General features: G+C 37.8%; 1 protein-coding gene across 1 annotated transcript; it reads left to right on the forward strand.

The window, feature by feature from the left end:
- Positions 1 to 3,397: 3,397 nt before the first annotated feature.
- Positions 3,398 to 55,412, forward strand: LOC131064626 (probable protein S-acyltransferase 14). Its single transcript, XM_057998815.2, has 7 exons — positions 3,398 to 4,103; positions 24,572 to 24,803; positions 25,196 to 25,287; positions 54,138 to 54,261; positions 54,434 to 54,519; positions 54,655 to 54,720; positions 54,801 to 55,412. Exons 1-7 carry the CDS (start codon positions 3,894 to 3,896, stop codon positions 54,924 to 54,926), a joined length of 936 nt encoding a protein of 311 aa, XP_057854798.1. The 5' UTR covers positions 3,398 to 3,893; the 3' UTR covers positions 54,927 to 55,412.
- Positions 55,413 to 72,089: the final 16,677 nt, after the last annotated feature.

Raw genomic sequence — 72,089 nt, forward strand, 5'->3', positions numbered from 1 at the left:
ATCCTGCACACAACACCTATTAGCACAATTTACATTTGCATTATCATATTCATTTGCATTACATACATTCACATTTGCATCATGCATACACATATAAAACATAAAAGAACAATAAAACATATTGCATTGCATCATATACATATTTGCATCCATATCATAAGCATCACATAAGAACATCTCATCACATAGGTACACATGCATATAGCTGTCGCAAAGATGAATCATCTCATATATATATATATAGTGTCATGATACAACGATGTAAAAAATCATATGGCTACAATCACTCGTAGGTGTCTACATCATCAAACAAAATGGTACAAAACTGATACAAAGGAACCTACTGATAACTCCTGCCAATACTACTGGTAGTGCTAATCCTGTCTATGTCATCGTGTCCCATGCCACGTGTCCCACCCTCATCTCCAGTCCCGGATCCCGGAACACTCGTCTTAGGGCCTCCCGGTCTCCATCTCGATCATAGGGAATCAACTCCCCATCGATCAGTATCCTCAGGATCCGGTATACATCCTCCAGGGTGACTGTCATCTCACCCATCGACAAATGAAAAGTACATGTCTCGGAGTGCCATCTCTCCGCCAGTGCAGTCAGCAATCCCATGTTCGCTCGAAACTCAAGCACATACAGAATATGTTTCAATCCCATAGCCTCAATCACAGCTCGGTCCTCGACTGTCAACTCAGGTCGCAACCTTTGAGTCGATGGGAATCTCTCCCGTGACTCCAGCATAGGCAAATACTCTTGCAGTCAAACAAATCAATCATGTCAGTCATAGTGGCATTCACTGTTCATCACAAAATGCTACTTTTTATCCAAATGCATATTGCTATCTACCCTAGTGACACTCACTGTTCATCACAAAGTGTTGCTTCTACCTTAGTGGTACTCCCTGTTCATCACAAAGTACTACGTGTTTTGCACTCCTTGTTTATCACAAAGTGCTGCTCACATTTGCACTCACTGTTCATCACAAAGTGCTGCTCATATTTTAGTACTCCTTGTTCATCACAAAGTACTATGTCTTGGTACTCACTGTTCATCACAAAGTGCCTCGATCTATCCTAGTCTTCCTTAGAGGACCTGCTTGAGTGTATCCTCTCAGCAGCTTATCCAATTGACAACGTATGTTCATCACAGAACTGCCGATTTGACCTAGAAGACGCAAATTCACATTTTTGGACACAAACGCGCTTTTCTGACATAAACGCTCTTTTAGATGCATAAACGCGCCTGGCACCAACGCAAACGCGCCTGGACATTTTTGACATTTTTGGACCTTAACCTAGAGCGCATTTATTACCTTATCTAGCATGCATTAATGACAACAATAAATGCAACAAAGTACGAGGAGGTTTTGTGGTACTTACTGACTCTCCTGCCTCTACTGGCCTCTGGAATCAGCGAACGCGATCGAATCTGTGAATCAATGCCATCCCTGCTGACTACTGCTGCTCTATCTCGCTCTGCACTCTGATCTCTTGGATGTGTGGATGACAAAGGAGGATGTTTTTCCCTCGTGGTCTATTTTATAGACTGCCCTAGCCCTCATTTCCCGAGTCAATCTTCATTATTCCGTGACTCTTTTACTTTATCCGGTCAGTCCATTCTAGCCTCTCTTTCTTATCGAGAGATTGTCTGCGATCTTTTTAGACATTTTTTCATCCAATCTCTTGAGGGGGCATATCATTCCCATCTTGGGGCAACTCTGTATCAGTTCATATTATCTTCTTTGAAACAACGCGACAAGCCGCATTGTCTCAAAGAGGGGCAAAATGTAGACACCTAAAATTGTCATGTCTAATTAAATATCTAAGCCGAATTCTTCTATTAATTAAATAAATCTTTATTTATTTAATTAATTCATTTATCCTCTTCTAGCCTTATTTCTCATTTAAATAAATACCTTTATTTATTTAAATTTTCCTTTTTCTAAATTAAATAAATATCTTATTTATTTAATTGATCTCACTCCTTCTATTAATTAAATAAATCTTTATTTATTTAATTAATTCATTAACCTCTTCTACCCATGAAACATGTCATTCATCTCTTAATTCATACACTACCTACCCCTTTCATTATTTTATTATTTCTTCTACCTACCCTCTAATCATAGCCGACCTCCTTTTACACCTCTCAATCTTATCCCTCCATTTCATATTGTGTCTTCTATATAAGGAGATACTTCCTTCATTCTCAGACCCTAATCAATCATCCTAATGACCTAACTACTTGATCAATTGACTACTTGGCATATGCGATCTTACTTGCAACCACATTCCATTCTTTCTTGAGCTCTTGTGCATATAAAATCTGAGAGCAAATATATCAAGCAAGATCAATGGAGATAGGAAGAATGGAGATCCAAACCCTATTGGACATGTGATGGTATAATCTTTGTGATTTCATTTGATTTGCATTGTCTTAGGTAATCTTCATATGTTATGGTGGATCTTTGTTGTTGTTAGGCTAGGGTTTTGTGGTTGAATTCATTTAGCCTTTCATTATGGTTTAAATAAAAAACCCTTTCCCTCCATAAAAAGGGTCCGCTATTGAGGATCCAATCTCTATCATGCATCGAAAGACATATAACCAAGAAAACACAATTTGCTGCTGTTTTAATCTCTATATTCTCATCCCACTATTCATTATACCAAGAACAAATTTTGGGAAAGGTAGGCCAAATGCCCCCCCACTTCATAAAAAAAACTTTATCTTGGAAAAAACGGATTGACTCACTCCATTCTATATTGTCAATCTCTAGAGAAACAACCCGACTGTATTGAGAGTTAGGGTTTACCTCTAAAACCTTTGCAGCCTCCGTCGAGGGTTTAGGGTGCCAAAAGTTCTCTTGCATAGATTTAAAATCCACTCTCAGACCATTCTGAATAGCTCGATATCATTCAAACCTATTCCACTGTCGCACCCAAGAAGCCCTGTAGTCTGATTTGTCCTTCATTTTCCAACGATTAGAGTTCACCGGAGCCTTCCATGAACAATTCGATTGATTGTTGCCATTTCTGGAATCATTGAATTGGAATCCATTAAATCTTCTGTTCACTGGCCATCTATAGTCTACTCCACCCCTGTAGTGAAACCCTTCATATCGCCTGAAACCAAGCCACAAACGCTTCTCCGCCATTTCTATCTTTATAGAACCAAATTTTTTTTAAAAGTAAAAATAATAATCACTTTTGATTGGTACAAACTAATTGATTAAAGCGTTGTAATGAATACAATAATATTGGATACCACAAATACTAATAAAGAGATGAACTGAAATATCAAAGATGTGGGCGCAATAATAATTTGCTGCAAGAGGGACTAACAATTCTGGCTACCAGTCTACGGTCTCTAAAATCTAGAGACTACGTAAACCAACCAACAAACTGAACTTCTAGAAACGAATTTCTTTCCACCTAACTTTTATTGCCTTCGCTTTCAAGAACCCTTTTCTTACAAAACGGCCGCAGGCGGAATATTGAAAAATTCATTGCGAATGTATCAAACGATTTTAATTGAGCTGTTAAAGTCAAAGATTGGAAATGAAAAACCTTAGGCTGAGTAACAATGCCCAAATAATTCTTCTGTTGGTCCTCGCCGAGACGGGAAAACACATTCAAGAATAGTTTAAGGGGCGATCGTCACTTGGCAAGATTGTTGGTCTGTAAGGATGCAATTCATATCTGAAGGATTCATTTCGACTTCACAAGTAAAATTAGACTGAGAAAATCAGAAATTTATATGCTCCTCTGGTCGATTTCGCTGCATTCAGTGAAACCCTAAAGTGTCTAAAGAATCCTATGTCGAAACGTCTAATAAGCTGAGTCAGGCTGAGGCTTTGAATATTTATTTATATAAAGATTGTTGTTATGCATAGATCGAGAGTTGTGATGGCATGGAATGTGTTTAAGTTTTGCACGGTGATGAGGGGGCTGGGGTCTCTGATGATATTGTTAGTGTTAGGGATCGTGGGCGTTACATATTACGCGGTCGTGATAGCCAATTACGGTCCGGAATTGGCCAGCGGAGGCTTGGAAACTGCAACTTCTTTTCTTGTATTGGTGCTTTTCCATGGTCTGGTGAGCGACCTGTCCGGAACATTTTGTTCTTTTACGACAAATTTTTGTTTATTATTACTATTTATGTTATTTAATTCTCTTTCATTTGGGCGGTAAATTGAAGGCCACAGGGTAATAGCAGGGTCTCATTCAGCCGCTTAGCTAATTTTTGTAAGCCGTTGCAACTTAAAATTTTCATGAGGATTTCTTTTGGGGGCTGGTGGTTTTATGAAATTTCTTCCAACTATGATACCTTTGTAATTAATACATTTGGAGGTAAAATCTTAAAGGAAATGTAGAAGAGACGGAATGCAAAATGTACAGCAATTGGTAATCTTTTGTTAAGCAATGATTGCACAATTTTAACCCCCCTCTCTATCCACAGCTAAACTTCCAAATCCTAAACTATAGGTGCTCCTCTAATTCAGGAGAAGAATCTAATTATGCACTATGAAAAAATTACATGGGACGATCGGAGCTTTAAAGTTTAAACAATTAAGCAGTAAGTAGCTACATGGGACCATGCTGTATGTGTTGAGGCATTATGAAAATTTGTAAACATGGATCAGAATGCGATGGTCAGGACCTTGTGTATATCTTTGTTATGCCACAACTTTGTGTATGTCTTCATTATGCTATGACTTTGTGTAATCTTTTGTTAAGCAATGATTGCACAATTTTAACCCCCCTCTCTATCCACAGCTAAACTTCCAAATCCTAAACTATAGGTGCTCCTCTAATTCAGGAGAAGAATCTAATTATGCACTATGAAAAAATTACATGGGACGATCGGAGCTTTAAAGTTTAAACAATTAAGCAGTAAGTAGCTACATGGGACCATGCTGTATGTGTTGAGGCATTATGAAAATTTGTAAACATGGATCAGAATGCGATGGTCAGGACCTTGTGTATATCTTTGTTATGCCACAACTTTGTGTATGTCTTCATTATGCTATGACTTTGTGTTAGTCTTCATTACACCATGACCTTGACTTGTGCCCTCTTTACAACACTACCTTGTCCGTACTCTCCTTACACCAAAACCTCTCCCCTTACACCAAAACCTCTCTATTCACTCATTGTGCCACAACCTCATCCATGCTCTTGTTGCGCCATAACCTTGCCCATTTGCTTGGTGCTCCACAACCTTGTTTGTGCCGTCATTGCACCACAACCTTGTTTGTGCCATCATTGCACCACAACCTCATCTTTCTACAACCTTGTCCATTCACTCATTGCTCCACAACCTTGTCCATGCCCTCATTTTGTCACAACCTTGTCAATGCTTTCATAGTTCCAAGACCTCGCCCTTGCCCTTGTTATCCCATGTTGTTGTTTGTGTCTTCAATGTCCTTATTACAACACAATCTTCCCCACGTTCTTGTCATGTCTTAAGCTTGTTCATGTCCACTTCATGTGACGACCTTGTCCATGTCCCCATTGCACCACAACCTTGCTTATACACCATGACCTTGATCATGCACTTGTCACACTATGACCTTGTAAATGTTCACATCCTTATGCCACGACCTTGGCCATGTCTACCTTTTGCCAACATCTCCCTCCCTTCCCCCACCTTTCTTACACCACAACCTTGTTCCATGTCTTCATTATACCACAACCTTGTCACATGTCTATCATATCACAATGTCGTTGCATGTCTTCATTATACCACAACCGTGCCACATGTCTATCATATGACAATGTTCTTGCATGTATTTGTTATACCACAATCTTGCCACATGTTTGTCATACCATAATGTTGTTGCATGTATTTGTTATACTACATCCTTGGCGCAAGTTCTTTTTATACTACAATCTCTCCATATGTGTGTTGGAGTTGTGGGCCACCTTATTGGGGTGATGTTTGTGTAGAAAATGTTGATTTATTGTGAAATTTGGTAAAGAATATATTTGCTTTTGTAATGTCAAATTTAGGGGATTAAGAATTTTATTTTGCGTGCAAAATTTCTCATAGTTTGCATTCTCAACAAAATCCAATGTTTTGTTTTTGATCATTGAATTTTGGCATGGCATATTTTGTTTTTGTTGGCCTGGCGTATTTTGTTTTTGTTGGCCCATTGTTGCTTCTAAGTGGTTGATGAAGTTTCTCAAACAAGTCAGCCATTCAATGCCTCTAAGTCAAATACAATTGTGGCATTGGAGAATTTCTTGGTAGTTGAAGCTTGAACTCACATGTCCTAGCAAGTGTGGGGAGATTTTGAGCTCTAAGCCTCACTAATTGAAAATCAAAAGTATAAAATTGAGAAGGTTTTCCTTTGCTTAATTTTGTGACTTAACGTCCACAATGAGAAAATAGTTCAACAATTTGACCGATTGCAATTTAGGCATAATGGTAACATGGAAATGCTGATTCAAGTTCTCATTATGTTTGTTTTTCAACAAAATTGGCACATGTTTAAACAATTGTTAGCAACGTGTGATACTATAACATCCATATCTTGCTTTGCGTGCCACTTAATTTTATGAACTGTAGGAGTTAATGTTGAACTCTGTTGACGTGTCTTTTGTACACGACCAAACACAAAATAAAATACCTAAAGGTACCTTATCCTCTCTTGAACAAAGTTTCCTGACTGCTGAAGATCTCGCCGAAGGATCAGTCGGAGTTACTCCAAGGTTCTGATATGTAGGTTCTCTACGTGTGGATAAGCTCTTTGCGGTACGATGTGATTTTGTTGGAATCACAAGGGGACTTACTTTAGACGACCTGAACGTCTGATTTGCTTTGGATATTACTGGAACGTGGAGTTTCATCGGCCCTTGATTTTGAAAAAAGGAAAAAGGATAAGGGTTGGAACGGGATCTATTTCTAACACTAAGAACGTAAGAGCAACGAATGACCTTTGATGAAATTCTAACTAAGTCTTGCTTTGACATCCTAGGATCATCTCCACAAGATTAGTGCGATCTTCTGAGGAAAGCTTTATGATGTTTAGATCACTGCTACAAGCATAGACACCGTTAGGTTGATGCATATCAATGAAGAAGCGATAATTGAAGTTAAGCTTAAGGTGAATGATTCCAGTTGACTATGTAAGGCAAGTCTGCAATCAACAAACCGCTAGTAGTATGGATATACGAATTTCACCGTTGATCATACAAATTTCTTCCATTCACCTAATAACATGAAATCAAATTTGATAAGTATAGAGACCATGCAAATTGTTGAATCGACCCATAGAATTCACCATTTCTTCAATGAAGTTTGCAAGTCTTTTGCAACAATATCTTGGCAACAATCTTTGCCTTCTCTTTCTACTCCAGTCTAACTATTTCCTACTCTCTGACTATTCACTAATAGCTAACTATTAACCTTTACAAATGAAGAGCCAGAGCTTTATACAGAGAGCCCTTTACAGACAGACGACTCTGATTGACTGAGAATCAATGGCTAGGATTACAAGATAGAAACCCTAATTAGGGTTTGTTATAACAAACTTCCTTAACCAATGAGAAAATTACATTCCAGGAGTGAGGACCAATAGGAAGCATGGGTAGGTACATCGAAGTTTGTGCCGCCTCCGATAGATTAGATACATTGAATCTGGTCTTGCTGAGGTGGACCAATCCGACCGGAGGAATGATGACTGAGATGCCACCTTGTCTGACGCTTGTGACTTGGTTGATCCTCCTCTTTTTCTGACGTGATGAATGATGCACTTCCTTGACTCCCATGTGCTTGATAAGGCTTCCTTATGGTCAAGTCTTCTTCCTCCGGTAGCAAATCTCGCCCTGAAGTGCTGGCAAAGCCTTTCTTTGTGATCATGTGGTAGAATGAGGTCTTGAGGCTAACTTGAACTCCTTGAGCACCCCTAGTCTTCTAACGCTTCAAAGCACCTTGAGTCCTCCCTTTTTGCATGTGGAACGTCCTTGATGATGATAGACTAGAATAGGTCGTCCTTGTCCTGGCTTGGTCTCCTCCTATCTGCAAAATAAATCAAAGGATGATTAAGTACATATGACACATTCATTTCAACATAGCATTTTCCACCTTAAACCATTAATGAGAAGACATCAAAATGGAATTTCGCTCAATATCCTCTCCAAGGATAGGCACTATAAGAATTTCGCTCTGGACCCTTTGGAAGGGTCAGGAGTGAAATTTGCATTTTAGCTCAAATTTCATCATCTCCCTGCCTTGAACTTTTCTTGACCTTTGAATTGCTTTCTCCTGAAGACATCATTGATTTGACCTCCAAAAATACCAAAAAAGAGGATTTCGCTTTGGACCTTGGCCAAGGACAGGACCTATAGGGAATTTTGCTCTAGACCCTTTGGAAGGGTCAGAAGCGAAGTTCACATTTTAGGACAAATTCTATCATTTCTCTACTCCAAAATGCCTTCCAAGGCAAGCATACACTAGTCTTCTCTCCACCAAGGCCTGGGGATCCTTCTCTTAATCTCAATCATGGGCAAATTAGGTGATTTTGGGAATTTCGCTTTGGACCCTTTGGAAGGGTCAGGAGCGAAATTCAAGTTTTAGACTTATTTCTTTACTTCCTTCACTTCAATTCACCTTACAAGGCAAGAATACCTCACTCCACCTTCAACCATGCCATAGGGATCAAAGTTTTGGCCAAAACTAGGAAGGAAATGAGAGTTATGGGGATTTTCGCTCTGGACCCTTTGGAAGGGTTAGGAGCGAAATCCTCATTATTGGTTGATTTTCTACTTCATTTATCCAATTCTCTCTCAAACTTGATCAATTTCAAGGTCCTTTCATCATAATCAAGGCAATCCACCATCAAACTCGCTCCAGACAAGGCTAACCTAGGGCCTAGGGCAAAAAAGAAGGTCAAATGGAGGATTTCGCTCTGGACCCTTTGGAAGGGTCAGGAGCGAAATTCTCCTTCTAGGTTGTTTTCCATCATTTCATCGCCTCAAACCTCCTCTCGAAGGCAAATATGCATCCAAGTCTTCCAAACCATGCCTCAGAAGTTCCAAACTTGGTCAAGTTAAAGAGAAAAATAGAGGAAATATAAATTTAGGCTCAAATCTTGACTTCATTTCTCACATTTTTTCATCCAAACAAGTGTTTTACCCTCAATAATGCCTGGGAATGAGCTAGTTCTAAGTTTGGGTCAAAGTCGAATGTCTTATGGGGAATTTCACTTTGGACCCTTTGGAAGGGTCAGGAGCGAAATTGAAATTCGCTTTGGACCCTTTGGAAGGGTCAGGAGTGAAATTTGACATTTTGGTCTCTCCGTCAGGATTCATATATGGAATATAACATTTAAGTATAAGGTGCTTATACTTTAAGTTATATTCCATATATACTGTCAGGATGTTTGAGAGTGGTTTTGGACCTCTAGGGGTTATAATGCAAAATCTAGTTTTTGGAGGATTCTTCAATTTTCCAGACTTGTCAAATCTCAGGATCAGGATGACATTCCAGACAGCCAGATTTCAGGACATTTGAAGATCAGGATGATATTCCAGACTTCATCACTCACCAACTTGACCTGACTCAGATCTTCAAAGATGATATTCACTTACCAAGCTTCATTGACCTCCTCAAACTCAAACAAGACATAATTAGCAACAAGAGCAAAACCTTGTCCTAAGGAAGACTTTCAAAGATGACCCTAACCTGGAGCATCCACTGACTCACCTTTAGCTAAAACAGAGCCTGCTCTCTTAGTGATCCCTCTGGCAACACTCAACATGCAAAGGCTAATAGACAAAACCCTAAAAGACCAAGAAAAACAAACCCAAAAAGCAAAAAGTAGGGCTCCCCATTTGCAATGGGGCGATGTGTGAATATGTCACAACAAACTCAAAACACCCCAGGAATAGCTACTAGACCAAAATATCTTTCACAAGAGAGAAAATTGCAAGAATAGATTTCTTGATTATGGATGCTTGAATGATTGATTGAATATGAAATATTAAATGCGATGCTTGCTTGATGAAGTTGAGGGATATGATTGGACAAGAATGTGACATGTGTCTTAATCCTATGTTATGAGACAGCTAAAGTGTCAATTATGAAAAGACCTATTTAACTAAAAATAAATGTCAAAAGATAAGATAAGATAGATGATTATGGTTCCTGACTACTAGGCCATGTTAGGTACCCATGTACAATGCAAATCTCTCACAAACGGAGAAGAGGAGAAAAGTCATTGGGACAAAACCCCTCTCCAAAAGAGAGAAAATATACAAATAAGGATGATGCATGGAGGGCTCAATGATATCCCCCAAGGACTATATCCATCATGAAAATACAATCAATGATACCCCCATAAGAGGGAATGAGAGAGACTATATAGCCCCTCTACAATGAGTGATATCTTGCAAAAATAGTGAGTGCATAAAGATAAACTAGTCCTATGCCTACAAACAACATTTCTCCCCTTGGGAAGAAGATAGATCAAGTGCAAATGCTGGAATGCTTCTTATTCCAAATGAGAATTGGTAGGAGGAAGAATCCAAATGTATAATGATGTCTTTGAAATTTGCTCATGTCTCACCAATTCCTTGGTAGATGATGATGCCACAATACAATCAGGTACATGCTCAATCAAAACGAAAGGTGACAAACCAAGAACAAATGGAAACTGATGTTGAACTAACTCCAAAGACAGATGATGTTACAACAATTGTGCCATGACTATCATCAAATAGGAGAGATTAGCCCTCAAATTGGTCCAAATTTGAAATGTGAGACTCCACAAACAACGATGCAAAGAGGAATCCCAATTGGGAAGACAATGAGATATTTGTTGCAATGACTCACTAGAAATTCTCAATGAATCAACAACAAAAGATGGATGGTGTGATCTCAATCGGAGAAGTGGGAGCTATAGGAGAAGTCTTTGGGTCATCAAGATGCTCGAGTTTGCATTATATTCAAACTCCTCTATGGTATCTTCATCAAAGGGTAAATTGTCAACATCATCAAGTGGAATGGAGGGTAAATTTGATGCATTATCATCTAAGAATGGAGGATTATGTGGATCTCCATAAATTTCCTAAATCTTGGTCCAAATTGTGCTTTGGGCACCTGATTCTTGAGATCTAATTGTAGGTCTTTTTGAAGATGCTTGCACTTGAACTTGTACCAATCAATCCTATGATATGATTATTCTTATTACCCCAAATTGATTTCTTCCATGTTGTCTTTGGCTCAGGGATGAGCCCATAAAGATGAGGCAAAAGATTGAGCCACTTGCAATGTGTCAGGATGCCTTTTTCGCAAGACTCGTAATTGTCCTTAGTCGAAACGATTATAGAAGGATGATTTGTATAATCCATGATTACAACAATGATACACTCCTCAAATAATAAAATCAAAGATCAATACATGAAATATGGCCAAAATGAAGTGATGTGATCAAAACGACACCTTCCCAAGTGCCAAAATGTCCAAGTAATCCTCCAAGATGCAAATATGGCAAAAATTGAATAAAAAATACCCAGGGTAAAATTTAGAAAAAGTGCATGGATGGCTTGATAGTGCTCCTCAATACCTTTCCAACGTTACAAGAATCAAGAAAATCAGAGATTGTGACAAAAAGTTATGAGCTCAAGAGCCAAAAAATAAATCTGAATTCAATCAGCAATTACTATCATCAAATCGCAAAATTTGGAAAAATACCCTGCACCACTAGAAAACTTGTAGAACCAGCTTTCCGACAATATTTCATTTTTGAAAAACTGACTTTGTTAGCTCAATTTATTGCAAATTAAAAAAGGCCTACTTTAGGCACTTTGGGGGAAAAACAAGCACCTAGGGGCTTAACTTGGGTCGCCCATATGACTGGAATTGGGACTGGCACAAGAGGTTTAAAAAAAATACACTGCCCGCCAGGTGACGACACGACGACATTTTGGCTGGCTGGGGGTGGCAGCTGGGTAGCGGGATACCTGCATCACTGGCTCACATTTAGGCCTTGACTTGGGCGATAGAATTGCCTGCTTAAGCACTTAGCGAGCAAATAAAAAAACAAACAAAGTGACGGACAAAATGGTTTACAAAAAAAATCTCAATTTAAAAAATTGCGAATCGAACTGTTTGATAGGTGATTACATAGAAAAGATGCCATGCCTACTTGCATAGATGGTATAGAGGTGATGTAGACAGAATAAATGCCCGAGAATATGCTATGGATTGCAAATTTGATTATAGATGATGCTAGCAAGGTATGAAGCCTTACGGATCCGTACGTACATGATAATGGTGAAAATTTCTTTTATGCCCCTTGACAAAAGTGTTCAATTTTGATGGTTTGACTGACAAACAATCTTTAGGTTTCCGGGCCTTGTGGACATGATGATAGGGTTTGTTTTGTCCCAAAGTGCTTCGAAAATTCAGCTACCTCTTGGATTAGGCAACCTTCACCCTACTTCAAACCTTTGTAGATCTGGCCCTATATGGTGGAACAAAAGCCAATTCTGACTTTCTCTAATGCCCTAGATTCAATCGTGAGGTCCTTGAAACCCAAAAATGTACCCAACAAGCTCTTCAAGCCTAATGATTGTTGAGAAAAGGTTGTCATTGATGTTAAGGCATCCAAAAGATTGCAATTACTGTCATGTCAGATTAGAGCATCTGGGTTCTGGAAAGATAGAGTGAAGTGTCTATCCTAATGTTATCATAATGCTTGGTTTTAGTTGGTCTTGATTGTCTATCACATGTAATGTTGTTTGGAAGCATCCATGGTATGTTTTTAAGGTTTGTTGCTCAAAAATAGGATGTGCACTCAGTTGCATTGTCATGGTGTTTGGCTTCGCATTTTGCCGCAGTGGAGAGTTATGGCTTATGGTTTGGAACTAAAGTAAAGTTGCTCATGATGTGTTAGATTCCAAAGTTTCAAAGGTTGAACTTTAGCAGATTGAAAGTTAGAAATGATAGAGTGTTCATAGTGTTAGCTGGTTGATGTTTGGTGTGATGCACTAGAGGTTTGTAATGTGTGCTAGTTGGAGGTAGCATGTGGATGTTCATTGGAGCTATTGGAGTCTATGTTGGGTAACACATAGCATGCCCCTATTCCTAGTGTAACGTGTGGGCTTTTGGACTTGGCCTATCACATGTTTGGTTTAAGGAATTGTTTTTTGACTTACAGATATTGCAAATATGTTCTAGACCAGCATGTGAATGTAATTATCATTGTAATGCATATATATTGTTGATCTAGGTTCATTCCTAGTGTGTGTTGTGTAAGAATGGTAGAAGAGTTGTGCAAATTGCTTATTCAGTTAGTAGAGATGAAAATTTAGGTTTGTGAATCATGCTGTAGATCCTATACACATTGAGAGAGTGTTTTGTAGCAGATCAGATCTGGCTGATGGTGCAGTTTGAGTTTAGAAGGTTCACATATATCATATCCTGTTGTATTTGAGGTTGGTGCTTGATGCTCAACTCTTGAGTTAGGGGATTAGTGTCTCCTCTAAGGTGGTGCTCGCAAATTCATTATAATGGGATTGGTGTCTCTGGTGGGTTGGTGCTTAAACATTTTTTTAATTTCTATATTTCTTTGTGAGGCTAGATTTGGATAGTAGATCCAAGCAACAATTCTCATCATGGTTTTTCCTTCTGGGTTTCCATGTATATCTGGTGTTCTCTTTTGTGGATGTGTGCTTATATTTATCTCTTGGATAGTTGTTTTAATCTTAAAGTAAGATGTAGAAATGTTGCTAATGATAATTTGGATTTGAAGTTGAGATTTTGCATATATTGGTTTACCCCCCTGTTGTGTTGTAAACACACACGCCCCATTGCAAATGGGGACCCCCCATTTTTTCGCTTCTTAGGTTAGTAGTTTTGCATAGTTTTGTTTTAGCTTGGCAATAGCTTTAGTCTTTTAGCCTTTGAGGAGGGTAGTGATGTTTTGTCAGTACAGGAGGGGATAGTTGATCAATCCTTGAAATGTGTTAGGGTGTGAAACTTGTGTTTTGAAATGGGTAGGCTGAGTCAGGAATTCTAGGTCTAGGATAGGGACTGAATGTGTAATCCACCATCCGAACTAGGAAATTTCCTTGTTTAAGATTTGAAATGTGCAATTGTTCCAGGGAATGAAAATTTGTCCAAACTTAAGACCAAGGGTATGATCAAGTTAGGAATTCAAGCTTCGAGTCCAAAATCCATGAACAAATGTCAAGATTGAGTCATTGAGGGTGAAATTCAAAATGTTGTCATAGTGCAAGAAAAGTTGTAAAATGCTGTCAACATTGTCAAAAATGTCATCAGGACAAGTTGTCAAGAAAATTGAGATTTTGGAAATGATAAGTGTTGAAAAATTTCCAAGGATGTGATGTCGAGACAAGAAAAAATTCCAAGGATGTGATGCCAAGACAAGAAAAAATTCCTTGTCAAGGTTGGACCTTGACAAGAAAGGAGAATCAAGAAAATTTTATGATATCCTTGGACAAAGTTGGAATTTTCATAAAATCCTTGTTTGAAGTATGGAATGCAAGGTTAAAATGTTCAATCCTCAGTTCAAGTGTGGAATTCCTAATGCGAAGTGCAAAATCTGGGTTTAAGGTTTGAATTTCAACAAAATCTGAGGCTTAAGTTTGGAAAATCTTTGTCAATACCTTACGTGCATTGAAAATCCTTCATAGCATTGAATTTACACACTATGTCCTTGCTCAACATGAATTTGCGCTTGGAAATTCCTTGATTCAATGTTGATTGCACTCCAAAGTCTAGAACAACACCTCTCAGGTGCCCCTTAGTTCGGAACTAATCGTTGATAGCATGTCAAACATGTTCATTTGTCCTGGAATATCTTGCTCTAGCGCCTACTTGTCCAAGACTATCCCTCTCTAGTGCCTTATTGTCCTAAAAACCCCCTCAAATGCGCTCAAGAGTCCATGGACACATGAAAGGGTGCACTCAACTCATCTTTGCACACATGTAAAATCTGCTAGGGTGGAGAATAGGATGGTAGGTCGGCTTAATATGAAGAAATTCAGTTTGAAATGCATATAAAACTTTGTCTGGGTTGGCTCCATTGAGGGTTTTCAATTCCATGTTTGGAGTGCTATATGAGAGGGATTAAAAGAACTTCATTTCCACAATTTAAGACATCATTCCAAGTGAATTAGGAGCAGAATCAAAATGATTAAAGGCAGGATTCACATTGAATGAATTACACAAATTTCTTTGTAAAATGGAGCGCTCAACCTTACCCTTATACCTCTTCAAGGAAGGTGAAATACATGGATCTTTGCTGGCCAACTTGAGGAAGATTTGAAATTTTAAAAGGCAAAAATAAGGGTTTCAAGCCAGCCGACTTAACGGCAGTTAATTCGAATTTGAAGTAAACATGAATCATTTACAAGGTCAGCCAAATTGGGAAGTGAAACATCTTGATTTGGAGCGCATATATATGGGGATTCAAGAACACTTTTTTCTCATTCATTCAAAAACAATTCACTTCCTTTTATGAGTGAATTAAGAGCAAAATTCAAGTGCGAGTTGAAGATGAATGAAAGGCAGATCAGACCTGAAAGAGGTGAGTTGCAGCAACAAGGAATGTGAACCTGATTAGGAGACATTGACATAGTGGACAAGGTTGAATGCAATGGTTTAAGAGCAGTTTTCCAGAATCAAATGGTGCATTTCCAGATTCAAAAATTATTTCCAGATCTGAAACATCAACATTTCTAGACTTAAAGTGTCATTTCCAGATCTGGGGAATGTTTTAAGAGGCATGATTTGTGAAATATTACTTTCATTCATTCCATAGTATTTTGATTCAAAATGTGCTTGATTTTCAGGTTTGATGCAGGAAGAGCAACATGAAGATCCACATCCCAAGACAAGGATATGATCAGCATTTCAAGATAGGGATTGCTCAAGACATGAAAGGGGACTCCACAACATGAGAAGTTTTAAGTCATACAAGGAAACGAATCAGGGTTGAAAGGACTCACCAATGCAAGACAAGATTTACATTTTAAGAAGGCATTAAAGAAGGATTCCACAATGACCTTGGATTTGGAAATCCAAGATTAAAAATCTGGACAACAATGTGAAGAAGTCAAAGTTCAAGCAAGTGGATTACTCCTCATGGAAGAAGATTCAATTGCAACATGAAGGGTTCAGCTACACCAAGGCAATTTGTAATGTCCCTACTTTGAAATTTAATTTAATAATAAATAATAATAATAAAATTAAAATACAAAAGAATTAAAAAAAATTAAATTAAAATATAAAAGAATATAATTAAATATAATTAAAACTTGACTATAAAGTTATTGAATGGTCAAAAGGCATGAAATGATAGTTGCGACTCCCCCAAATATGAGGTATAAAAGAGAGAAGAGAACTCATTTGAAGGGGAGATAATTTGGGGAATCAGAAGTGCAGATCTGATTTAAATAAGAAGTGCAGATGTGATTGTGAAAGATTGTGTCCCTTTCAAAGGGAAGAAGTAATGAAGAGTTGCACTCTTTCAAAGGGTGCTAATGGTGAAAGGGTGTCTCTTGCCAAAAGGCATACATAATGAAGAGGTGTGACCTCTCCCTCACTTTGAGAGATATAAAGGAAAGGAATCAAAGCATCCAGTGACATCACCATGGATCAGATCAGATCAGAACTGTTATTAAGTTACATGGAGTAACATCCATGTTCTTGGTGGTATGCATGGGGATGTGCTTAATATGTATGCTTATTATATGAAGCCTGATAATGTTCTTATGTAGAATTTAATAGTAATATTAATATAGACTGCAATATGTATGACAGTCATACTTAATTTCATATACATTCATAGTACATGAAAGACTATTATATTAATGGCCTAGATCTTAATTCATTTGCTAATGCCTATGAGAGGATAGGTTGGTGTGTGTAGGGAAAGACAAGTAAACCCATCAAAAGTGATGGTGAGCCCAAGATGGGTAGAGACGTAGTCCTAGGCCTTGAGGGAGCCTCTTTGTGGTTGGTGTCAGCGCCCCATGATGGTAAATCCCCACCCCTCATTAGGATTAGGAAAGAAGCTAGGATAGGACTTAATGTAATGAATGTTGAATGTGTTTTGAATACCAATTCGTGTAATAGTTTAAGAAATATGAATTGGTATGGATACTGAGTATACCAGCTCATACTATCGAGTGAAAGGCCACCTTTGTTTCATCCTCGGGCGTGGAATAAAATTTTGTAAGGGATCAGATGGCAAGGGGCTGTCAAAAGCTCTAGTTTTGGAATATATTAGAGAACAAGAGGAAGCTGATAGGAGAAGTGGCAAAGCAAAGATTGATCATCCTCTTGTCCAGTCAAGCTTGAAGACTACGAGGCCTTCTAGTAGTATTGGCTCCACAAGACCAGCCGGTTCGCATCCTTTCATGCCAAAACCACTAGTTGCTCCACTAGAGAATCACAATGCTGTGGCTTCACCGAAAAGAGGCCCATTGGATACTGCCTTCAAAAATGAAATGAGAGAGATTGCAGATCAGAGCATTGGGCGTTGCCTTTATGGCAATGGGCTTCCTTTCAACCTTGTTAGATCACCTTACTTTCGGGACATGGTACATACCCTTTGTAACACACCTTCTGATTATGTTTGTCCAGGGTATGAAAAGGTGAGAACCACCTTATTGGAAAAGGAGAAAGCATTCGTAGAGTCACAGTTGAAAGTCATCAAAGATACATGGCCGGAAACAGGTTTGACCATCGTTTCTGATGGATGGAAAGATTGTAAAAATAGGCCATTGATCAATGTTATAGCAGTGTGCCCTAAAGGGGCAATGTTTTTGAAAGCGGTGGATTGTGAGGGGCAAGTGAAAGATGCAAGTTTCATTGCCAATATCCTCATAGAATGCATTGACATGGTGGGGCCTCAAAATATTGTCCAAGTCATAACGGACAATGCTAAAAATTGTAGGGCAGCGGGGACTATAGTGGAGGTTACATATGGTCACATCTTTTGGACACCATGTGTAGTCCACTCACTCAATTTAATCATGTAAAAGATTGGTACACAAATTGATTGGGTGAAAAAACTGTACGAGGAGGGCGAGGAGATTCAAATGTTTGTGACTAATCATCATATGTCACAAGCCATTTTTAGGACCTTCTCCAAGTTGGAGTTGTTGAAGGTAATTACTAATTTAAATTTTATTTTTTAATTTTTAATTTTTAATTTTTTATAATTGATATATGCTGTGTATTTTTTTATGTCATGTTAGGTAGCTGAAACACGATTTGCATCTCACACGCTTGTCTTAAGACGACTTGTGAAGGTGCGAGAGGCCTTGAGTTCTATGGTCATCAACGGATTGTGGAGTGTATGGAAGCAGGCCCAGACAGAAAGAGCTCTAAAAGTAAGAGCATTGATCCTTGATGAGAAATGGTGGGATAATGTGGAATATGTTTTGAATTTCACTGAGCCCATCATGAGCATGATTAGGTATGCTGATACTGATTGCCCATGTGTGGGTGAGATTTATGATGGCATGGATTGCATGGTGGAGAAAATAAGAGAAGTAATAAAAAGAAAAGTAAATGACCCAACGGAAACATTTTTCAAAGTTGTGTAGAATATTATTGTTGACCGTTGGAACAAGATGAACAATCCCTTACATCTCTTAGCATTTGCTTTGACACCAAAATTTTATAGTGCAGAGATGCTTGCAACACCAAGGAGGGTACCACCATATAGAGATGCAGAGGTTGCTTCTTGCTATAGAGCTGCCTTTAAAAAGATATATCAAGATGAGGAGACAAGAAATGTTGTCATGAACGAGTTTGGCCAATTTGTATCCACAAAATATCATGATGTTGTAGCTCTCAATGCTAGATATGGGAGGGATGCTGATGAGTGGTGGTATGTACATGGTCAAGGCTTTGTTTACTTGCAGCCTCTTGCAATTAAACTTCTCTCCCAAGTATGTATCTTTTTATTTTTATATTTTTCCAATTCCATTTGATGCTATCATATTTTTATTTTATAATTTATAAATTTCTAATTATGTTTTAACTTTTAACAGGTTGCAAGTTCTTCTTCAGCTGAGCAGAATTGGAGTACATACTCCTTCATCCACTCAGTCAAATGTAATCGTTTGGGTGCAAAGAGAGCTGAGGATTTGGTCTACATACACTCCAACCTTCGTTTGTTGTCACATAAGGACCCTGAATATAATGTGGGTGCAACAAGGAATTGGGATCTAGTCCCTGAGTGTGCCGATTTAGATGCTACAGTTGCACAACTTGCCCAAGTTTCTATAGACGAGGCAGCTATGGAACTTGAGAGAGACATGGCTAGTGGGAGTGGCATTCTATTTGATAGTGGTTCAATTGATGCTGGATTTGAACCACTTGATGACCTTGGGCTTGGGTTGGATGGCTCAGATGAAGATGAATATGGAATTTAAATCCCATATAATTTGAATTTTTATTGTGTCATGACATAATCACATTTTGAAGCTTGACTCAGTTGAAACTTGAAACTTGAATATTATCTATTTTGCAAATTATGAATATGATATTAGACTTTAGTTATTAGTTTATTGATTACATTTACGATATATGAATATTTATTGGCATTGGCAATTATGGATTTATGATTTATGTATGGAAAGTCACATTGTATATTTTATTTTTGTATGGATTGTATATATTGAACATATATATAATATATGTGTATATATATAATTAAAATATGTGTGTGTGTGTGTACGGACAAACCTGTGCCCAAGTTTTTTTTGTTTTGTTTTGCCGAATCCGCGAATTCGTACCTGAACCCGAATCTGAACTGGTAACTGAGATAATAATGTATAGTAATGTGTGTTAATTCTTTGGGAAATAGGCAGCCTCCTAGTAGGGGACATTACAAAATTAAAGTCAAGAAAGTTCAAGAACGAAGAATTTCATGATTCCAAAGGATGGAGAGACATTTTGAGTGGTCAAAGACATGAAGAAAGATAAATGAACAAAGGAGTCCACATAATGAAGGAGAGTATCAAAAGAAGACACTCTAAGGAGTATGCAAGTCGAGGAAATTGCAAGGAAGATAGTTCCAGAAGAGTTAATCAAGATGATGCAGTTTAGGAATATGAATCATCACAATCAGTCAAAAGGCTGGAAGAGGCTGGAAGATGTTGAGTATCAAGAGATATTGCTCGAAATCCAAAGACTATTTTGTGATGAAGGATAAAATTTACAAGATATACATGCTGGGGTGGTGTCTAATCATCAACCAATCAAATAATGACAAGTCAGCATGTCCGGATTCATTGAACCTGACTCATCCTGCGAAGAAGACAAGTGGATATGTGGATGCCTTATCCTCATAATTGTGCCATCAAGGCTATGCAATTTTCTCATTGGTCCTTCACCTAAAAAGATATGAACTCAAAGCAATGTAATTTTCTCATTGGATAGCATTATTTCAACGAGGTGGTAGTTGTAACTATCCTAATTAGGGTTAGCTTTGAATTATCTTGGCACCATACACTTTGCAGAAAAAGGCAGTGGTTCAAAGTAACGCATAATAGGATTATCATGGAGATGGCATGGTGCATGGTGCATAGTAGAAATGTGCTCTACTAGTATTAGGGAGTGGTTTATATCTTGAATAAATGTTTGTGCAAAGCCCTGCAAAAATCACACTTGAGGAAGTTTGCACCAGTAACAATCTTGAGGTAACAAACATTAGTTCCTGAACAGAAAAGATATAAACTAGATTCCAAAAGTATATCTTTGTTGGTTATAGTGAATAGTCTGAGGCATACAGGTTATTGATACTTATACTAACAATGTTATTCGAGTTGTTGATGTAAAAGAGAGAGCCATATTTTTTATATGGTCAGCAATAAGTTAATGAAGATCTTGAATCTAGTATTATGGTACCCTTGAAGGATGAACCCTCTAGATCATTAGGTTAGTAAGTCAACCTTTGGTTGCTTCTTCACCACTTGTCTATTAGAGATGTAGGGCTAAAGGTATTTCTACTCCAACTAAAGCTCTAGTTGAGAACTTGTTTTCACAACTTTCTCTTGAGACGCATTAGAGACCTAAATGGTACTATTTCACTTTGGAAGGTGTATGTGTGATGAACTTACTCAATCTAATGAATGCCCTTGGAGAAAGGAAAAATGATCATTTGTTCAACTATTAACTTGCTCTATCTTTTCATATTTTTTAGGTTTTTAAATCACAAAAGTTATAGGCATAAGAGAAACTAGAATGGGAAACTGCTATAAAGGTTGAATTTGATGCATTGATGAAAAATCATACTTGGGAGTTGGTTGAAGTGCCTCTAGGTAAAAAGCCCATTGAATGCAAATGGGTTTATAAAGTAAAATACAAATTTAATGGTTCATTAGACAAGTACAAGGCATGTCTTATTGCTAAAGGATATTCACAGTAATAAGGTATATTCTTTGAAGAGATCTTTGCACACTTCTCCATTCCCAGGGAATCCAAAGCTTTGTAGGTAGCAGGCCTTTTCTTGAGGGAGGTCTTTCAATTGCATGGACTACCTTGCATCGTGGCCAATGATAAAGATGCATGCTTCATGATTGGCTTTTGGCAAGGATTAGTCAAGTTGATGGGAACAAAATTAACATGCAATACAAGTTTTCACCACTAGATGGATGGGCAAACAGAAATAGTGAACAAATGGGATGAAGGGTACTTGAGGAGCTTTGTGACTGATTATCAGTCAACTTGGGAGTATAGTTATACCTAGGACTGTATTGCTACAGTATAACCTACCGCATGTCCATTGGGATGTCCCCTTTCATGGTATTATATGGATATGATGCACCAACTTTTGTAGAGTTGACAATTCTTGAAACATGGGTTCCTGCAACAGGAGACTTTATTGAGTAGTGCAGGTAGGTTTTGATAGGTTTATGTGATCAGTTCTAGCATGCACATAATCAGCAAAAGATTTATGTTGTTAGACATTACATTAAAAGGCATTTTGAAGTGGAAGACATGGTTTTTCTCTGGTTACAACCCTTTAGGCAGTCTACTTTAAAAAGAAGTGGGGCTGAAAAGCTAAAACCTTGTTTCTGCAGTTCCTACAGAATTGTACAATGTGTGGGTGAGCTGGCTTATGAGCTGGAGTTATCCCTTACTAGTTGAATTCACAAAATTTTCCATGTGTTCTATTTGAAGAATGCCATTGGGGTAGCAAGTCATATCTTCAGTTAAGTTTCCACCATTAGATGAGTACTGGAAATTATTATTAGTGCTAGAGTAGATACTTGGTACTCAAAATTAGTAGTTGCCCAACCATTTATGGACTGCAATTTTGGCTTAGTGGAAAGGTTTGCCTCGGGAATATGCTACTTGGAGTACTGTTGATATCCTACTTCCTAGATCACCCAGCATTGTCTTGCTTGAGAACAAGCAAATTTGGGGATGGGGCACTTGTAATGTCCCCATCTAGACTAGATCCATAGCTCTAAGTTAGTCAACAATTAGACAAGACTGAGTATTGACTAGGTCCTGGTTGACAGTTAGAAGGGAGTGGATGATTCAGTTAGTTTGGTCTGTTTGTTAGGTAGTTACTCGATAAAATCAGGTTGGTACTTTTGTTAAGTGAACTGATTTAGCTGTTAGTAATTTGTGAGGGTTGTTTGTTTGTTAGTCATCTCCAGTTATGGAATTGTTTGCTCTAACTTAAGGATTGGATGAGAGGGAGATTATAGGCAGTGCTCGTAAGAAAGGGGAATTATTTTTTTAAATAAAAAACCAAAAATCTTCCTCTAAGAGTGATGCAGCTTCAGCCATTAGTGTCTGAGATGAAAACCTCCAGTAGCCATCATTGTTAGACATTAGCAGCAGTAGTGAGAACAGGATGTGAGAGTTACCGGTGATCTGCTACCACATTGGCAGATTTCTGAAAGCTCTCAGGATCAATTGGCTGTGCTGAGTATGCCCAATAAGTAGATAAATTTGTAGTTACCTCTATTGCATGTGTGCATGATGCAGGAACAGCAAAATCTCCATCAAAGACTAAGGTTCTAGAAAATGAAACTTCCAATGAAGAGATTTTATCCTTTTTAACATTTGGTTAAGATTTAGAACAGTTAGTAATTGTGTTATTTTGGTAAGACTGTTACAGATTTTGTGGATCTGGAAGTCTCATCCTTCCATATAAATGCTGTAAGCTTGCAAGCATGTGCAGTGTAGAAAATCAAATATTTCATTTGGTTTTAGTTGTATATATGAGCTGAGAATTAATTGAGTTTTTAGTTTGTTTTCCCCTCCTCTCGTGCATCAGTTTTTTGGCTGCTCCTGCATCAGTGCATTCATAAGTCTAATATAAAAACAAAAAGGCAAGGTTTATTGCAAGATATTTCTGTATCTGTTTTTTAGGTATAGTTTGAGTACCTAGATTAGATCACTTCAGGTTTCTGGGTGATAATTTCTAGAGTTGTTCCAAAGATCTCTGTAAATCTTTCTCCAAGTAAATGCGTTGTCCAATACTATTACTGCCCAAGTTAAACCTGTGAAAACTTTTCTCCTAAATTTGTCCTACTACAGTCCAAAGTTGAAAATACCCTGAAAAGTTATAATAACCTATGGTTGGATTCAATTGTCATTCAGGATATTCATTGAAAGCATATTTTTCTGTATCAAAACCTTTGTTGCAGTTGGCAGAGAGAATGATCAGTTGAAAATAACAGAAAAAGCTACTGGGTTTCTCACATAATGCCTCTGTTTAAGCATGCTAATATTTTCAAGTCTTGTTAAGTTGCTTTATCTAGTCTACGGGCAGCAATACTGCTGGAGTCCTGGATAGCAGTATGACATAAACAACTCCAGTTGACCTAATTAAATGACATATGTGTCAATTTTAGATATCATTATCATAACAATAAAAAAGGACATATTTTGTCACAGGATAAACTTTAGAACACATGTTTATCCTATTTAACCAAGAAAAAGGTCATTTTTGAAAGAGAGTTTTACACTTGTCATTGAATTAGACTTGTTGCATGACCACCAAAGTCTGTTCGCTTTCAGTACCTGGAGAATCACCAAATGCAATGGGTCTGCAGTAAGACTGTATTTTGTGACATCTAATAATATTCAGTGCTTTAACCATATGTAATGGGCAATATATAGAAATCAAACCAAGGATCAGCCAGTGTCAAGGAAGTGATTACACACAACCTAGGCTTCTACAAATGTTTCTTTTCTTTTGTCATACAACTGACTCCATTTTCTCCTTTTCTCTACCCTCTTTTCTGATGATTGGAAAAAAATAAAATATGTATGGTTATTTTCTTTCCATGTCCTCTTCTTGTACAGGGCTGGCAATTGGTTAAATCAGCCTCCTTGGCTTTTCTTTTGTGATAGTTTTTGTGTCCAGAAGCAAATTTTCTTATAACCTGTTTTGTATGAATGTAAAATATTTTTCTATTTTTCTCTCCTGCATAATCTTTCAATATGATTTTAGTAAATTACTATTTATTGGCCTTTTTGTATTTAAATGAATCACGTGTTTTTTTAAAGCTTAACTAGCTGAATTTTTAAAAATGTGATATGCTTGCAGCTGGTGATGTTATTGTGGAGTTACTTTTCTGTTGTGGTAACTGATCCAGGCGATGTTCCTCCAAATTGGAGACCTAATATAGATGAAGAGAATGGAGAAGATATTCCATTAACATATGCTGATTCGGACTTTCAGCAACAAGCACTCTCAAATGATTCTTCAAAATCAAGAGTCAGATACTGTAAGAAGTGTAACCAGTGGAAGCCTCCACGGTGCCATCATTGTTCTGTTTGTAAGTCAATACTTAGCTGCTTTGCACCATGTTTTATCCAACTCAAGAAAGATCCATTCATCTAAAATAATATTGTGGGGAGACACATTTCAGTCTGGTTGCATAGCTTTCATATTTACCTTTGTTTTGTCGATACACTTTATAATATTTTGTGGAATTTGGAATGTTGAACTTGACATTTTTTTTGGACTTCATATTGGATGGTTGTGAGTCTTCCAATTCAACCTTTTCAACTTTTCCAGAAGGTGCAGCTTGGCTTAATTTTCTGATAGTCAGTGGGAAACTAGTTAAAAATTTCTCCTGATATGACTTATACATGATGTTGATAGTTGTAATTTTTGTAGTCTGGAGCGTGGATTGTTTCTGAGTGGTCCTTTAATCTGGAGTTGCAGGTGGAAGGTGCATCTTGAAAATGGACCACCATTGTATTTGGGTGGTCAACTGTGTAGGTGCTCGGAATTATAAGTATTTTCTTCTTTTCTTGGTGAGTCAACTTCTCAGAAATGAAAATTACATTGATTGTATTCTTTATGAATGAACATAAATGATTGTCAAAGTTCAAACCCCATCCTTGGAAAGCAACAATACATGTATAAAGTTGACTAAAAGCAATAGCAAAACATTTATGATTTGTTATCTCTCACAATATTGATGCATTAGATGACTTTAAAAAAACATTCATTTCGATAGGTTCTATGAAAAGAAAATCTGCTATTGTGTCACTGAACTGTCTGAGTAGATTGAGTGCTCTTAAGGAAGTCACCTACAATACTTGGGAGCTAGGATCTTGCAAAATATTTTTACATCTTTGTGTTAGGTTGTAAATATTTACATATGCAACTTAATCTTTCTTATAATTGAAATTATGGAAATGGGATCTAACCCAGAGACAGACTAAGATCCCAAATCAATATTGATTTCATAAGGGGAAGTAGCCAACCAGATCCAACATCAGTCCTAAAGGAGAGCTAGCTGCTGCATATGATTATTTCCTCTTTTTGTGTTTGATATGATTTGATGTGAATATGCAAGAATAGGTAAAATACAGATCAAAAAACTAGCACAAGGGTACAGATCTAGAAATAAGATACAAAAAGGAACCTGTCATTGAAATCTGAGCCTAAAAATGTGGGACAAGTTTGCTAGGAACCCTAGTCTTAGAGGTGCTTCCATTAGCTAAAACTTCGGATCCAGATGAGGATGCCTTGTAGATTACTCCCCCAAAAATTCAGCCAAAAAGTGTCGAACAAGTGTGCTAATTGACATAGTCCATGAGTTTTTACCTGTTCAAAATATGGAATTGTAGGTCTCAGTCTGCGCTCTACAAATCTGCAACTCTCCATTGCCAGATCTGTAACCTGCACACAAAAAGAAGGGAAATGTTGTGCTGTATAGGGATTTGCCTAAGTCAAACCCCGGGTAGGAATTTACCTCCACTACAATAAATAATGATTAGAAGAGAGCTTACCCCTGGTAGGGCAGAGGCTAAATATGAAAGGAAATGTTGAATTGACAAGATTATGTCTTAGAGTTGATAATGGTGATGATGCAATGCTCTTTAGATAAGTCCCCCAAGTGTTGATGAAATAACATGGTAAATCATAACAAAATCCATCATGAAGACATACTCGAAGATAAGTTGTTATAGCTTGATGCCTTGTACTCAGATCTGCTCTTGAATGAAGGAATTGAATGCTTGAAGGAAACTTGTAGATTATGAAAGATGATCAAATGGATTAGAGATGATGTGACGCAGTCAAGGGAGGGAGATCCAATGAAGGACAGCCCAACCTTGCAGCTAAACACATAAACCATGCAAAGCATACTGGTAACCGGTAACAAGGTGCCAGAAACAGCAGAGAGAACAACCGGTAACAACACAGATCACATAACCGGTAAACAATGTGAATGAATCTTATTACAATCTGAAGAATTATACATGCCACATGCTGGATTGCAGTCCAAGATACAAACAATGCTCACAATCCAATTACAAGATCTGTAGATCATCAACACATCAAGTCGGCTTCCGGTAATAGTCTACCGGTTCTATCCTAATCCGGACCTCAGCCTTCCAACCTCAGTCCTACTGGATCAGAATCCTGCTGGTTCTACATTTTCGCTCAATCTCAATGCTCTATATTTAATCTTCTAACTTCTCTGTTGTCTTCAAATGATTCACAAGCTTCCATTTATACCATCAACAAATAATTACAACGCAATCATGTCCGCCCAAAGACCAACTGGTTCATGAAACGTGTAACGGTAACTTGTCGGCTCAAATCACTAAGAACAATCTCCAAAGCATAAAATGATGTGTGGACCTCCAGAAATACCGGCCAAGGTCCATAAAAACATCTCCAACAATCTGCAAGTCACGGAGATCAACCGCAACCTGATCCAACTCCGCTCAACACATTGCCAGACTAATCGGTAAGAACATATCAACCGGGCCAATGCCGAAATCCACATCTTACCGGCAACAAAGCCAAAAGCTATGAAACTCAAACATGATAACGACCACGAATACAAGGGAATAAACCCGAAACCACAATGCTAAACACTCAAACATGAAGAAATGCCACTATCTCAAGCAATGCCACTGAAAACTGCCCAACCGGTAAGAACTAGACCTGTGCTCCCGCATCATGATGTCTTTTTATAGGGTTCTCAAGGTATTTTCACTTTTAGGCCAACTTCCAATGGTGATATCAAAATATTAGGATCAGATCACAAATTATGGGAATGGGCACTCCAACATGATCAAATTGGGGCTCTTTTTGGAGGGTCTATGGTGTTAGGTGCCATAGTCCACCCTGAAAGGGACAAATGGAAGCTGGTTGCAAAGTGCACAGGCCTAGGACATAGGATCATGTCACCTCATGAGCATATGACAACAATTTGGATGAGATAAGACCACAATAGGTTGAAAATGACCTAGAAGGAGGCACACTAAAGCAAGGGCCCAAAAGAGAGATAAAATTGTAATGGGTTACATTTTACGACACTACAATAACAAAGACAAATTGGGATTTCAGTTTTAAGGCGCTGAAGAAAAATAAAGGGTCCCAACAGATTGTATGTGCAGAACATTTTAGCTTAAGTGCTTAGAACTTGCCATGCCCAAAGCAAATTTAAGCAAAACCTTATTGGCAGTATCTACCTTAGAAAGACAATGAAATAGCCTAAACTAATTCTTTCAAGCACTATGAATTATATTAGTTATGCTGCAGTTAGTTTCTTCAAATTCTAGCTATCTCTTTCTTAGCTATACGGTAGCGGTAATTGACACATAGTTAACAACAAGCACTCATTAGTGGTGAACTTAGAGATACTTTATAGAACAAGTAACTTGGGATATAGATGCGTTGTCCTTTGTGGGCCTTGATCTTGGTTGAGTATCATTAGTACTTTATGAACTTTTTTAAAGAATGACAAGTAGTTGCATTAGACTAATTTAAGGCATGCAATTATAAGTGTCATACGCTTTGGTTAGATAATAGAAAATTAATTTTATAATTAAGAAAAACAAAACTTTGCATCTTTTAATTATATTGGTGTCAAGAAATAAAGAACATCTTAAAGATTTTGACAAGTTATTCCCTTGGAGAAGATGGCACAAAAAATTTGCATCTTGGTTACATGAGGACACATATTCACCCACAACTCTCCCAAACCTTGTGTCCTTGCTTCTTGTGGTGATCTTGGAACACAACGATGGTGGGGGACAATCGGCCCACTAAGTTTTCAAGAATTCCTTCCCAAAAATCTTTGTCAAGAGGCCTTATGTCCAAGGGATTTCTGTGATGTCCCAAAACCATCTTGGGAATATATGAATGTCCTCGGATTTTTTTAAAGAAAAATATATTTTCAATTTTTTTAACTCCTGATATGCTTGAATCAATAAAAATTGAACCTTGAATTTGATGCATAATGTGAGTTTCTAATAGGGATTTGCCTAAGTCAAACCCCGGGTAGGAATTAACCTCCACTACAACAAATAATGATGAGAAAGGACTACACTACAACAAATATTGATTCACCCATATCACAGAGAGTAGCTACTCCAAGATAGATACCAAAAAGGACTCTTATCAAATGAAATAGAAATATCAGCAAAACCCTATATCTGCAAATATCTTTATTAATAGAACTTATTTGCAAATTTGTCTTCAATGGAGACATTTCAAATTTCGCATAGATGTAGACACCGTCTCGAATCCACCCCTTTGGAAGTACTAGGTTTGCATCCAGTCCTCCTATCAAACTCCTATAGGTTTCTGTCTCTAGAAATCATAAAACGTTTATCAAATCCCACCATGCCTTACTTCCTACTTCTAGTCTCCTTATAAAGAATTCCGAGAAGCTTCTAGAATATTAGGCCGACCACATTCAGAGAACTTTATTTAATAAAGTGACATTATGATATTATTTTATTATTTATTTAATTAAATAAAATAACATTAAGTCATCATTGGATATTTTATTTATTTTTGACAACTTAAATAAAAATCAATTTAAGTAATTGTCACCTTTCAAATTGGGGACATTACAATCCTCCCAGCTCAAACATTGCTTGCCCTCGAGCAATTCTCTGCTGCTCCACCTGGATCCCAAATCATCACATTCTCACACCAACGGAGAGTGGAGGAGTAGATGCCTCTTATCATGCCATCAATGCTCAGTGACCACCGACATCTATATGAGTTCCCAAGGATGTGATCAATGATGATCCAAAGTGCAAACTCAGTTATGTCAATACACCATATGCTGCTGTTATAAACTAAGACAACATCTATTTGATTAAGATCCCCACCCCAAGTGAAACAATGAGTATCTCCCATGACAAGGGAGGATGGATGTTCATCAATAAGCCAATCTCCAAAAAGAGAAAGATGATACAATCCTTTCCAACTCCTCCAATTAGCTGTTGTCCCCAAAAGACAATTGACATCTTTGTGGTTAACAATACATAACAGCTGCCTATTGCCAATGTGTGGACTACAACCCAACGAATTAGGATAGAAGTGCTGCTTTTATATGTGTACTTTACTATACCTTGCATTGAAGCTCAGTTGAGACTTATCCACCCGCAGTAAAAGCCACTTAATATGAAGAACATTGATTGTGCATTCCTCATACTCTGAAATTTGAGCAGCTCCATACTCCAAAATTGTATCAATGGTCTTCCTAAGAGAATTTACATGCTTAAGAAAAGCTGAATCAGCAATTCTACCATCCATGTACATTACTACATAGGCTGGTCCAAAAGATATATGCTCTACCATGTGTGCCTCCAAAAGAAATAACTCCCCAAACTCACCACGAGTGACCAAAGCCTAACCAAGCCCAATTCACTTATGTCTCCCTCTACATGTGTAGGTCTAACACTGGTGGCTGATCCTCCAAATGTGTGCTCAACTATCCCATCTTCCCTTATGATTTGAGCTTTCAACGGATTCTCTAAAAGAGGAAACTTATGAATCTCATGATGCAAAGTAGAGATCCCAATAAAATTTCCTGGATCATACGTCTTTGCTTGTTCACACACAACTACATGTTCTTCTTGCTTCCTCATCCTGAAAGGCTCATCATTTGTATGCTCCATGTTTTGTTCACTTAGAAGGAATAGTGAACGAAGATAGACTTCTGTTCATTGTCCTGCTTGATCTATATGATTGCAGCATTCTTTGACATCTTGTGAGTGTTGTCTTGTTTGGCCAGCCAACCACTTTGCATCCCTTGCTCTTTGTAGCCCTCCTTCACACATACTTTGTGTCTTCTTTACATCTTCCATGATGAAATGTGCAAACTCAGACCTCTTGTGGCTTGGATCCATAACAAATGCCTCATGTTTGACTCTCAAATCTTGAGTGTCAATATTGGAAGACTTAATAACATTAACATCTTTGTGTGTATGGGCTGCCAACTCATGATTAGACATAGGTGAGGGATTGTTGTTCCAAATCAAGAAATCAGCACTTTCCTCATGCCTTCGTGTGATGTCTTCATAAACCTTAATCATTTCTCCTTCCATGAATAGATGGTCATCAACAAGTGCTGGTTCAAGAGTTGTCTCTAACTGTAAACCAAATGTATCTGCAGTCATAACTTTTGTTCCATGGTTGCAAGTTGTTCTTCATCTTCCCTTCTAAAAACTTCACATTGGGGTCCCACAACTTCCTTATCCATGTGTCTACTCTTCACAATCTTCATATTAAGTTGTTGCTCTTTGGATGCGGCTGCTATAGATGACTTGGATGATGAAAGAATGGGTCAAGCTCAACTCCAAACGAAGCTCATCAACCTGGTTTTCTGATTCTTGAAGGGCAATTTGATTACTCTTCAAGAAGTCCATAGTAGCCTTAAGCTCAAAGGTAAACTTATCTACTTCATCTTCTTTTCTTCTCAATGCATCAAAATACATCTCATTAAGCTGGAGCAGATGATCTCTATCTGAAAGTAGGTGTAGATAGTTTGATTTCATCACAAACAAAGCTTCTCTGAGTACCTGTAAGTCTGCAAGAGATAGTTCTCCTTCAAGGCCTTTGTGTCCCCCTTGAGCTTTCCACAAATATTCTGCCATTATCTTTTAAGTATCATCAATGTGAGTTAGAAATGCAATAATCATGTCTTCATTTAACCTCAATTGACCTTCAAGTGATGTGACTCTTGAGCTCTAACATCTTCAAACAAATGTTCTGATTTGTCTTCATAATCGTACCATTCCAACATAGCTCCCTTCACAACATCTCTTCCACAAAACTCATGTTTTGAAGTTAAGCCATCATCATGCTCAATCAAATGATTACCAACTTAACTGTGAGTAGAATCATTTACCTCATGCTCTTCTTCAACTGCTGTTACGAAATCAAACTGTGAGCAATCTGAATTTCTATCTTTTACCTCATACTTATCAATCCACTCGAGTGTCTACCATGCCAGGTTCATGTGATAACAAAGGACTCAAACTCAGAAAATCGGAATCATGTTCCTGCCTCTTCAAGGTGTCTTTGTTGCCCTTTATTGCATCTTCTTCAATGGTAAGTTTCTTCTTCATAAGTGCTGGTCTATGAGGTGTGTCCAGCTGAAGGTCATATACTCTCCTAGCTGCCTTAGTTTTTATTAAACTGATCCAGACCTGCATCTCCTTAGCTGTTATGTTTTCCCCCTTCAACCAACTCCATGGTGAAGTGTCCATGACAAACCAAACATTGTCAAATTGTAGGACCTTTTTATTAAGCAATCTTGTAGTCTCCACAATCAGCTCTCCAAGACAACAAACCTCATATGATCTTGACACACATTCTTCGATGTAACCATGGGTATGAAGCAAGGAAAAACAATCTCACTACATGACCAAATTTTTGTGCTGCTTTCAAATGTATGAACATCATCACAATCACAAATTGATTCCTTACCAATAAGATGTAGAGTTAGTTCATGCAATGGAACATTGGTAGGATTCATACCTCCACATAGCTAATCAGTAAATGTTGGTTTGACCAATTCCAGAATAGTATTTTTTTCAACCTTTTTGTCACCATGAAGACTTATGTATTCTCCACTTATAGATGCAATAGTTGATTCTTGCTTGATCATATCCTTATATGGCTGATTGTTGTTTTTCCCATGATCATCTATAAGTTGTAGATCACAAGCAATTGATTCTTCTTTCTTCTGTATCCTTTCTTCAATGGTAACTTCTGAGCTTTCTTCTGGCTTCAGCTCTTTACTTTTCTCATTCATTTCAGTTACTTCACAAGCATCAACTCCCACTTGACCAAGCACAATTTGATCTTCTTTTGACTCTCATTGAGTTCCTAATTCAGGATCCAATTGCTCCTTCCTTTTTCTCATGTAGTACCTATCAAAAGGTTTGGTAGCCTGTACCTCCTCAGTTTCACTTAAGTACTCATCGAAAATTCTGAATACCTCCTCATTCACAGGTATAGTCAACCTTGCTAGATTTTGATAATCCTGAAATGTTAGAAGATCCTTCATCCTTTGATATCTGTTATACCATCCAACAATTTTAGAGGCCGCAATTTCATTTTCCTTTTCTTCCATTTCTGTAATCATCCTTAATATCCCACAGGCTGGCAGAATTTTGGTTCTGATACCACTGAAATATCCCCAAACAGATATAATAGAAAAACACACTATCTTTCTTTTACTTTCAAAATTAATGTATTCAAATCTGAGTTTCCTTTAATAGTCTTGCTTCAGTATCATATATGACATATAGATTTGCATATAAATCATAATAGAGACAACATATATTACCAAAAAGACAATTTGCTTTCATTCTCAGAACAAAATTACAAAGTAGTGAACTCCAACCTTTCAGCAATTACCAAAAGGACAAAAATTAAAGTTAGATCACCAAACTTGTATTGAAATTCTCCAAACTCCCGTTTTACGATATATTAATATCTAACATTGAGATTCGCTGATATTAATTAGAAGTCTTGCATTGAACAATAATCGATATAGGAAGGACGGCAGCTGTCTGATATACCCCTTAATTTTGTCAACTGCAAGACTCCCTTGCGATTCTCTGTGACTCCACAAATAACTCGGGCAATCGTATCTTTTCTTAAACCTGGATGGAATCGCTCACAAGACAGCTGTGACAGCGATGAAGGTAGATTGGCTCGCGACCACCTATAGCTGTGCAGACGGAGAAATGATGTGCGGCAATCTTCATACACCCAAAGATTATTAAATATATAAGCGCCTTTTCTCTTAATTTCACACACAATATTGAATTCCCGATAGCTATGGAATCTCACCTATTTGTAAATGAATCTTCCTATTCATTTAATTAAAACATAAAACATCGGCACATTAAAGATAATTAATATTTCCTTCAGCAGAGGTTATCATTCCACATAACATATCGCTGGGCAACTGAAAATATCCATAAGCTGATACAGGAGCTGATGCCACGACTTAAGGAAGTATTACAATAATATAAGCTACAGTTCCCTCTAATATGATCGCCAATCTTTTATATTGTTTTAGCCTGATAATTAGGACTCACGGCTTAATAATATTGTTTCACCCATATCACAGAGAGTAGCTACTCCAAGATAGATACCATAAAGGACTCTTATCAAATGAAATAGAAATATCAGCAAAACCCAATAGGACTTATTGGCAAATTGGTCTCCAATGGAGACATCACAAATTTGGTAGAGATGTAGATTCCGTCACTGATCCACCCCTTTGGAAGAAGTAGGTTTTCATCTAGTCCTCCTATCAAACTCTTGAACGTCTCCAGAAATCATTAAACGTCTATCAAATCCTAGCATGCCTTATTTCCTACCTCTAGTCTTTGTTTATTGCTATATTTGGTAAATTAATACAGGAAATAGTAATACAAGTAACAATGCATACTAGATACAGGAGTAAAATATATCTTTATTTGCACATAAAATTATTACAGAGAAGAAGACCGGAGATGGTCAGCCAAGGATTACAATAGATCCAACTATACCATACTACCTTCCTTGGCAGTGCACAACATATTTAAAAGGACCCGACGGTTGCTGATAGGAACACAACTGTCAATCAACGAACACATAACTACCCAAGTGACAATGCACTTACTACAAATAATTAATACGTTGCCAGACAACAAATATTATCAAATATAACAATAGGCATTTTATGTTGACTACGTCATCCCCCCCAAAAGAAAAAGTCGTCTTCTAGACGACAAGTAAGCATCAAGTAATATTCAGGAAGACTAATGGCAGGAGTGTGTGGTGGGGAGGGGTACTCAAAGAGAGTCAATCCTTTTTCAAAAGGCAGTCAAGTGATGTCTTAGTGGGCTCCCTTCATTATTCTCTGGGTAATCAACCAAGCTAAACTTCCAAACTCTCTAGGAGTGCTCCCAATCAGAATGTGCTCACTGGTTGCTCAGGCATGGTTGAGATTCACAAGGGTAAATCCAACCTTACACTATCAAACACTTAACATACGCTTGCAGGGGTTATAGTAGATGTTCATAAGGTTTTACAAGGCCAATCAACTGGTTTAGTGTTTGGGTTTCCTCCATTTCTCCATCGCTCTTTCCTTTTCCTATTTTCTAGGCCTAGTAGCCCTAGAGCCCCAATTAGCCCTGCCTAGCCGGTTTTTGTGGATTTACTCAAAATTTTCCCAAAGGCCCAGACAAACTCATTTATGATTTGAGTACCCTTTTGGAAGAACATCAAGATTCATGAGGTGAGAAAACTCAGTCTGACCGTACAGGTACGGAACCCAAAAATGGCTTGTTTTGAAGGGTTTTAGAGTCTTTTTGGTCTTCTTCAAGGGTTTTATGACTTCCTTGATCTGCCACACCTCCAAACTCTCACATAGGCTCTGCCACACCTCACTTGCTCATGCCAAACACTTGGCAACTCCAAACCTGCTCATTCCTGCAAGCACTTGCATAATTTCAATCACTTCCTAACCGGGCTATAACTGAGCTCGTCTAGGAAATGATGTCCAATGGCCTTTCAATGACCTCCAAACCAAAATAAAGACTATATACACTGTACAAAGGTTCCATGGCTCGAATCCCAAGGGTTATTGAGAAGAACTCAAAGGACTTCAAGCTAGAACCATGTTTGGGCCTCCCAAACCGCTGCTCAGGCTGAGAGCTTACAAAATCAAAAACTCAATTCAAACCTGCAACAAAGACTAACTTAATTGCTTCTTGAGCACTAAAAGAATATATACAAAGCAATTATTAGAGAACAACAATGCAATCAATCCATTAAGTACGGAGTGCTGCTCCAAATTAGAGAAAACACAAGGCAAAAACTAGAAAATGGTCTTCAAGATGTATTAAGATCTGCTCCAAGTGCTCACCAACCTCATTACATTCATACTGAGGGCATTTATATGCCATTTTGGGCCTAACTAACTTTCCATCAGTTGCTTAACCAACCTCTTGCTCAAAGTTGCAAAAAGTTGCTCAACGTTGCAAAATGTTGTCAAACAACTTTGACAACTTTTGCCAAAAAGTGCATTTTTGCATTTCATGATTTGTTTCCTTTTCTAAACCATTTAGGATGACTAAAAACCACTACCATGACATGTCTCAATGCCAAATAAGGCTTTTCAAGATGTTTTACACCAAAATGCATGATTATGCCATTTTAGGCTTACAAGGGCTTATAAGCCCAAATTGAGCAAATGCATGATCCTATTGACATCCATCCTACCAATGCATAGCACAAACACATGAGGACCTATGAGAAGTCCCTTAATCATCATCCAAAACTAAACTATGGACCAACACACCAAAATAAAGAAATTGCACTCAAAACTAGGTGCTCCTGCACCAGTGTGGACAATGGCTTGTACTGGCAACCACAAACTTGTAGTGTACCTGACAAATCAAATGGGGGTCTAGGGGCAACGCCCCCAGTTGTATGGCAATTTGATGCTGCTCACGTACGATCCTCTCTTCCCTTATCCATACGACTCACCTCCACTCTTGTACAACTTCCTCCAACTTCTCTTCACCTTCTCATACGACCTGAGCTCATACAATTCCCTTGAGCCTGTCCTTGTACATAATGTTCGGACTTGGCCTGTGTACGGACTTTGCACTTTCTCAATTTCGCCGATCTGTAGCATGTTGCAGTCAGGGTGGAAGACTTTGTAGTGCTCCATCTGCCAGTGAAATAATCTGTTCATAGAACTTGTTTCATCTTCAGAACAATCTTCCAACTTGAGCACCCCTTCATCATTTGGTTCCATGCCTTTCCTTCCCTCCATCCCAAAATCTTGTCATGTCCCCTCCTTGATCGTTATATATATATCAATTATTATTATCACTATTAATTAATATAATATTACCAACAAATGATTATTTGAAATTTATCTATTTATTAAATATTATTGTGTAATTAATATTTATTACTAATAATATTCTTGAAATATCCGAATAAAAATAAATAAATATTATATTATAAACATAATTTATATATATTAAAAACATAAATTACATCTAACTAAGCACTTTATATTGTAAAATCTATCTCACTTGTATATTTTAAAGGAACTTTTTTGTTATCCAAATTCATATTTTAAACTAACCACTATCACTTAATGATATTGTACTTAAATATAATAATATGATCATTTGTTGAACACTCAACTGGACTAAGAGGGGGTGGGAGGGGGTGAATCAGTCTAGAACTTCAAAATCAATTATTAATAAACACATCAAACAAAAACACATGAACACATGAACACCAGATATACATGGAAAAACCACGGTGAGAATCTAACTTAAACAATATGAATAACAATATTTACAACTTTTTAGGCGTATAGCCAAGGAGCATCAACATCTGAAGGACTTGTAGAACTAAGGCGCACTACCTTAGACAAGATACAAAGGAATTGTGCAACTGAAGAACACTTCTTGAAGACAAGATACAAACTACTGCCAAAGGACTCACTGTCAATCAACAATGAATGAAAGAGCTCAACTGAAATTGAGAAGGATTCTCTTGATCATGAAATTGTTGAATTGTAATCAAGTGATCAATAACATGACAAACATCTCTGACAATCTCCATTGTCACAATAATCTATCTGGCAGAATATATCAGATTCAAAGCTCTTCCCAAACCGTCTTTCGCATCACCACAAACTCAAATATGCTTGCAAATCATTCACATACAAGACTAAATATTATATGTTAGCAAGCAGGGGGTAATAAAGGACGATATACAGCAATACAAATTGAGTATTGAAGGCAAAGACTTTAATAAAGGAAGCAACTGTGAGCTTGTATTAATACAACGGTCAAGATAGAGATGACATTATACAAGTCTTATTATTATTTCCTTAAATCCAGCAACTAAGAAAAGACATAGTTTTTTATATCAAATGGTGCGATTTAGCAAGAGACACTACCTCTCACAAAGAGAGATGTCTTATTGATAAGAAGATATAAATTAAGGGTTGAAGGGGAGTATCAAGGTAGGACTTTTTTATGGGGATTTCATATCCATTTATAGAGCTGTAATGTCCCCAATTTTAGCCGCTAGGCTAATAGGTGATATAAGGAGGAATTAATTAAATTAATTTCTTATAAAGTCATTAAAATAAATAAATTATTAAAAGTGACTTTATATTTAATTAATTTAATTAAAAAGTGACTCAAGTATAAAAATTAAAAATAATTAAAAGTCACTTAAATAATATTAAATAATAAAGTGTACCTACCCTCTTCTAGAAGGAACCTCGTGAAGGGTGATGAAAAAGGATAAATAGAAGAGGATGTTAGAGGATCAAGGAGATTGGGAGATTTGGATTTGAAATTGAAGCACTGATGCATGGTGGCATTAGTTGAATCTCTGAGGACGCAAACCTTTAGCAGATTGAGGAAGCTGTTGGACGAAACCCTAGCTTCTTCTTGAGAGTGAGGAGCACTCAACTTCTCATATTGAGCATATTAAGTTTGATATCAGAAGTTTTTTATTTGCTGCTACAGTGCTACGCTACAGTGCTGTGAACAGTTATTTGCTACAGTAAATTTATGTCTCCATTTCACCATTTGATGATTGCAGATTGGATGTGAGGCCGCAGTGATACCTTTTAGAGTATTAATTGGTGCTTAAAGAGTTTTATATCAGACCTCATTGGCTTCAGACTTCCAGAATTTCCAAATTTGGTGAAGGTTGATAATGGGAGCTTATTCTTAAATCAAGAGGACAGCGATACTCCTATTTGATGATTTGGAGATTGATTGGAGGCAGATCGAAGGACTTATAGCTTTCTGTTAAAAGAGGTTGCAGACCTCTTGGAACCACATTTTCATTCATATCTCTCATTTGGAGCATCGATTCTTCCAATTGTTGATTGCAGATTGAAGGGAGAGCATGGGCAATTTCTTCAAGGGCATTTATTGGTGATTTAAGTGCATAAATTAATAGTTTGGAGGGGCCGAGTTACAGCAGGTCCCCCATTCCCTAAACCCTTTGATTTCACCTATGATGCTTGTGGATGGTTGGAAATCAACTAAGTGGAAGGCGCTATTTTAAGAGGAATTTCCGATCAGTTTTAAGTGATTTTTGGAGGCTTTAAACAACAGCAACAGTGGTACTTCTGAGTCATTTCCAACAGCAGCAAGATGGCATCTGAAATGAGCTTCATTTTACATCAATTTAGAACCAAGCTTTCCTAGAAGTTCAACACTAAGCCTTTAGTGGAAGAACAGGGCACTTGGAGGAGGAGTTTTGGGCAACACTTCTCAGTGTCTTCAGACCTACAACAATTCGACAGTCACATAAGAAGATCTATTTGGCACATGGGAAAGTTTGTAGACCACTGTTTGGCTTCCTATACCTCTGCAGATTTACCAGGTTCATTTCATTGTATTTTCAGTTTGTACTCAGACTTTAATGGCTGCCAATGTCCTCAGAAATTAGTGTCAAGTGTATGGTCATTGGGTGAAAATTAATTCGTATGATCATTGCAATTGAATTTAATGAGGAATAAGAGTGTTCTTGATTACTTGTTTATCTGAGGTTCCATGTTAAATGTTTGACAAATTGACACTTGGCTGTAAGTGCATATGTACTCATTGTAAACTCATGTATATGTGCGGTTAAAGGCTTAGAATGTCCTAGATGGTGAATTATGCATGATAGTGTTGACTTTTCTAGTTTAGGAAGTCATTATATAAGGTTATATCAGTCTAATTTTATAAGACCAGCAAGTTGGAGAACTGTTCGGCAAGTTTTTGACAATATTCCTTGTGTCTCATAAAGCAATTTTTAGACCTATAAGACCTAGGGGATATTACAAGAGCGCTCCGGTTGAGCAGCAGTCTTATTTTGTGTAGGGTAGGTGAGGTCAGCATTCGCATAAGTCGGAAGGTCTTACCAAACCCCAAGCAAGTTCATTGTTGCATAGAAGTAAAGCCACACTAGCTAATGTTGATCGACCAATAAGTAGTATATCGCAATTTCACAAGACACATAAGCAATTGGGTTGATCAAAGGGAGCCCCTTTGCATCTTTATTTAGCACTATTGGGAACAACTTTACTCTTGATCAGATAAGGTTCAGTATATTTCAGAGATACCATTCTTATATTTTTGAGTCTATATTAGATCAATATACAGCTATTGATGTAATCTCTTAATGTTGCATAGTCTTAATTTTTTTATAAAAGAAGTGAATCCTTATACATCAAACTCATTGAACAAAGGAACCAATCATCAGTATACAAGTTAGTGGTCATTATAATTCTCGCACAAATTTAGCTAATTCACTTATATTGGCAAAGGTTAATGGAAAGGAAACCCTTGCACCTGAATTATAAGTTAATTGTCCCTATTTCCTAAGTACCAACGGATGGGGACATTACAAATCTCCACCCTCGGACTCTGGGTTGGAGGATTCTAGTTCTTCACTCACCGCTTGGTTCCTCAGGTCAATGTCGTACTTCCTCCCGTCACTCTTGATCGAGAGTGTGTTCCGCTTCCAATTATATTTCGCCTTGGCAGTTTTCAACCATCCCCTCTCGAGGAGTGCGTTAGACGCCTTCTTCTGCAATGGGATAACAACGAAGTCCAAGAAAAATTGTTGTGTCCCAATCATTACTTTTTGTGCCATCAATCTTCCTAACGGCTTGATGTCGTGTTGGTCGACACCTACCAAGTGGAAGGTTGAGGGCCAGAGCATCGGTATTCCATCGACAATGGTGTTTGTCAACTTCTTCCCCATTATTTCCATCTCAATGACCGCTAGCTTCATCATGATGCTCACTATTAGCAACATTGGATCGCTGGCTTCGTTCCCTTCACATGGTGGTTTCCTTGTCGGTTTCTCTTGTGGTTTACATTGCCTTTGGTTAACTGTGTTGTCACTGACTATGTTGGTAATTGCCACTCTCAATTGCAACATAGTTTGAAGGTGGTTTGTCACCTTGATGGGTATGGTTGTCTATAACACTTGACTAACTATGTTCTTCTTTGACTCCCGCAATGACGTACTTGTAGGTCCATTAGAAGTTATTCGTTCCTTTGCCAACACTTGTTTGACTTCTACTTTGGCTTCTTGGAGTCGTTCCTTCTTCGTACAAGGGTTTGAGTACACCGCCTTCTTTGTTTGTGCTCTCGTGATTGCTAAAATTGCCTCATCTTGTTCTGCCATGTCTAGCATATTAATACCCTTTTGCTTCGGGCAGTCGGTGTCTTCATGATGCCCCGGTCCACACCATTTGCACAATAATTGTATGTTGTCTTTCTTATTTTGGCAATCTCTCGCAAAGTGTCCCCATTCACTATATTGTCGACAATGTATGATAGGACGTCCTCTGGAGTTGTGCTGTATTTGATTTTGCCCTCATTGATTTCCATAACTACCTAGCGATACATTTTGTGGTTTTGATGGGCTAGACTCTCTTTGTGTGAAGAGTACTTGTGTACTTCTAGTCTTCAAATTATATGGACACTCCTTTATTGAATGACCTGTAAACCTGACAAATCTCACAAAACATCTTTTTAGGACAATTATCTTTCGTGTGCTAGTTCATTACTTTCTTTATTGGTTCCTTTCTCAGCTTTCAATTCTTTCATCATTCTCAACATATCTTGTTGAAGGGCTTGAATCATTTTGGATTCTTCATCACTGCTACCTTTGGTTCTCTTGTCATCATTGGTCTTCCTTTTTTCCCGTGGGAGGGTTTTTTTTTTTTTCACTCGCGATATCCATTGCCCAATTGTAAGCATCAACGTACAAGGATGGAGGCACTACTTTCAACTTCTTGTGCAGCGAGGGGATCAATCCCTTAGTGAACCACCTCTTCTTCAACCTGTCGGCTGGTTGGTTCTCCATCTTATTCAACAGTTCTTTGAGCCTATGATTGTATGCTCGCATGTTCTCGTTCTTCCCTTGCCTAGTGTTGTAAATTTCTGCAACAATTTCATTGTTGCCTCTTAGTAGTTTAAACTCTTCTTGAAATGCCTTCTTCAGTTCATTCCATGATGCTTTGTATTGAGCCGCTAGGTCTGTATACCAGTTGATGGCAATTCTCCGTAGGGTGGTGAGGAATGCCTTCAACCAGTGATTCTGGTCGTCTTGACCATTCACCTCCCATATTATTATGCAGGTCTTGCAATGGTGTACGGGATCCTCCGATTCGTCGCTTGTACATTTAAGTGGTTTTTGCTTCCCCTGGGTGTTCATCATTGTTTTCACTCGGAATGTACCATGTGTATTCAACCGGATTGTACTGTCTCGCTCTCGCCTATGTTCATGTGCCTCTCTTGCCCTCTCAGCCATGCACGAGCTCTCTATGTGTCCACCTTCTGTGTCTTCTACGCCTTGGGCACATTCTTTGTTTCTATACTCTCTCCTCCATGGAATCTTCGTCTTAGCCCCCCTTATTCTTGATTCCTCAGCGAGGGACAAGTTCCCCATACGGTGCAAATTGGTTTCTCACGTGCCTACTCCCTTGTGCACCGGACTTGGTGGACTATTCCGACCGTTATGTTTCGGTGCTTTCCCTACACTCTCGGCCACACGTGTGTCCTCTACATGTCCACCTCCACCATCCCCAGCACTTTGGGTACTTCCAAGCTCTGACTCGTCCCTGTGCTCCATCCAGCCAAGGGTCGGCGATTCAGATCCTCCAAATCTCGTTTATCCTGAGATGGATAGAGGACGAAATGTCTGAGTTCAAGATTTCCCTCTTTGCATTCCTCATCCGACGTTTACTGTATAGACAGATGGTCTAATCGTTTGGTTGGATTTTCCTCGATTTTTTCTCGTAATCTCTTCTTTGTTTTCTTTGTTTTACAATCCCTAAAGATCGCCTAATTGCTTGGTCTTGACCACCTTGTGGCCTCTTCTCACCTTTATTGGGGTCTAAGGGCATGAATCACTCAAGGCTGACCTGATTTCTTTTAAGGCAACGATGCCAAAATGTTTATTGCTATATTTGGTAAATTAAATACAAGAAATAATAATAATACAAATAACAATGTGTGAGATTTTGCCAAGATCTAGACGCAATGGAAAGCACAAATAAGAGAGAACAAAATAGATGATAGGAATAAACTGTATTCTATCAAGATGCAAAATGTGATCAATTGGATCATTACATGATGTTCAATGATCGCCCGTTGTCCGTACAAACAATGTAGATGAGCTTGCTTATATAGGCAAGGCTATATGGATATGTGAGCACACAAACATGACGTGGCTCAATAAGAAACAAGGGTAGGTAGGAAATAGGTGTGGGTAGGTAGGAGAAACAATATAATATTCCACATGAGGTGGAATGTAACAAGAAGATAAGATCAACACCATAAAAGGTGGAAATTCTCCTACACACACTATCCAAATGTGGCACAAACACTCAAGTGTCTCATACCCAAACTACTATTAAATGCATGTACCTAAGTAAACTTAAGTATAGTGTAATAATATCCAAGATGAATAATTATTTACACCAACACCCCCCCTTAAGTGCAACTTAGGGGAATGCACTAAAGTCTACAATGCAACTAAGCAATGCAAGATGGGTCCCGACTGCTAGGCCATGTTAGGTACTGTTGTGACGTATTCACACATCGCCCCATTATAAATGGGGACCCCTCCTTTTTGCTTTCTGGGGTTTGTTTTTCTAGGTCTTTTATGGTTTTGTCTGTTAGCCTTTGTATACTGAGTGTTGTCAGAGGGATCGCTAGGATGGCAGGCTTTGCTTGGGCCAGGGTGAGTCCACGGGGCCCCAGAATTAGGGTTTCTTTGAGAGTCTTCCTTAGGGCCTGGTTTTGCTCTTGTTGCTAATTGTGTCTTGCTTGGTGAGTGAGTATCATCCTTGAAGGTCTGAGTTAGGTTGAGTTGGTGAGTGATGAAGTCTGGAATGTCATCCTGATCTTCAAATGCCCTGAAATTTGGCTAAGTCTGGAATGTCTTGATCCTGAAATTTGACTGTCTGGAAAACTGAAGAATCCTCCAAAAACTAGATTTTGCAATATAACTCCTGGATGTCCGAAACCACTCTCGAACATCTTGACAATATATATGGAATATAACTTAAAGTATAAGAACTTTCTTATACTTAAATGTTATATTCCATAAAATGATCCTGACGGAGAGACCAAAATGTCAAATTTCGCTCCTAACCCTTCCAAAGGGTCCAAAGCGAATTTCGCTCCTGACCCTTCCAGAGGGTCTAGAGCGAAATTCTTGAAAACCTCATTTCCTCCCTTGTTTAGACCAACGCTCTAGTTTTGAAGTGATGAGATGTGAAAATGTGAAGGATTTTGGCCAAGATTAGGAATTTCGCTCCTGAGCCTTCCAAAGGGTCCAGAGCGAAAATCCTCATAAACCTCAAATTCTCACTTGTCAAGACTAATTTCCTAGTTTCTAAGGCATGTTTGGAGGTATTTTTGAATGTTCTAGCCTTAGGGAGTGAGTAAAGATGAAGGATTCTAGCCCAAAAGATGAATTTCGCTCCTGACCCTTCGAGAGGGTCCAGAGTGAAATTCTTGAAAACACTCATTTTTCCCTTGGCTAAAGTCAGGATCTCGGTAGAAATGCTAGAGGAAGGATCTATGTTTGCCTCCCAAAGAGGATTGGAGTTGAAAAGGTCAAGAATCAAGCTCAAAACATGATTTTCGCTCCTGACCCTTCCAAAGGGTCCAGAGCGAAAATCCTTATATCTCTTGTTTCCTTCCTTGTTTTGGCTAGGCGTTGACATGATGGGGGATGAATTGGTATGTTCTTGCCTTGAGAGGGAGTTGGATGATTTTGAAGATCAAGATTTTAGCCTAAGAGTGATTTTCACTCTTGACCCTTCCAAAGGGTCCAAAGCGAAATTCACTATAAACCTCATTTGCTACTTGATTTGGGCATCAATCCTTGTTCCTTAGGTGGAAAATGATCTAAGTTTGCTTCTTGAGGTGGTTTGAAGTTTGAAAAGTGAGTGATCAAGCCTAAACTAAGATTTTCGCTCCTGACCCTTCCAAAGGGTCCAGAGCGAAAATCCTCCTAAGGCTCATTTCCTCCCTAGTTTGACCAAATTTTGATTTGCAAGGCATCTTGAAAGGAAGGATGGACATCTTTTGCCATTGGAAATGTTTGAAAGCATTGAAAAATGAGTCAAGTCCTTGGATTTTTATGGCGTGGATGGAAATGAGATAGCATGTCTTTGCCTCTTGAGGTGGTTTGGAATTGGAGAAATGAAGAATCAAGCCTAAAAAAATGATTTTCGCTCCTGACCCTTCCAGAGGGTCTAGGGCGAAAATCTACTTAGACCTCTTTCCCTTCCGTGTTTGACCAAATTTTGATGTCCAAGGCATGTTGAAAGGGAGAATGAACATGTTGTGGCCTTTGGGAATGTTTGAAAGAGTTGAGGAATGAGTGTTTTAGCCAAGGAAGGAAATTTTGCTCTCGACCCTTCCAAAGGGTCCAAAGCTAAATTCCTTACAAGCCTATATTTTTAACCTTGCTTGAGCTTAGACCTTGTTCCTAAGGCGAAGAGAGAGGAGATTTTACCTTGCAAAGAAGATTGGGATTGAAAGAATGATGATTTTGGTCTAGAAAGGGAAATTCGCTCTTGACCCTTCCAAAGGGTCCAGGGCGAAATTGTGCAAAACCTATCTTTTCCCTTAGTTTCATGCCAAATCTAGTGTGTATCATGATTAAAGAAGGCCTTAGGAATGACTCCAAATTGCCAATGATTATCAAGATTGAAGGAATTGAGCCAAATGATGAAAATCGCTCTTGACCCTTCCAAAGGGTCTAGGGCAAAAATTCTTCAACCACCTATTTTCCCTTGCAAAATCAAGTCAAACTTGGGTTGGATGTGAGAGGAGAAGTGTTTTCTAGCCTTTTGAGGTGAATTCAACTTGAAATGATGGAGGAATAAGCCTAAATTAAGAAATTCGCTCCTGACCCTTCCAGAGGGTCCAGGGCGAAATTTCACCAAAACCACCTTTTTTCCAATTTTGTGTCAAGACAATTGCAAACTAAAGTGATTTGGGATGGAAGAGGTCCTTAGGAGTAACTTCAAGTTGCTAGGAATCATTGAAATTGAAGGAATTGAGCCAAATCAAGAATTTCACTCCTGACCCTTCCAAAGGGTCCAGAGCGAAATTCTAAAATCCACCTATTCCTTTCACATTTGTGCCAAGCCGGGCCTAGACAAAGATGATAGAAGCCCTTGAGATTGCCCTTGAATGGATTTTTGTCTCCAAAAATGATGATTTTGGGCTAGAGGAAGAAATTCGCTCCTGACCCTTCCAAAGGGTCCAGAGCGAAATTGTGCAAAACCTATCTTCTCGCTCAAATTTATGCCAAATCTAGTGTGGGTCAAGATTAGAGGTGCTTAGGCATGTCCTTGAATTGCCAAGAGTCATCAAATTGAAGAAATGAGCTCAAAACAAGAAATTCGCTCCTGACCCTTCCAAAGGTTCTAGAGCAAAAAACACTAAAACCATCCTTTTCTCCAAATTTTGTGTTAAGTCAGGCCTGGACTAGGGTGAGAAAAACTATTTGGAATGCCTTGGAAAGATGTTTGACCATCAAAAGTGTGAATTTTGAGCTAAAATGAGAATTTCACTCCTGACTCTTCCAAAGGGTCCAGAGTGAAATTCTGGATAGGTCCTGTCCTTGGCTAGGTTTTTGAGCGAATTTGACTTTTTAGGCCTTGTGAAGATCAAACCAATGTTGCCAAGTTGGGAAGTGGATTCAATGTGAGGGAGTCCAGATGAAGTGAGGTGAAGAAAATGAAATCGGGTGTGAATAGGCAAGCAAAAAGTGAATTTCGCTTCTGACCCTCCCAAAGGGTCCAGAGCGAAATTCATCTAAATCACTATTTCCCCTTTGTGTCAAGACAAGATTTTGATTCCTAAGGCATGAAAAGACTGGAGGGAGGTTATTTAAGCCTTGCAAGATGAATTGAGGTAAAGGAAGTGTAGAATGAAGCCTAAAGAAGGAATTTTGCTCCTGACCCTTCCAGAGGGTCCAGGGCAAAATTCCCATTATCACCTAATTTGCCCATGTGAGAAACTAAAAGGATGGATCCCTAGACTTTGTTGGACTAAAACAAGCATATGGTCACCTTCCGGAGGATTTTGAAGTAAAAAAATGGAGTAATTGAGGCCTAACCAAGAATATTCGCTCCTGACCCTTCCAGAGGGTCCAGGGCGAAATCTTTTGAAACTCCTATTTTTTCACCTTGTTTGGGCCAGGCGAGGAGTTGGTTGTGAGGTAATGTTGAAAAGAGGTTTAAGTTGGCCAAGAATGCAAATTTCACTCCTGACCCTTCTAGAGGGTCCAGGGCGAAATTCTTATAGGGCCTGCCCCTGGGGAAAATCTTGAGCAAGCTCCATTTTAATATCTTTTGTTGATGACTTAAGGTGTAAAATACTATGTTGAAGTGAATTTATTATATGTCCTTAAGCATCTTTTGCTTTGTTTTGCAGAGGAAAGAAGACCAGATCAAGGACGACCACCTTTAGTCCAGCATCATCGAGGACGACCACTTCTAGCCCAGCATCATCAAGGATGACCTCTTCCAGTCCAACATTTGAAGGAAAGGTACACCATCCATCCTGCACATCAAAGACAAAGGAGGTTAAAGTGTCATGTCCCCTCTTTAGTATGACATGACACTTTACGTGGATTTGCCTATTCCAGACTCTCGTAGGCAGATGGTTGTGGTGAGAGAGTCATTTTGGCATTTATTTGGTGATTGGATGGCTCATTATGCTCTTGGAGACATTATATTTATTATATTTTATTATTTGGGGCCAAGATGTTATATTTTTAAATTGAGGTGCACTTTTTATTTTATAAAGTTACTTTTTTATCTAAAAAGTGCAATGAGATTTTATAAGAATATTATGGATACTTCTAGAAAGATAAGAGGCTTCTAGAGGAAGATTCTATTATGGATACTTCTAGAAAGTTATGGATACTTCTAGAAAGTTAAGAGGCTTCTAGAGGAAGATTCTATTATGGATACTTCTAGAAAGTTATGGATACTTCTAGAAAGTTAAGAGGCTTCTAGAGGAAGATTCTAAAAAGTGAATAAATAGACCCCATGGGTCTCTCAATTGGCATCCAAGTTTATTTTCTCTAGTGCATCTACTTGAGAATTTGTGGAGCTTGAAGGTCTGCAAGTATTCAGCTAAATCATTGGGAACGATACCTCCCAAGTGATTGCATAACTGAGGGGGTGAAAGATCCTTTGAAGGGTTTCTCTTTGGAATTGGTACTCAGCCAATTCAAGTGTGCTTAATTGGAATCCTATCTTGTCAGGGTTCGATTTAGAGATCAGTTGCAAACTTACATCTTTGTTCATGTATGTCATTGTCTATCGTAGAAAGTCTGAAATAGTGATCAGAAATTAATTGCAACAGTTGTATACTTCAAACTCCCATATTTCTGAAGCATGTATGACATCTATTTGACATAATGTCAATTCTAGTATTGATGAAAAATTGAGTTGTTCCCTTGGTAGTTAAATTGATATATGTTTCCTATATACTTCGCAAATCAGTAAAGTGCTTAGTTGTAGATTGTATGTAACTTGTTGGACAATATTCCTTGAATCAAAATCATCAATTCTTCCATACATAAGCAAGGGATACTACATAAAGCAAGGGTCCGTTGAAGGAGCCAATAGTTTCAGAAGAGTTAATTAAAGTTATCTTCTCAGCATCATCAAATTGAAACATCAACCAAGTTACAAGTGTCAGACAGGGTGGCGTCCCAGTCATCATTCCTCCAGTTGGATTGGTCCACCTCAGCGTGTCCAGATTCAATGTACCTGACTCATCAGGGATGACACAAACTTCAATGTACCTACCCCGGTTATCCATTGGTCGAATATTCCAGAGAGGACATGTGTCCAAATAATGCAATTTTTTCATTGGCCAAAATTGAGTTTGTTGTAACAAACCCTAATCAGGGTTTTCATTGTAAAATCTCGGCCATTGATCTCAAGTTGATCTGAGCCATCGAATTGTATTAAGGGCGCTATATAAGCCTTGGCTCCTCATTTGTAAAGGCTAATAGTAGTTAGTCAGTAGTTAGAAGGTGAATAGTTAGAAATAGTGAATAGTCAGTTGATAGAATAGCAATTAGAGTAGAATAGAAAGAGAAGGCAAAGATTGTTGCCAAGATGTTGTTGTAAAAGACTTGTAAAACTTCATTGAAGAAATGGTGAAATCTATGGGTCGATTCAACAATTTGCATGGTCTCTATACTTTTCAGATTTGATTTCATGTTATTAGATGAATGGAAGAAATGTGTTTGATTGATGGTGAAATTCGTATATCCATACTACTAGCAGTTTGTTGATTGCAGACTTACCTTGTGTAGTCAACTGGAATCATTCAGTTTAAGCTTAACTTCAATTGTCGCTTCTTCACTGATATGCATCAGCCTGATGTTGTCTATGTCTGTAGCGATGATCTGAATATCATAAAGTTTTCCTCCGAAGATCGCACTAGCCTTGTGGAGATGGTCTTGGGATGTCAAAACAAGACTTAGTTAGAATTTCATCAAAGGTTATTCATTGCTCCTACATTCTTAGTGTCAGAATTAGATCCTTTCCTCGCCCTCATCCTTTTCCTTTTTTTTCAAAATCTAGACTAGTGAAATCCTGTGTTCCAGTAATATTCAAAGCGAATCAGACGTTTAGTCATCAAGTGTAAGTCCCCTTGTGATTCCAGCAAAATCACATCATACCACAGAGAGCTTATCCACGAGTAGAGAACCTACATACAAGAACCTTGGAGTTGCCTCGACTGATCCTTCGGCGAGATCTTCAGCAGTTGGGAAACTTTGCTCAAGAGAGGATAGGGTACCTTTAGGTATTTTAGTCTATGTTCGCATGTGCATAAAAAACACATCAACAGGTACCCATGTACAAATGCAAATGCAATCTCCCATAAACGGAGAAAGAGAGAAAAACCCAATGGGAAAAAACCCTCCCCCAAAAGAGAGATGATGAAAGCACACAATGCTCTCAATGATGAAGAAGAGACCATGAAGCCCCCCCTCAATGTCGAATCTCCTGCAAGGATGGTCCAATGGTGTTGACCAAAATACCACCCCATAAGGAAGAAAGAGAGCCAATGCTGCACCAATAATGTCAAAGTGTGACAAAACCAGGTACCATGTCGATGAGGATGAATCACTCGCTGCAACAAAATAAAGATCAGGCATGGAGACAACCTGCTTTGAGAATCATCTGGATACTCGTAAATGGCAGAAATATTGGTACAATCTAAGTCTCACGGGAGCCATGCACAAATGTGTACAATCTAAGTCTCAACTGGAGCCATGCACCAAGTCTCACAAGATATTCCTAATCTACGTGTACAAGAGGATTACATCAAATAGTCAACAATGACAAGAAACAAAGTGGTGTGACACTTTATGATAGTGCGAGTACAACATTTCTCAAGCAAGAACATACATCATGATAAAATATTCAAATGTGGAAACATGAAAATGATGCCACCAACAAAGAAACCCTGTAGAATACTGCAGATGAAGATGCCTCCGAATGGAATTTCACCAAGAGATATAAATGAACAACTGACTCCCCATAAAAAGATGATGTTGGCACTTGCAAATAATGACAAAGTGGACTTCTAATTTCAATGATTACAACTTCTCAAAATGAGATATAAGAGACTTCAACAAATACTGCTATTGATCTAAACTGAGATCCAAGCAAAATACAAGTACCAAATAGGCCAAAAAATGACCAAATACTGAAAGTACAATTTCTACTCACAATCACTGCAAACTAATGGCAGATTATGAAAGTAGACAAAAAATTATGCACTCTAAAAAAAAATGGCAACTGAAAAGGAGTCCATATGAGCCCAAATGAAGCCTCCAAAGTTGTAAAAATCGGGATTTCATGATTTCCGAAAAACCTGTATCCGAAAAACAGAAAACTCCTGCACCACTGTATAGATCACAAAATTCTACTCCAAAACAAAAAAAATTGCTCGAAAAAAAGAGTTCGGATGAGTGAGATATCACTATTTGAAAATTGTCTACAAAATTATAATTTCTGGAAAATTTCCGTTGCAGCTTCAAACTTCAAATGCTTCTAGATTTGGCTTCCGAAGTCCGATTTGGATGAAACAAAAGGCAAAAATGACTTTCTTGCACCTCCTCAATCCAATGGTAACCTCATATTTGACCCATCAAGTTTCAATACTAACTTGCAATAAAAAGCTCCAAAATGCAAAACCCCAAATAGCATCAAATTTCTCTCAATTGGCAAACCAATGACACTCTAATGGCTCTGATACCATGTGAGATTTTGCCAAGATCTAGAGGCAATGGAAAGCACAAATAAGAGAACAAAATAGATGATAGGAATAAAATGTATTCTATCAAGATGCAAAATGTGATCAACTGGATCATTACATGATGTTCAATGATTGCCCGTTGTTCGTACAAACAATGTAGATGAGTTTGCTTATATAGGCAAGGCTATATGGATATGTGAGCACACAAACATGACGTGGCTCAATAAGAAACAAGGGTAGGTAGGAAATAGGTGTGGGTAGTGTTGATGTGTTTTTTATGCACATGCGAACACAGAATAAAATACCTAAAGGGTACCTTATCCTCTCTTGAATAAAGCCTCCGAATGCTGAAGATGTCGCGAAAAGGATCAATCGAGATGACTTCAAGGTTCTTTGTATGTAGGATCTCTACGTGTGGATAAGCTCTCTGTGGTATGATGTGATTTGCTGGAATCACAAGGGGACTTACACTTGTCGACCTAAACGTCTGATTTGCTTTGAATATTGCTGGAACACAAGATTTTATTGGCTTAGATTCATCAAGTTTTGGAAGCAAATCCTTATTCATCATGTTTTTGAAGGCCATTTTTACCCTAGTGTATCCTTGCCTTAGCCAAAACTCAAAGGAAATAGGTTGATTTTGCAATTTTCGCCCTTGGCCCTCAGCAAGGGTCAGGAGCGATTTTTGCAATTTTGACTAAAAATCTTCTTTTTTCAAACTTGAAACTCCTTCACTACGCAAGACCATGTTCATTTCTCTTTTCAATATGCCTTTGAGACTTCATTTCAATCAAACCAAGCCAGAAAAGCCTCCTTCCAAGTTTTTCGCCCTAGACCCTCAGCAAGGGTCAGGAGCGAATTTCGCAATCTAGACTCAAAATGTTTCATTTTTCACCTTGAAACCTCTTTGACATTCCAATTCAACCAAGACTAAGCAAAAAACATCTCCCACAAGATTTTCGCACTGGACCCTCAGCAAGGGTCAGGAGCGAATTTTAAGTTTTCAACAAAATCCTTCACTTTTTCAAATTGACACTTTCTCAGGTGGGTAAAGGGAGATGTCCTCGTTTCATCTATGTCCAAAACTTGACTTTTTTCATTGCAAGATGAGAGCTATTCAAAATTTCGCTCTGGACCTTCAGCAAGGGTCAGGAGCAATTTTACCTTTGTTGCCCAAAATTCATCAATTTTCATGCTTTCAAACCCTCAATTGCATCAAGTGACGTCCAATCTTCATTCTGGGAGACCCTGCACAAAACAAGTTAGCCAAAATTAGTGAAAAATAGGCTCATACAAAATTTTTACCCTGGACCCTTAGCAAGGGTCAGGAGCGAAATCTTCATTCCAGGCTAAACTATTCAATTTCTTAGTTTCAAACCACTTCACAGGGCGAGGTAAGATCATTTTCAAGGCCAGGAACAAGGTTTCAAGCTCAAACAAGGTGGCAAATGAAGTTTATAATGAATTTCGCTCTGGACCCTCAGCAAGGGTCAGGAGCGAAATTCCTAATCTTGGCCAAAATCCATCATTTTTTCAAGGTTTTCAAACATTTCCAACTTTCCCTTCAAAATGCCTTGCAAGTCAAAATTTGGTCAAATAAGGCAAGAAATGAGTCGTAGATTGATTTTCACCCTGGACCCTCTGGAAGGGTCAGGAGCGAAATTCGCTTTGGACCCTCTGGAAGGGTCAGGAGCGAAATTTGACTTTTTGAACTCTCCATCAGGATCATTTTATGGAATATAATATTTAAGTATAAGTGACATTTCCTTCTATCTTTCTTCTTTCTTATATTTTAAGTTATATTCCATATATACTTTTAGGATGTTTGAGAGTGGTTTCAGACCTCCAGGAGCTATATTGCAAAATCTAGTTTTTGGAGGATTCTTCAGTTTTCCAGACAATCAAATTTCAGGATCAAGACATTCCAGACTTAGCCAAATTTCAGGATCAGGACTTTCAAACTTCATCACTTACCAACTTGACCTAACTCAAGCAGAACCTGCTATCCAGGTGATCCCCTTGGTGACACTCGAAAGTGCAAAGGCTAACAGACAAAACCCTAAAAGACCTAAAAACAAACCCTAGAAAGCAAAAAAAAGCAGGGGTTCCCATTTGCAATGGGGCGATGTGTGAAATGGTCACAATAGGTAGGTAGGAGAAACAATATAATATTCCACATGAGGTGGAATGTAACAACAAGATAAGATCAACACCATAAAAGGTGGAAATTCTCCTACACACACTATCCCAATGTGGCACAAACACCCAAGTGTCTCATACCCAAACTACTATTAAATGCATGTACCTAAGTAAACTTAAGTATAGTGTAATAATATCCAAGATGAATAATTATTTACACCAACACAATGCATACCAGATACAGGAGTAAAATATATTTATATTCGCACATGAAATTATTACAGACAAAAAGACTAGAGATAGTTGGCCAAGGATTACAATAGATCTGAGTATACCATACTACCTTCCTTGGCAGTACACAACATATTTAAAAGGACCCGATGGTTGCTGAGAGGAACACAACCTTCAACCAACAAACACATAACTACCCGAGTGACAACCCACTTACTACAAATAATTAATACATTGCCCGACAACAAATATTATCAGATATAACAATAGGCATTTTATGCTGACTACAGTCTCCTTGAAAGAACTCCAAGAAGCTTCCAGAATATTAGGCTGACCACATTTGGAGAACTTTATTTAATAAAGTAACATTATGATAGTATTTTATTATTTATTTAATTAAATTAATTGATATTAAGTTATTATTGGATATTTTATTTGTTTTTGACAACTTAATAAAAATCAATTTAATTAATTGTCACCTTCAAATTGGGGACATTACAGTTTGCTATATTCTGAATGTGTGGGCTTGTCGGCAAATGTAAGGTTTTAAATTTGTTCATTGCATACCGGTAAATAAATCTGTTGTTTGTTGTATCTGATATAGTGTATCTTTCTTATTTTTTAATTTTTTTTTGTTGCTATTGCAGTTCTACACTTTTTTGGAGACAACCCTTGTTTCTTTAGCATTACTGCCACGTTTTGTAGCCTTCTTTAGCGAAGAGGAAATAGCTGGCTCACCTGGATCTCTTGCAACTACCTTCCTTGGATTTGGTAAGCAGATTTCTTAATATGCAGTTCATAACTTCATGATAGTACTTATACAGGTTTTTAAACTTCTACTTACCTGTTTAAAATCTCATTTGGGTAGTATTATTTGTTATTCACTTTTGCATATTATTTGTTTTTTTAACTTTTAAGTGATACCTGTGTATTCTGCCATCAGTATTGAATTTGGCATTTGCATTGAGTGTTCTTGGTTTTATCATCATGCACATTTCCTTGGTGGCTGGAAACACAACAACAATTGAGGTAAGTAGCCATCTCTAAATTTTTGAAAGTTCTCAACATGCATGTTTCCTTGATGGCTGGCAACATGCTGGAGAGAGGCAAATTCTTTCTTGTTAGACTAAGATGGGTTTTTTAACATGATCCTTTTCCATCCAGGCGTATGAGAAGAAAGTCACCCCAAAGTGGATGTATGATCTAGGGAGAAGAAAGAACTTTGAACAGGTATGCTATTATCACTTTCTGTTTTATACTGTGACCTGTGCATGGCTTCTAGACATTCATAATTTTATTGCATCTTGCAGGTATTTGGAACACAAAAATTATATTGGTTAATTCCTTCATATTCTGAAGAGGACTTGAAAAGGATGCCTGTGCTGTATGGACTTGAGTACCCTTCCAGGCCTGATCTAGATGCACTGGAACTTTAATGTCTATTGAATTATTATATTCTTGCATACAAGGGAACAAGTTCGGCTTCTGAACATTGTTCTTTTACCGTTATGTATCATAAATGTGTGGCTCTTTTTGGATATAGTCACTTGTTTCATTAAGTACTAGGGTGACTGTAGCTAAGCAGCACCCTCGTTGTACTATATGCTCTTCGATATGTCATCTTTTATACAGGGTTATTGAGCATTGAGTCTTGTATGATTGAGCACAGCAAGCAAATGGAGATTGCAAGAGGCTAGACATAAGAGACAAGAAAATTCTGCATCTTCAAAGCATTCTTTAGTTCTGTATAGTTAACAATATGATGGAGAGAAACACCCTGTAAAGCGTTGCTCTTGTGGGCACTGAATGTGCCATTAGAACATTGAATATAAGAGCATGTATTTTCTAGTGAAACTGAGCCTAGAAAATTCCGGAAGGTTCAATCAATAAAGAATTCCTAGTTGTTAGCTGTTTTTATAACACATTAGCATCAAAAGACATCCCTGTGCCTTCATATTAATGCATCTTTGTGTGTTTGAAGTAGTGTTTATTCTATTTTTAACCTTTCTGTTATCTCCCTCGACAGAATTCTAGACTGAACAGGCATGAGAAATGTGAGGGAAGGCAGAATTGATTAATGTTGAATGAATGCATTTACTTTTGGAGACATCAGACAAGTAAATGATCAAATCAGTTTCAACATCCAAATCGGACTCCAAGTCTCTAGCTATGATACAGTGAATCCTGTAGAACACCTCAACTTTGGGATGGACTAGGCACCTTGTTCGACTCTTTTTGTAGTGTGCAAGCAACTTCTAGAAGCTTTTGGTCAGGCTATGTTGAATATGATCATCAATAAACTAGATTTAGTGACATTGACTAATATTTGAATGCTAGCACGATTATTTGCCGCCATTACAAAGGGTTTTGGAAATTAGGTGCGTGATAAACAAAAAAGCAATTAGAGTGAATGGAAAGAGCAATGAGAATTGTTTGCTTATATGGGGAACAAAAAGGAAGAACAGGATGAAAAATAATAGATATGAATTGGGGGATGCATGTTTTAGATGCAGAGTAGCCAGATATGCCCATGCCCCTCCCTAGGCATGCTACAGATGTGGGTATATGGCTCAGTCCACGCGTGCCCATAAAAGATTAATTTTCCAGCTGTCCGATACTAAGTGATGTGAACCTCCCTAAACTTAATTTAAAAAAAACTTCATTGGTGCAATTTTTTTCCTTTTCTGATTCGACCCATTTTTCTAACTGGCGTTTTAAGTTTTTACAGATTTAAATTTTTTTTTTTTTATAATTTATTAATTTTATATCTACATTATTTTGTCCAAACATTAGAGATTAAAAAAATTAAAAATGATTCTCTAGAGTCTAAATATAAATAAAATTTATTAATATATATCTAATTAATTTTAATATTATTTTAATTTATAATTACTTATTTTATTATAGTTTTAAATTTTTAATCAAGATTTAAAAAATTAAATGTGAGTGTTTTTTTTAAAATTTAGATTATTATTGTAATTTTTCATTTATAATATATTTAGATATTTTTCTTTCTCATTTTATATTTACATTTTACTTTAATTTAGATTTAAATGATATTATTGTTATTAATTTAATTTTAGGTCTTGGTTTGTATTTTTTTTTTGGTATGTTACAAATTTTTTAGATGAACTCATAATTATTTATGTAGCAATTATGTGGCTATATTACTTTTAATGTAATAAAAATCTCTTGTAATAACTTAGAAAATTGTGTTAAATACGTGTTTGTGTTTTTTATGAATGTTATATCCAGTTGTTTCCATATCAGGGGTCCTAAAAGATTACCCTACTCGTATCTGATACTGTATCTGTATGTGTCCATCCAACTTGGTTTAGATGGGATGCAAAGGTTGGTGGGAAGCATGTAGATTGATTAGATATGGTATATTGAAATCTTTTGAGAATAGCAATGGTTAAGAAGTTAGGAATGGGACATTCATACACGCCTTAAGTATATTGAATTACATACTTCGAGGAGAGACATAAGTCTATTGCCCTATGTTTCCTTGTGTTAACAATATCTTAGATTAAATAATGTTTGATGTAATGTTTATGAATGTATGCAAGTTTTGTACGTTAGGTACTATCATTATGAGGAGGTATGTGCCATTGGTAAGCAAATGTATGTCGTGTATAAAAATTTGAGATTTTGAGAATGCACATGAGGAATAACTTTATATTTCAGCATTTGTATGCCTTTTTAAAATATTGGAGTAGAAAGAGTACAAAATATAGAGCACCATAACAAACAACTTACAACTATCATCAAAACACTTGCAACCAACAAGCGAAAGACCAATAAATTATATCATACCCAAGAAAGTTGAAAACCAACCAAAACCAGCCAAATTCAAGTACCAAAACATTTAAAGCATCGCAATAACAAAGTACTAAAAACAAAAGTTTACAAGCTATAACAAAGTCTTTAATGAACACAATAAAAATAATCAGGGGAACTATTCCCTTTGGAGAATCCAACTCAGTAGCTTATGGATCAGAATCATCAGATACACATCCTTGTGCTGCAAGGCTAGGTTTCTTGAGTCCAAGCGCATTTGTGTAGCAAGCATATTTGTTTGTGGAACCTCTAGCCTCTCACTAATATTGGACCCATTTGCAATCATATTTTGCAACCTCCTTTCAATGATAGTTTCCAAAAATCTTGGAAGGACCCCACAATAACTAGAAGTGGTAAGTCGAATATTATTATGTTTGGAACCAGAAGAACCCGCATTAGAAGCTTCACTTTTGATTCATTAGAAGAAATATTATGCACCACTACCCCCTCTAGCCTCCGTTGTCCCTCTTCCAAGTTACAAGCAATCTCTAGTATAGTGTTATAAACTAAATTGGTGTCAATTTCTTGCTCTTTTTTATCTTGAAAAAATTCCTTCTATGCTATACCCTGGTGAAAACTAGTAGTGTCTTGGCTAGAGATCTCCAATGGAGAATCACTTTCCTAGGAGCAGGGTCCCCACAATTAACAATCCTTCCCTACTCACCATTCCCCATAACAATGTTGAAAAAGTGGCTCAATGCAATGCTATGTATTGTGATGTAATGCAATGCAATGTATTGTGCTGTAATGTAATGCATATGTTATGCTATGATGGTATAATGGTATGTTTATATTCTAACATGTGATTGCATGTAGGATGAATTTCTTTTTGTGTATCAGAGCATTTTTACGATGTGTTTTGACAGAAGAATTGTTAGCAAAAAATATGGACAAACCCAAAATTAGTAATGATCAAAGAGGGTTCAATTGATTGACATGATAGATAATATGAGGAGATAGATCCTCGTGAATTCTTGTGCCTTTTTTTCTAGGTAGAGAAACAATTTTATCATCAAGCCTTATTATGTATCAATAGAATTTTTGCACCCCAAGGTATGAAAGACCAAGGTGTAAGTGCTATCCCATTGCAATAGCAGACATGTAATAGACAAAGAGGGAATCCATCCATTCTAGGGTTAATGTATTAAGGGCCGAGGTATGTGCGATAGTGACAAGCATAGTTATCCTTGACTGCCATTTTGCATAGGATACTTGCCGAATAAGCGTACCAACACAAACACCCAAAATACCTATGCCCTAGAACTTCATGGAAACACACCATAAACAACAAACAATGAAAAAGGATCACAAACCATCTTAGCTACTCTAGTCACTTGTGGACATCCTTAAGTACCATAGGAACATGACTAGAGATAAATCGATAAAAGATAAGACTAACTAGACCAAGGAGCCAACATGCATTTTGATTTTTGTCATTATTTGATTGCTTGATGTGATGAAAATGAATATGTTTGGTTTCAAAGATTTAATACCCCATGTAAGACCGATCTGCTCGTTTTGAGTGTACCCTTCCATGTTTAAGACAAGTTGATGATTGATTGATGACAAGACATGTGATTGGTTTGTGTAGTGTCCTAAATTGCGCCTAGTGCATTTATGACACTTATGCATGGCGTCTGATGCATTAATGAAAAACTCATGATCAAAATCCCATCATTTTGACATCATGGGCCCTAAAGACAAAGTGCCCCTGTTTGCCCCGAAACCCCATTTGGGCCTAAATCTTTGAGAGGACGGAAGCACGCTGCACAGATGTCTGCACGCCGCGCTAACATCCCAATAGATTCGATGGATCTCACATCCTGCAGTTAGTTAGGCGCCTTTCAATGCGTGTCCCTTGGCTTGCTTTCGGCTGTAACGACTCTCCGCACCTCTTCCCAGCTTTAAAAGCTCTTCTTTTCTCATTTGAAAGGACTTCTTGGTTACTTATTTGCTCTCTCTTACCTCTCTCTCTCTCTTGATCCCATTGTGCTCTCTTGAACACTCTACAAGTGCTTTCAAGCTATCTCTATCCATAGTACTCTTGCAATCATCTTGCAACAACAAGCACGTATCTTGAGCTTCATCACGCTCGTGTCTCAAAAAGGGGGATTTGGCTACAAGCCTTGTCTTTTCTTTATCATTTATCTCTATCTTTTATCATTGCATGCAATTTATTTATCATATCTCTAAGTGTATCTATCATCTAGGTGCATTTAGCTTATCAATATATCATTTTTATCTATTTGCAATAGGGGTTTGATTCCATTAAGCAAAGTATAGTTTTTATTTGCATTTTATCTTTTATCTTTTATCCAATCAATCTATCTGGCTGTCTGTGGAGGTGGAAACACCAAAGCGGGGGTCTGACTAAGGCAGGCCCCTATATAGCCCCAACATTTTTCCTCGTCTTCGTGTGTGCAGGTGATGAATAGATTCCGCACAATCAAGGAGTGTTGCTGTTAGCTTTCTATGGAATTCTATGCTCTCTGATTATACGGACGACAACACATTGCGTAGAAGTCCACACATCACGTTGGCGTCCAAAACTTGAGACCTGCCCAGTTCTCTGGTATAAATATGCTCTTAATTTAGTACCATGTTGTTAGCTTAGATTTTCATATTTCATCATTTTTGTGCTTTAATCATTCAATTATTTCTTCATTAGAGTGGTTTTATCTTGTTGTTATTCCCTAGCTCACCCTTAGCACTAGTATAAGTGAGGTAGCGACATATAGATTTGTTCTCTAAGGATTTTTCATCTTAGAGGTAACAAATCCCCTCCCCTATATTTTGGTGAACCCGATGTGAATGCCTAATGTCAAATCTCTTCCTCTTGGGGTTTGATGCTTTTGACAAAGAATTCTCTAAGGATGACTTTAATATGTTGGATGACTTCTTAGAAGCACCTCTCTTCGAAAGAGATGTAAAAGAAGTGTCATCTTCCACAACATCCTCATTCAAAAATGAGAAGTCCGTGAATTTTATTGTTGTCTCTGCGGCTCCTCAAAGGCCTAAGAGACCTTGTATTTATGTGATTACGACAAGTCCTTCTCCAAAGAAATTCAAAATCATTAATGGAAAACCTTTTAAAGGAGAAACTTCTAATTTATATACTAAGTTTATGTAATCTAAATAGTCGTCTTATAATACCATTGCTCACATGTATAATACTCTAAGGAATAAGAAAATTCTTGATCAACCAAAAGTTTCTTTACCACCCTCTCAGCCTAGTCTTCCTCCAGCGCCTTTACTGGCAGATAAATGAACTAGTGACTATGATCTTATTGAGAAACTTAAGGTTACTCCCGCTAAGATCTCACTATGGGATTTGCTTCAAATTGCTTAAGTGTATCAAGGTATGTTACAAGAAGCTTTGCAAAAGATGTTATTGCCTTCTTCTGCGAGACTAGCATATGTGAATGCATTGATGGATCATATTCATGAGGATTCATTGAATATTACTTTCTATCATCATGAACTTCTGCCTCCAGAAGTGAGAAATTTGGCAGATCCTCTAATAAAAATTGTTCATGTGAATGGTGTTGGTATTAGATGAACACTTGTTGATACAGGTTTTGCACTTAATGTTTGTAGCTTGGATCTGTTACCAAAAATCAAGGCGGATCCAAATGCCTTAGAAACTTCTTCCTTATTTATTTGACGATTCGATAACAGTGGTGAAACCACTGTAGGAATGGTCATACTATCCTTGAAGGTTGGACCTGTTACTATTCCAACCCTTGTACATGTGATGCTAGGTCCTTTGTCTTATAATCTCCTTTTGGGTAGACCATGGCTTCACACTTTAGGAGCTAAATCTTCTACACTTCATGGATTTGTAAAGTTTGTAGCTAATAACCAAGTTGTCACAATCAAGGTTGACTCCAAAGCTATGCACCTTTGTCAAATAGAAGTAGTTGGTCAAGCCTCAGTTGCATCTTCTTTCCAAAATTATGTACCTACCTTATCCTCTTCAGTGACGAATTCTACTTCTGTCCCATCCCCTAAAAAGAAAGAGTAGAAGAGTGAGGAAGTCCCGAAGGAGGAAGTTCCTAAAAAGAAAGATCTTGTGGAGGAGAAACTACTTAGGGAGAAGGATTCTCTAAAAGAAGACTCCCCAAAAGAAGATCTCCCCGAGGTACAAGCCCTGGAGTCTACTCCTAACAAACCATCTTCAACTAAATCACCTTCTCCATCCAAAGTAAATTCATGCTCGGGTGATGATTGGGGTTCCTTAGACTTCACTGACTCCCATGTTGGTGAATACAAGGTGGATCATGTCCACCTGAAGTTTCTCAAGATTCCATTCACTTTGGCTACAAAAGACGATTATGCATATATAAAGTCAGGTGATACTTATCATGTTGATCACCTTTTCTATACAAAACCAAGGAATTGCATGATATTTATGGTCTTGGATATAAGGTTGTATCACAACTTGGTTGTGATGGAAAAGGTTGTGGACCTAATGGACAAGGTATTCGGATTCCTTTAGAAACTGAACCTTGACACCACAACACTGGAATAGGATATCGCCATACATGTCATAGAACAAAACCATGGTTAAATGTTAGCATGATTTTTGCCGACCCTCTTCCTCTTAAGCTTATTCATCAAGAACTTATTTATAAAACAACACTGCGTAATGAAGTTCCCTTGGACCTTTTTCCTTCAAAAGAATCCTTGAAGGAATTTCTAGGTGCGTATGTTGAATTGCCCTCATATCACCATACATGTCGATTCGCCTATTGTTTAAATACCCAAGCGTATTTTGGAGAATCCGTTGAACAGGGGGCACCTTTATCTTATAAGGAGGAGCATATACCCATGTGTCATCTAGAAGACCGTAGTGCACTCCTTAGTGGAGAGATTACTGACGTCATTATGAGTGATAAACTCTTGATAAGGTCATCAAGGTTGGGAAGTGTTTATCCTCTGAAGATTCCAAAGAATGTTCAGATCTTTTATATCAGTTCCTTGACATCTTCGCTTGGTCTTATAAAGAAATGCTAGGCATTGATGAGTCGATTGTGGTACATAACATCGTACTAAGTCCCGATGCTAAACTTGTGAAACTGAAGATTCAAAAGATGAATCCTAAGGTGGCTTTATTTGTCAAGGTAGACATAGAAAAGCTTTTAAAGGCTAATTTTATCCGTCCCATTGACTATTTGCCTTGGATCTCGAACATTGTTCCAGTTAGAAAACTTGATGTCAAATCCGTATTTGCATTGATTTTCAAGATGTGAATAAAGCTTCTCTTTAAGATGATTTTCCACTCTCGAACATTGACATAATCGTAGATTCAACCACATGTTATGCCTTCTCTCTTTCATGGATGGTTTCTCGGGGTATAATCAGATTCACATTAACCCAAAAGACCAGTATAAAACCGCCTTCATGACTCCTTGGGGAACTTTTTTCTATGTTGTCATGCCATTTGGGTTGAAAAATGCAGGAGCAACCTATCAATGAGCTATGAACTTGATATTTGATGATTTCATCCATAAAATCTTAGAAGATTATGTCGATGATATGTTGGTAAAATTTGTTGCTCATCAAGAGCATATTGAAAATCTTTGATTAGTCTTTGAGAGGCTTCAATTATACAAGATGAAATTAAATCCCCTTAAATGTGTTTTTGGTGTGGATGTCGAGAAACTTTTGGGATTCATTGTCTCTTGTCGAGGAATCGAGATAGAGACTAATAAAATCGACGCAATTGTAAACATGCCTCCACCTAAAAACATTTCTCAGCTTTGTAGTTTGCAAGGGAAGATTCAGGCCATTCGCAAGTGTGATGTTGGAAAAATGTGAATGATGGAGATATCGAGAGGAAATCTTTTCTTCCCTCGGAGGAGAGATGAAAGTTTCACTTCATATTTCTCTTCAAACACATTTTCCACATTACATTGGAAGAGGGAGGAAAATACACTAGATTCAACCTCTAGAGAAAGAGATTGAATTCTGAGTGATGGTAAGTGAATCCCCTCTTCTGAGATTGAGATTTGAATTGATTGAATTGTGTACTTATGATCAAGTGTAAAAGTGACAAAGATCTGATTATAACTCAAGATAGAAGCATAGGGTGAAGTTGTGCACTTGGATCTGGTAATAATCTGTCGAGACGAAGCTGCCCTGTGAATTTGAGGAAAAGTTGTCCGGATCGTGGCAGGAGTGTACATGATCCTCCAAAAAAATTGTGAAACAAAAAGGGTTTTCCCGCCTCTGCAAATGGAGCCCGAATCCGAAAGTATAACTGCGCACCTACAACCTACACACAAAAAAGAGAGGGAAGGTGTTGGGATTGGGGGTTTGCCTTGAGGTCAAACCCTAGTTTTGGAATTAACCAAATGATGAAAGAAAGTACCTCCAAGTAAATGTAAATGAAAGACTGAAATGTAAATCACCTCAAGGGAGGTTGTATATAGAATATAGATAGATTTGCTTTAGTGGAATTGAATGTTGGAATGAATCTCCTCTTCAATGGTTGAATCCTTGACTTGAATGCAACACCTATCCTTGAAGGGAGACTTGAGAATGCTCAATGCTGGAAAGGAATGCTTGAATTCTTGAATGCTCTTGAATGCTTGATCTCATGTAAACTTCCCACTCATCCAACCTATCCAACTTATGGAAAATGAGAGGACAAATGCAACTTATATACTCGTCTATTAGGGTTAATTGAGTGATTTTCCATCGCAGGCAGACACTGGGGGAGTCTTTCTGTTCAATGTGCAACCTCCAAAGCACATTTGAAAAGGGTCCTGCCCCAAAATGGGGCATGGGATAGGGGCGCCACGCCCCCATCCTGCCCTTTTTTGCAGGACATGATGCAGTTCAGGCAGTGCAGAGGGCAAGCAAGATGCAGTTCTTAGGCGTCGAGCAAGTCTTCAGTCTTCGATCAGGCTTAGGGATTCAGTTCACATGCGTGAGGACCCTAATGTGGTAAAAAATTACGAGGGTCATGATTTTATGATACTTCATTTAGCCCCCACTTTAGCGGGAGTATAAGTGTACGCCAATACTGCCGGTAAAGTACAATGAAACAAGATTGCAAGACTTCTACCATGTCAAGGAGGCAAGATGCACCAAGCCCCCAGTGAACTAAAGTTCTTACGACATCTATTAACAAAGTAAAAGGGAAGATTAAGAAGGGAGAACCATGACTGAAAGTAGCAAGGTTCCCCTCACTATGAGTCACGAAAAAGATACCAAAATTATGGAGCAAAGCCAAGTTCACTAAATAATTCTAAGTATCGAAAAGAAAAGTATGAGTGGAGTGTATGCCCCCACGTTAAAGTGAGTGTGCCTTATCGAAAGCAATTGCTTTAAGGTATGATACACCCAAGAGAGAGAGAAAGGGAGCACATTATTGCAAGGATTTAGCCCCCAAGTGAGCAATAAAACCAAGGATAATGAACACAAAACACAAAGCATGAGGTAGTTTCGCTTTCCTCGGGGTCAGTATGCTGTATGATAACTCATGTATATCATATATGTATATGTGCATATAATTATCTTTATTCCCCAAAGAAGGACACTACCTTGGAAGAAAGGGAAGAGAGGATGTCTTTCGAGTCAACATGAAAGAGACCAAAAGAGATATCAATTCTTTGCATTGTCCCCAAATAGACACTAAGGGAAAAATAGAAGAACATGGATACACATAGAAGAATAGTCACAAAAGAGTAGGAAAGGAGAGAGAGAAGATCTACAGTGCTAATATTGCTAATCTAGCACAACATCCACCTCCTGATCTTGCTGATCACTATTTCGGGAAGGCGAGAAACATGCCAGAGGAACGACATCGAGCACAAGAAATGGAGCTATTACAAGATCCAAACAAGGACTATGCTCATTTGGTAAGTCACTGTTTGATTTTAGGAGCTAGGATTAGGGTTTGTGAAAATTTAGTTGATAAATGCGTGTCCACATCAACATATTCATACTCACTATCAGAAGCATTAGGAGTTGTATTTCCATCATGAATAACATTTTCACCCATTTATTTATCAAAGTTTAGAGAAAGAGGAGCAAGACCATGTATAGGAGTAAAACCATCACATGTTTTATCCAACTTATGATTTGGAGATGTAGGTTGAACATCTTGCTTAAGAGAAAAGGGAATCATGTGAACTGTTGGAGTCTTAGGAGATTGGGTATTTTGAGCGACAACTTCACGAGCTCGAACATGACGTCTTCGTCGGCGTTCTCTCACACAATGATTCCGTTGAGTCTTAGTGGAAGGTTGAGAAGGAGGAGGAACATTTGAAAAAGTGGGAATGTTTCTCTCCTTGATAGTTGAAGGTTTAGGTTGAGGTCTTTTAGGTTGAACAAGAGGAGAAGCAGACCTCTTCTCTCAATAAGAGGAAGGAGGTGTAACTACGCCATATAAAGGAGGAATGTTAGGTGTAGGAAGAAGACCGGGTTCATCATGAGGAGGAGGTACAGGTCTAACCTTAGGAAGAATATTGTTGTTTTTCTTAGGAGAAGGTATAGTCACAACCATAGGAATGGGTTGACAATATTCCTTAGGAGGGAGATTAGTTCTATCCGTGAGGGGAAGAACTTCATATTCAAGTATGATAGGAATGCCAATTTTTGGGGATATAGGTTGATTTAAGGATAAGATCATATCTTTATTCCATTTTTGATAAGATTGAAAAAGAGCATCACCCCTTGATGGAAGAGATTGAAATTGTTTAGGCCAAATAAATCAATAGGAACACTAGGGCTTCTTTCGGATGGACAAAAAAATCTTTGGTTCACGGTTATGATTTCTCCATTGTGAGAAAATTTCGGACACTTATGGATTGAAGAAGCAATAGCCTTCATGGAAGATAGCCAAGGATATCCCAACTTCACACGGAATTTATCGGAAGAAGGTATGATAACAAAGTCAACATCCATGGATTTAGTATGAACTTCAACATGAAGGGTGATAGAGCCAATGGTAGGACAAGAGAATCCATCAAATAACTTCACCACTACATTAGAAGCATCATATAGTGGTTTAAGCAACCGTAAAGTGAAAAGATACTCCCCAGTGATGATGTTAATCATGCAAGAAGGATCAACAAGAGTGCCATGGCAAGGGATATCCTTAACCTTCACAACTATGTATAAAGGGCCATCGGGTGCTCTAATGGTCTCGCTAGGGTCAAATGTAATACAAGGTTCCTTAGGTGTATCTTGTTTTTCTACCATATTTACCAAGTTTGGAAACATAAAAGTGAATTCCTTAGAGGGGAAAGAAGTATACTCAGTCTCAATCATGTTAGAGGCATGAGAAGGCAAAGGATCAATAATTTTTTTAATATTTTGATTAGGAGGAGCTATTGATTTATTGCCCTTATCATTCACACCTGCCACATATATAGTATTGTTATCAATAAAATCTTGAATCTTATTTTGCAATGCAAAACATTTCTCAGTATCATGACCAGGTTGACGATGAAGTTGACAAAAGGAATTGTTATCAAAATAAGGGGATGCAAGTTTAGAAGGATCAACTTATTTTATAGGAGGACATTTGATAACATTTCTTTGCAACAATTGAGACATAATACCATGTAAAGATTCATTCAAAGGAGTAAATTGTCTTTCTCTTTTGAAAAATTTAGAAATAGAAGGCACACCTGTTGTAGCATTCACATTGTTGTTGTTGATTGTATCATTGAACTTGATGACGCTTTTTGTTGGTTTGAACTTTGCAAATGGTTGTTGAACACTCTCCCCTTTATCACTCATAGCCATAGGAGTAGATTGCTCCATTTGACTCACAACCAGTTGATAATTGTGGAGTGTTGCACACAACTGGGGAAAACTTAGACAAAAAAAGCTTTTCCCTGATATCTTTTTGCAAATTAGAAATGAAAATTCGTTGAATATCATTATCAGGTACATGAAAAGAAATTTGAGAACACAAATGCTTATATCTACCAATGAAATCAGTCACTTTTTCTTTAACACCTTGTTTACAATGCATTAAATCAGTCAAAGTGATTTTAGGACCAATGTTATTTTAAAATTGTTGAGTGAAAGCATTTGCTAGTTGTTGAAAATAAGTGATAGAATAAGAAGGCAAAGAGAAATACCATTGTAAAGCCTTATCTCTTAGTGATCTTGTAAATAGTTTTGCAAGCAATATTTGATCATAAGCAAAATCAGTACACAAGGTTTGAAATGTTTTAACGTGTGAGAGGGTCACCCTTTCCATTATAGAGTTCCAATTGAGGGACCTCCACATGCTTATGTGGCACAAATTTAACAATATCAAGAGAAAGTGGGCTCACAACATCAAAGGTGGGCACACTAAACTTGGATTGACTCATAGAAGTAATTTGTTGATGTAAGGAAGGCATAGTTTGAGCAAGATTGTTAATGGTTGCTTCAGTAGAAAAATTGATGTTGGACATGGTTGATTGAGAAGGTGGTGTGATGTTATTGAAGGAAGGCATGGATTGAGAATAAGGTGGTGGGAGATTATGATAAGTAGGCATAGGTGATGATTGCGTAGGAAACAAGACACTTAAAGGAGGAACAAAATTGGTGAATGAATTGCCCCCTTGTGTCACATTGATTGGTTGAGAAATAATAGGAATACTTATGGAAGACATAGGTAAAGATGGATGATTAAATGAAGAAGAGGGATTACCCCCATGTTCAATGGCTATAGGAATGACATTTTGAGTTGATGTAGCCATGATGTTTGAAGTGAAAGTAGGAATACTAGACGTTGAACTAGTCAAAGGATTAGAAGAATTGATTTGATTTGAAGGTTGTGAATAACCTAAGTTCTCAACACAACTCGTGATAGGCATGCCATTAGAATCAACAAGATGAGCAATGCCACACAATATATCAATTCCATTCTTATCACTTTGAATCATGCATTTAAGGCCTTCAATTAATGGAAGAGCTTCACTATTAGGCTACTCTTGTGACATCCATTGATAAAAGTTATCAAATTGATTGTCCAATTTTGAAAGTTGGTCTATGGAAACTCTAGTCAAATCTTCTTCTTCATCATGGGATTCATCAATTGGATAGATAGGGACCTGATTAGGATGGGAAGCATTAGCATCATCCTCATTAAAGAAGTCACCCAAATTATGTTCCATCTCCTCAGTAATTAAACCTTGGGAGGCCTTAATTCTAATGCTTTGTCTAATAGGGATAGTTTAGGTAGGACTAATAGTGGTGAAACTCATGCACTAGAGGGAAAATTGAAAATTTAAATTTAGAACAAAGCTTACAAAATTGATTAATGCAAAATTTAAGAAAATACTGATTAAACAATTTGAACTTTGTTGGAAGAAGAGAATGACACAATTTCCAAAAATGAAAGGAAATTGGAATTTTAAAATTAGAGCCAAGGGAATACCACTTAATTTTAAAATCAGAATTTTTAAAATCAGGGCAAATTAGAATTAACCTCTTAATTTTAAAATTTTTCTTGAAATTGAAAATGTTGAATTTTGGAGATATTTTCGATGTTAGATGGATAAAAAATCGACAAAATCAACCAATCTTCTAGATTTAGGCTATTAAATATAGTCATAACAGTCTCACGTCGGGTTCACCAAAATGTGATGTTGGAAAAATATGAATGATGGAGATATTTAGAGGAAATCTTTTCTTCCCTCTGAGGAGAGATGAAAGTTTCACTTCGGATTTCTCTTCAAACACATTTTCCACATTACATTGGAAGAGGGAGGAAAATACACTAGCAACCTCTAGAGAAAGAGATTGAATTTTGAGTGATGGTAAGTGAATCCCCTCTTCTAAGATTGAGATTTGAATTGATTGAATTGTGTACTTATGATCAAGTGTAAAAGTGACAAAGATTTGATTATAAATTGAGATAGAAGCATAGGGTGAAGCTGTGCACTTGGATTTGACAATAAACTATTGAGACGAAGTTGTCCTACGAATTTGAGGAAAATTTGTCTGGATCGTGGCAAGAGTGTACACGGTCCTCTAAAAAAATTTGTGAAACAAAAAGGGTTTTTTTGCCTCTGCAGATGGAGCCCAAATTTGAAAGTACAACTATGCACTTGCAACCTACACACAGAAAAGAGAGGGAAAGGTGTTGGGATTGGGGGTTTGCCTTCAGGTCAAACCCCAGTTTTGGAATTAACCAAATGATGAAAGAAAGTACCTGCAAGTAAATGTAAATGAAAGAATGAAATGTAAATCACCTCAAGAGAGGTTGTAGATAGATTTGCTTGTGTGGAATTGAATGTTGGAATGAATCTCCTCTTCAATGGTTGAATCCTTGACTTGAATGCAACACCTAGCCTTGAAGGGAGACTTGAGAATGCTCAATGTTGGAAAGGAATGCTTGAATGCTTGATCTCATGTAAACTTCCAAGTCATCCAACTTATGCAAATGAGAGGACAAATGCAACTTATATACTCATCAACTAGGGTTAATTGACTGATTTTCTGTCACAAGTCGACACTGGGGGAGTCTTCTTGTTCAATGTGCAACCTCCAAAGCACATTTGAAAAGGGTCCTGCACCAAAATGGTGAAGGGGATAGGGGTGCCACACCCTTGTCCTGCACTTTTTTACAAGACATGATGTAGTTCAACCAGTGCGGAGGGCAAGCGAGATGCGGTTCTTAGGCATCGAGCAAGTCTCTAGTCTCCGATCAGGATTAGGGATTCAGTTTACATGCGTGAGGACCTTGATGTGGTTGAAAATTACAAGGGTCATGATTTTATGACACTACAATAGGTTTGTAGCATAATTGGCTAATCTTACCCTTCCTTTCACACGGTTGTTGAAGAAGGATGTTCGTTTCAAATGGAACAAGGAATGCTAGGAAGATTTTGATTCTATTAAGAATTATTTGGGTAATCCTCCTATCTTGATGCCGCCTATGTCTGATAGACCTTTCTTTTTGTACATCTCTGCCTCGTCTCACACTCTAGTAGCTTTTCTAGCTCAACATGATGACGAAGGCCGAGAAAGAGCAGTCTATTACATTAGCCGTAACTTGATAGAGTATGAAATTCAATATTTTGTCATGGAAAAACAATGTCTAGCTCTTGTATTCGCGACACAAAAGTTAAGACATTACATCCTTCATGCAAAAACATGGGTTATTGCTTAAGAATGACATCCTTAAGCATCTCTTTTTGGAAGCCGATCTTTCGAGTAGATTGGCTAAATGGGCGATGTTGCTTTCTGAGTTTGACTTGAGATTCATAGCTCATAAGTTGATCAAAGGGCAAGTCATCGCTGATCATTTGGCTAATGCCCCATTTGAAAAATCTTTTCCTACCTTATATCTTTTACCTGATGAAGATGTATTAACCATTGGTCAAGAGCTCGTATGGGATATGTATTTTGATGGATTGAGATGTCAAACTGGTTTAGGAGTGAGTGTGGTCTTGGTTTCACCTGAAGGAAAACTAGTCCCTCTTTCATTCCATTTAGAATTTCATTGCACTAGCAATATCGCTGAGTACGAAGCCTTAATTGCTGGGTTGCATGCGGCGATTTCCATGGATGTGAAACACATCTGCATTGATGGGGACTCTGAGCTTATTGTAAATCAAGTTACATGTACATATTGCGTTAAGAAATTAAAGTTATCTCAATATAAGGATTTGGTTAGAACCATACTGAAATATTTCGCAGAGAGAAAACCGTCATGCAGATGCAATGGCAAGCATTGCTTCCCTTCTAGGCCTGGACTTTGGTCAGGACGAATATCATTTCGTGTTACAAGTCCTCTACTCTCCAACTATAACCAATCAAATCCAATTCGATAATTTTATGTGTGCTCATATCGATTGAAGAGAATGGTTCACACACATTTATAATTATCGTAAAACTGAAAGTTTTCCTGATGATGCTAGCAAGAGCTCGCGTGTGCGGATTCAAAAACTTGCCTCTTGTTATATCCTCTTATCCAATATCCTTTATCGAAGATTATATAATGGCCTTCTTCTACGTTGTTTGACAAAAGGTGAGATACCTCTTTCCCTCCAGGAAGTCCATTTAGGCTCTGAAGGTGGGCATTTAGGGGGCAAGTGATCCGCAAGTTGATTCACATGGGGTATTACTAGAAAACAATGGAGAAAGATTCATTTGCCTTTGTCAAGAAATGTCCCCAATTTCAACAACATAGTAACTTGATTCGAGCTCTCGCACAGTAGCTCCAAAGTCAAGCTTCTCCATGGCATTTTCAGATGTGGGGGTTGGATATCATTGGCAAGATATCTCCCCCTTCCTCTAAGGGTCATGCCTTTATCATCACTACTACAGATTATTTTACAAAGTAGGTTGAGGCTATACCATTGAGATCCACCATTGCTAATGTGATTTGTGGATTCATTATGGATAACATTATTTCTCATTTTGGTTTTCCTGCTACCCTTATATCTAATAATGGTACACCATTTAAGAACATTGAGGTGAAGCAGTTTCTTGAGAAGTTTCACATCCAACATTATTTTTCTACACCTTATTATCCTCAATCTAACGGTCAAGCAGGAGCATTTAACAAGACTATTGAATAGATTCTACATAAGACCGTTACTAAACGTGGTAAATATTGGCATACTCAGCTAGTATATGCATTATTGGCTTATTGCATGAGTGTACGTACAGCTATAGGTACAACGCCTTACAACCTCATGTATAGAACCGATGCTATCATGCCCCTTGAGTTGGAGATTCCATCATTATGAAAGGGCTTATTGATGATGATTCTTATCATACCCTTTGTCTCAATC

Source organism: Cryptomeria japonica, chromosome 9 (assembly GCF_030272615.1).
Source record: "Cryptomeria japonica chromosome 9, Sugi_1.0, whole genome shotgun sequence".
Classification (NCBI taxonomy): Eukaryota; Viridiplantae; Streptophyta; class Pinopsida; order Cupressales; family Cupressaceae; genus Cryptomeria; species Cryptomeria japonica.

Excerpts from the sequence above, each read along its gene's own strand:
- LOC131064626 (XM_057998815.2), top strand. The coding sequence starts at position 3,894 with ATGCATAGATCGAGAGTTGTGATGGCATGGAATGTGTTTAAGTTTTGC. Across the intron at positions 54,262-54,433 it reads AACTACCTTCCTTGGATTTG|TATTGAATTTGGCATTTGCA; the intron begins GTAAGCAGATTT and ends TTCTGCCATCAG. Across the intron at positions 54,520-54,654 it reads GAAACACAACAACAATTGAG|GCGTATGAGAAGAAAGTCAC; the intron begins GTAAGTAGCCAT and ends TTTTCCATCCAG.